The sequence below is a fragment of the Fistularia commersonii genome, chromosome 11 (assembly GCF_037954325.1).
Source record: "Fistularia commersonii isolate RoL2024-O1a breed Wild chromosome 11, RoL_Fcom_v1.0, whole genome shotgun sequence".
Lineage (NCBI taxonomy): Eukaryota > Metazoa > Chordata > Actinopteri > Syngnathiformes > Fistulariidae > Fistularia > Fistularia commersonii.
The window spans coordinates 2,805,573-2,876,844 of NC_141294.1; the positions used below are offsets into that span (position 1 = coordinate 2,805,573).

General features: G+C 40.3%; 3 protein-coding genes across 12 annotated transcripts; 2 read left to right on the top strand and 1 right to left on the bottom strand.

The window, feature by feature from the left end:
* Nucleotides 1-5,147: 5,147 nt before the first annotated feature.
* On the top strand, nt 5,148-9,728 carry eomesb (eomesodermin homolog b). Of its 2 annotated transcripts, XM_086155822.1 has the most exons (7): nt 5,148-5,186; nt 6,153-6,765; nt 6,910-7,064; nt 7,197-7,318; nt 7,746-7,904; nt 8,123-8,184; nt 8,398-9,728. In XM_086155822.1, exons 2-7 carry the CDS (start codon nt 6,281-6,283, stop codon nt 9,176-9,178), a joined length of 1,764 nt encoding a protein of 587 aa, XP_086011948.1. In that variant the 5' UTR covers nt 5,148-5,186; nt 6,153-6,280; the 3' UTR covers nt 9,179-9,728. The 2 variants fall into 2 exon arrangements, with proteins under 2 accessions (XP_086011948.1, XP_086011949.1); XM_086155823.1 differs by lacking the exon at nt 5,148-5,186 and having other exon boundaries at nt 5,201-6,765; nt 8,297-8,947.
* Nucleotides 9,729-10,273: 545 nt separating this feature from the next.
* On the top strand, nt 10,274-44,807 carry LOC147229207 (ankyrin repeat and IBR domain-containing protein 1-like). 6 transcript variants are annotated; one of them, XM_086156065.1, is made up of 20 exons: nt 10,274-10,407; nt 15,872-16,153; nt 17,753-18,053; nt 18,975-19,157; nt 20,282-20,399; nt 22,033-22,241; nt 25,391-25,479; nt 25,557-25,701; nt 27,367-27,533; nt 28,928-29,016; nt 29,602-29,732; nt 32,146-32,280; nt 33,081-33,167; nt 33,526-33,592; nt 34,470-34,615; nt 35,084-35,262; nt 35,407-35,458; nt 38,524-38,635; nt 39,174-39,217; nt 41,765-44,807. In XM_086156065.1, exons 2-20 carry the CDS (start codon nt 15,966-15,968, stop codon nt 42,686-42,688), a joined length of 3,366 nt encoding a protein of 1,121 aa, XP_086012191.1. In that variant the 5' UTR covers nt 10,274-10,407; nt 15,872-15,965; the 3' UTR covers nt 42,689-44,807. The 6 variants fall into 6 exon arrangements, with proteins under 6 accessions (XP_086012191.1, XP_086012192.1, XP_086012196.1 ...); XM_086156066.1 differs by having other exon boundaries at nt 10,275-10,403; XM_086156070.1 differs by lacking the exon at nt 10,274-10,407 and adding an exon at nt 10,588-10,668.
* Nucleotides 32,277-54,907, bottom strand: LOC147229208 (protein lifeguard 1). Of its 4 annotated transcripts, XR_015106869.1 has the most exons (14): nt 54,852-54,907; nt 53,920-54,028; nt 51,204-51,372; nt 50,731-50,809; nt 50,292-50,345; nt 49,889-49,979; nt 49,732-49,769; nt 49,100-49,187; nt 47,320-47,409; nt 45,878-45,925; nt 45,076-45,280; nt 43,551-43,648; nt 35,138-35,295; nt 32,277-32,388 (listed from the first exon to the last, which is right to left on the bottom strand). XR_015106869.1 is itself a non-coding variant. In XM_086156072.1 (11 exons), exons 2-11 carry the CDS (start codon nt 54,022-54,024, stop codon nt 45,122-45,124), a joined length of 921 nt encoding a protein of 306 aa, XP_086012198.1. In that variant the 5' UTR covers nt 54,025-54,028; nt 54,852-54,907; the 3' UTR covers nt 43,526-45,121. The 4 variants fall into 4 exon arrangements, 3 of the variants coding, with proteins under 3 accessions (XP_086012198.1, XP_086012200.1, XP_086012199.1); XM_086156072.1 differs by lacking the exons at nt 32,277-32,388; nt 35,138-35,295 and having other exon boundaries at nt 43,526-45,280; XM_086156074.1 differs by lacking the exons at nt 32,277-32,388; nt 35,138-35,295; nt 47,320-47,409 and having other exon boundaries at nt 43,526-45,280.
* Between the last annotated feature and the right edge of the window lie 16,365 nt (nt 54,908-71,272).

The window sequence follows — 71,272 nt, forward strand, 5'->3', positions numbered from 1 at the left end:
ACCCCAGCGGAGAGAGGCACATTCTGCAAATAATCTAATGTATGTGTTCTCTTGCCGGAGCCGGATTGTTATATAGATGTTTTGATACGGATTGCTTAACATATACGTCTGTTGTAGTTCCCGGAGCTCTTTGTTGGAGAATTATCATATTTAAAAAAGTGTATTGACTGACTCTTCATGACTGATATACTTGGATTTTGTCCATCAGAACAACATGGGTGGTAAGAACTTCATGGATTGAATATTGAAATGTTACGAAGTAAAAACAAGAGCAGTAGCACGCAGAAGAAGACTCAATCGGAAGATGAAACATCTCCAAAGAACAAAAACCAAATCCATTTTTGCGTGGAAAGATTTGACAACCAAAGAGCAGCAGCACCGGCAATTGATTCTTTATACCAACTTATAAAATATGTGATTTTTTTTTTTTTTTCATTTGTTTGGATCAGAGTGAGACGGCTTCACAGAGGTTAGAGCTTCTGCCTCGCATCCAGAAGGTCCCTGGTCTGATTCCAACCTGGTTGGGAGTCCTGAAGTTCTCCCTGTTCCTCTAGTTTCTCCAATTTTCTCTAACAATCTTCTCGTCCCCCCGACCCTAAAAGCAGTCTGGATAACAAATGAATGCATGAAGGGTTCGAGTCGTATCTTAAATACCGTCTGAGGTTTCATTCTTTGTCATGACAGCAAACGAGTGACTTACCTATGCTATCATTTCTTCTTCTTCTTTCGGCTTTTCCCCTCAGGGATCGAATCAACTTTCTCCGTCTAACCCTATTTTCTGGATCCTCCTCTCTCACACAAACTACCTTCATATCTTCTCTCACTTTGTCCATAAATCTTCTCTTTGGTCTTCCTCGAGACCTCCTGCCTGGCAGCTCCAATTCCAGCATCTACCAATATATTCATTATCCTTCCTCTGTCCATGACCCAGCCATCTCTGACCTTCTCTCCGAAACATCTAACCTGTACCATTCCTCTGATGGACTCATTCCTGATCCTCTCCATCCTGGTCACTCCCAAAGAGAACCTCAACATCTTCATCTCTGCAACCTCTTGTTCTACCTCCTGTCTTTTGGTCATTGTAACAGTTTCTAGTCCACACAGCATCGCTGGTCTCACCACTGTCTTGTAGACCTTTCCTTTCATTCTGGCCGATAGTCTTCTATCTCTTCGTACCCCTGACACTTTTCTCCACCGCTTCCAACCCGCTTGAACCCGTCTCTTCACCTGTTTGCCAAACTCTCCGTTGCTCTGGACTTTTGACCCCTGAAATCCTCCAACTTCTCGATCTCCACCCCCTGTAGCCTCACCGTTCCACCAGAGTATCTACGCTATTTATCCTTTATAAATCTCTGCAATGAACCATGAGCAGCAGACGTGCCATCAACCAGCGCTCTTGCTCAACAACACTTCACACCAGGTTGAACCGGGAATCAAACCAGGAATGTTCGGTTCCAGAGACGATGGCTCTACCTCCTGCGCCTCGTCGCCCCTTAAACATGAGTTCCCGTGGAAAACGCCGAAATCTAACCACCGGGCCGTCAACTTGCAGCAGCAGATCTCTAATGAGCTCCATAGATCTGGAGGAGAACCGTTTATCAACCGTGGCAATACTATCTCAAGACAAGTGTGAATATGTCGAAAGGGGTTATATGACACTCAAACATGGCCGACGCTATGAGGATCGTCTGAATTTCAGGGCTACAAGTCACTGCTGTGACCTGAGATCGGTTTTTGACTGGCTGCTTAGACAGATTGGTGGGCAAGTAATCTTAACAGTACAGACTGGGTGATAATGAGAAATTCCTCTAATTAGATCTTACTTGGCAGTTACCCGGGTTTTCTAGAAGTCGTGATCAGACCGCAGAGTCCGGGTCTCGAGGGGTCTTGAAAGAGGAGTGTTTATGACTTAGTCGTCTCCTTTGTGATCAGGGTGACCTGGTTCAGACAGTTGACCAGAGTCTTAAACTTCCGAAAGCGCTGGAGGCTGGAGAATGTGTAATCACCTGTCGGCTTGCTCCAGACACTCAGGGCCGTGAAACTACTGTCCACTGGTTGCAACTGTTGCTTCACTCTCCACTGGTGGTGTGAATTTCAGACCTAAAAATGGCAGAGGGTTGCAAATAAAAAAAAACACAAAAAGACAGGCTCTTACAAATGCGGTTTTCATTTTATTGGAAAAAGGCAATTGACATGATTTTAGGACTCCATTTCTGTTTTTCTTTTTTGTATTTCATTCATCCGACGTATTTTACCTTCGTAATGTCCTCATGTGTAACCAGAACCTACCTTTAGAAAGCATTTCAAATATGGTCGGGATGAATTAATGACTTTGACCGTCTCCACTATTTGTAAAGGGATTGTCAGAAAGATACCCTTCCAGTATAAAGTCATGCAAACAGGATCTCATTAGTGAATGCAAATGAGAAAACACCAAATCTTTGCGGAGAGGCAGAACTGTATCTCCATGGGATAGCTGGAACATGTCAACTCACCAACCGCCCCCACGCTGAGCACCAAATGTGATGGTCCTTCTCCTGCTGCTACACTTAACAGGATCTGAGACCAAACCATAAATGTAAACTCATTGTTTAAATATCCTTGTGGTATAAACAATAAAACAGGCGTCTCGTTGATATAAAATATGTATAGCACGAAATTAGTACGTCCTATTTCTGCGATCAAGGTTTTTGTGTCGTTAATATCCGCATGTAGCAGCAGAAGGGTCAAAAAGATCTTCTAAGCCTTTAGAAATACAGCGGTTTAATATCCAATAAGTCTTATTCTGACATTGGCGCTCATGCATTGATCCAGTATTTGCAGTGCAGGTCTGAAAGTCTTGTGCCGAAAAAAAAAACATTTTTTTTGTAGTTTTTTTTTTTTTTTTTTTTGTTTTGGGTGACAAAAAGAAGGAAACGATGACTTTACTTGCAATATATAAAACACCGGGAGAACATGGTTGCGATTTCCCGAGTACTCTGAGAAGGCGGTGGAGCCGCTTGGAAGCCGGAGAGCCAAGATTGCATTCAATTCAAGTGATAATTAATTAGCTTTGTGTGTCTGTAAGTTGTGGAAAGGGCCAGAGGGGGGGGGCTTTTACCAGGAAGTGAGAAAGGCAAACCATTAGAACCAATCAGGTCTTTCTGAGAGTGTGTCTGACGTGACATCACAAGCTGCGGTGGGCAGAGTTCCTGGCTTGGCTTCAGACCATCAGACCTTCTGTTGCCAGCGGGGTGGCGGTGGCCCAGGGCAGCGCGGTGATGGCCAGGTCACCATCTTTTTCGTCTTGCCTGGCAAGAGGCGGGAGAGGCGGGGTGGCCCGCGGCCTTGGCGCCGCGTCAAAAAAAAAAGCCCTTTAGACGTGTCAAAAAGCAAACGCAGCTAGAGGAAAGCGTTCGAGAGGGGAGTCCAGTCGATTACATTTACAAAAGTTACTTTCCTTGCTTCCACATTGCACCAAAACAATAGAAAGAGCATGACAGAAACTCTATTATTACATTTCCTGCTCTTTCTCCTTCTCATTATTTTTAAATTTCAATTGGATTTCAAAAAAATCAGAACTAAAACTGCACACGAACCACAGAGGCTACATTTTAGGTGGCAAGCATTAGAGAGTCAGATTCAAGCCCAATACAATCTCATACTATTTTAGTGGGAAATTTCACACTGTTTAACTAAGTCATAAAAGCTCAAAAAAATAAATAAGAGGAAGAGGAAGCTCTTTATATTTAATATTTTCAAGAACTGGACAGGCAGCTGAAAAAAAAAAAAAAAAAGAATCAGACTAAAGGGGTCAAGTGCATTTAAAACTCTACATTCATGACTTCCTGAAATAATCAAACAACTAATTCAGTTTATCAACGCAATCAGACAAAGTGAATTAGGTTTAGACTGCTTGCTGTTAAAATAGTTTAGTCAAATGTGAGATTCTTGTTGTTTGATGTGCTGTGTGTTTATTTCGGAGGCGGCGACCGACTTCACTAATCCTCTCACCGTCTTTCTCATGTAAACATTTTGAAACAAGCGGCATCAACAGAGCGTCGTCTGGCCTTTTTCTCTCGAGTGGAAAGAAGGCCTTTAGGTTGCGAAAGGTTCGCCCATCAACTCTCTGCCACAGTTTGACTTACAGCCGCGAATCTGTTTCCTTTGAACTACGGAAGTCGAGGGGCACGAGAATGTAACAATGGAAGACGCGAAGCCTTTCAGAAGGAAATGGACATGTGACTTCTTTGTATTTTGTGGACTAATTGAACTATAGGTCAAAAAAAAAACATCAAGAACTGCAAAAGTAATTTTTTGCAACCGCACTTGAAGAAGGAGTCGATTGGAGCCGACATGGCCAGTGTTCATATTTTATGTTTCTGGTGAAACACAACTGTGCAGACTTTTAAGTCACATGAAGGCAATGTACCCCCGACCAGTGATACTTGGCTGGACTGAAAGACCCCTGAAGTTATTTTTGCCTGAATCAACTCCTAATTTAAGATATGGTTCTGGAAAAACTTGCAAAAATGAGTCGGGGGATTGTTTTAAGATATTAGCTGCCTTGTTAGATCGATCAATTCGACAGTTTGACAAAGAACCTGTCAAACAGGGTACATTTTGGAGGGGGGATGTTTTTTGCTTACCATTAACCCTCATATTATGTTAAGGGTCAATTTGACCCATTTCACTCATTGACCCATTGGGTCAAATTGACCCTTAACATAATATGAGGGTTAAAAAAAAATAAAAAAAATAAAATGCACCTATCTTGAGAAGATGCTGAGACACCCCTGTATCACTGTTAAATCAGGTCTCACAGATTTTTTTTTTTTTTTCCCCATAATAAAATACATACTGATGGGCCATGTCATCCTAATGATGCCTCTGCCAGGAAAAGAAGGTGGAAAGAGTTGTGGGTGGATCTGGAAGGAAGCAGCCGTGATGCTGAGGATCCCCTGCCCCTCCCCATGGAGATCACAGAAGAACCTGATAATAGGCTGCTTATCTGTGCGTCGCGGCCACAAGCAGGGAGCAGCAGATCAGTCCACCTCCACGCAAGACCTCCTCCTCCTCCTCCTCCTCCACCTCTAGACACCTCCTTGTGATGCTTCCCTGCGGGTCATCTCCCGAGCTGCTTCCTGTCGCTTTTATTTCATTTTAAATGATTTTACGCCTGGACCTAGAGGAAGAAGCATCATCTGGTAAGGTGTTTTTTTTTTCCTTTTTTTTTTTTAATATATATAAAATAAAAACCTTTACGTTGTATCTATTGGGAGTACTAGACTATAAATTATATCATTAATTTTGGAAACAAGTCTTGCCTGGATCAGATGATGAATGGTTGTCACAATTATTACTCTATACATTTATATACATATATTTCTTTTTAAATCGACAACATTGGGTTGCGGTGGTTTCTACACACCGGGCTGTCTGATCCCACAAACATCACAGATTTCTTCAAACGGAAAAATAATTGGCTATTTCCCGTTTTCACGTCGGGCGTCCCGTTGGGACCCGATACGGCATCTCGGACTGAACGGGTGCACAATCATTAACTCTGAATATTGATAAGGCGTGGATTAACAGCAGCCCCTTGTCTTTGTTTGAAAAATAATATTGAATGTGCAACCCCCGACCCCCACCCCCTATCTGCAGAATAAATGAAATAAACAACGACTCTCTTAAATATTTCTTTTTTTTTTTTTTTTTGCAAAAGAACGTCCGTCTGTCTGTCAGATGAGTTGCTTTTCATATCGTGTGACTTAAAAGAAAAAGTTAATGATAATTAAAACACGTTGTTATTTTAATTTAGACTACTCCTCTTACTGAACTCCCAATTTATCATCTAAATTCGTTTAGCGTCTCCTTGCCTTTGCGCCCATTCCTTTTTAAACTACCGCCACAATACTATCGGATTTAAATAAATCTGTCTGGATGATTTAAACAGATGCAAGGCCTGTGTGTTGTAAAAAAAAAGGTGTGATAGAGACCGTTCAAGCTCATAGACACACCCTGATCAGCCCTTATTGATCTCTGACACCCGTATTGGTCTGCATTGTCTTTCACGCACAAGTTTTGCACTTTCATTGGGCCTCTGGAGTGTTGGTGTATTTAAGTCTAATGACTGTAAACACACTCTACCCCCTTCCTCCTCCACTTTCAAGCACCCTGACTTCACAAAAAAAGCAGAAAAATCCCCCCCATCCCCCCAAAGTCTTCATTTCCTATAAGAAAAAGGAGGGATATCTGGTAAAAAGGCCTCACCTGCGGCGCGGCAGCTCCAGACGCGGCCATGCTCGGCGGCGAGGGAGACACGGCGGACGAGCGGCGCAAGTCCCCGGCGGCCGGCGGGGACGAACCGGCCGTGCGTAGCGGCTACACGGAGCACGACCGGTACTACGCCCCCCCGGTTGGATCGAAGCAGAACACGGAAACGGCGAACCCCTGCTCGTTTATCCCGTACACCCCCACCGGGGCGGTTTACGCGCCGTCCGGTGCCAGCCGGTACCCGTCCTCCCTCCACCTGGGCTCCGTGCTGCCTCCTGCGGGATTCTCACCCTCCGCCGCCTCCCGGGGTCACTTCAGCCCGTCGTACCAGATCGGACAGGGCGCCGGGGGTATCTACCAGCCGTACACCGGCTCCGGGGCGGCGCTCGGTAACATGGCTTTACCGGCGGCCGGCCCCGGGATGAGGGCCCAGGTGTATCTCTGCAACCGGCCTCTTTGGCTCAAGTTCCACCGGCATCAAACCGAGATGATCATCACCAAGCAGGGCAGGTAAGATGATGGAAAAATCTAATATTAAAAAAATATATAAGAAAAAAAAATGCAGATTTTTCTAAAAAAAAAAACCAATGTGAAATGCTGCAAGGCCCGTGCGTAAAATTAAAAAAAAAAAAACGCAATTTGACATTTTTGCAGGAGGATGTTCCCGTTTCTCAGCTTTAACATCGCCGGCCTGAACCTGGCCGCGCACTACAACGTGTTCGTGGAGGTGTTGCTGGCAGATCCGAACCACTGGAGATTTCAAGGTGGGAAGTGGGTGACCTGCGGGAAGGCGGACAACAGCGGCCAAGGTACCCGCAACCGTCCACGTCTTGCGTGATCCAATGACATTTTAAGGCCAGAATCAGATTAAATATATTTCACATGGGGAGGAATTTCTGTGATTTTTTTCTGATGATTTTTTTTTTTTGTTCATGTTGCAGGAAACAAAGTTTATATCCACCCCGAATCTCCGAACACGGGGGCCCACTGGATGAGACAGGAGATCTCCTTCAGCAAACTAAAACTTACAAACAACAAAGGGACGAATCACAATATTTCACAGGTACTCAATTTCAGCAATTCACTAATAAACATAAGAATAAAATGACTTTGAATTTGGAATGGTGGCGTGTGGATTCGTTGCGTTTAGCTGTAGGCCGTGCTTTATTTCAGATTCGATTTCGACTTTATCGCTTTGTTAATTTTTTTTTTTCTTAAGTGTATTTTACGTGTTCCGATTTTAGTTCTCGGGCCTGCAAAGCAGGACATGTTCTTTATTTCATTTTTTTTTCTGCTGCGAGGGTGTTGAACGAAATAATGCAACGAATGTCGATTTAAACCGTCATATTTTTTGAAAAAAATAAGAATAAAAAAATAAAATAAAATAAGATAAAATAATAGTAATAATATGCTGCATCAGCAGCAAGTTAATTTATCCGCAAATATTCCACATGGTAAGATCCGTTGTTCATTTTAATGTTCTTTTACAGATGATCGTGCTGCAGTCGCTGCACAAGTATCAGCCCAGGCTGCACATCGTGGAGGTGACCGAGGAGGGAGTGGAGGACATGAACAGTGACTTAAAGTCTCAGAGTTTCACCTTCCCTGAAACCCAGTTTATCGCCGTAACTGCGTACCAGAACACCGATGTAAGTATCACAACATCCCTTACTGATGCGTGTTTTATATGCATTTCTGCAGAAACAAATGAAATGCATTTATTATGCACTACTGATGGATTACAATTCAGCCTCTCACACGTTTCATCATGTTTTAACGCCGCTTATATTTCATTTTCTCTAAATGCTTGTCAAACAGGTTTCTGAAAATCAGCTGATGTGTCAACCTTTCATTAACTTTGTTGCAGATCACGCAGCTGAAAATCGATCACAACCCCTTCGCCAAAGGATTCAGAGATAACTATGATTCGTGAGTATTTCATTTCAATTGTTTTGCACAAAACAAGGAACAAAAAATGGAATTGGTTATTTTTTGATAAGTGCTTTTGTTACCGGCGCCTTTTCGTTTTGTGAATCTACAGTGATTCGTCTCCTCGTCGAACCGTCCTCGCACTGTTCAGTTACCAAGAATCTATCTTTCACATTAATTGCAAAAAAAACAAAAAAAACATGCATTTTTCAGGATGTACACGGCGCCGGAGAATGACCGCCTCACCCCTTCTCCGACCGATTCTCCCAGAGCCCATCAGATTGTCCCCGGTGGCCGCTACACCATGCAGCCCCTCTTCCAGGATCAGTTTGTCAACAACCTTCCACAGAACCGCTTCTACAACAGCGAGAGAGCCGTGCCTCAGACCAACAGCCTCCTTGCGCCCCAGACAGAAGATGGCGCGTCACAGCGTTGGTTTGTCACTTCCATGCAGCAGGGAAATACCAACGGCACCAACCACAAGCTGGATCTGGCTCCTTATGAGGGGGAATACTCCAGCCCCCTGCTTCCTTACGGCATCAAGTCCCTGTCCATGCAAACATCCCACGCGCTCAGCTACTATCCGGACTCTCCTTTCACCACCATGTCCGCGGGGTGGGGCTCCAGGGCGGCGTACCAGAGAAAGGTGACCCCGAGCCTGCCTTGGTCCCCGAGGCCCAGTCCCACCGCCGCTTTCCCGGACGACTCAGAGAAGGTAAAGACGCAGACAGAGGAGGAGGTGGGCGTCGGAGGCCCCGTAACCTCGTGGACAGAAACACAGTCCTCAGCTCTGTCTCTGGACAAAGCTGAGTCTTACAGCACAGCCTGCAAGAGGAGACGCTTGTCTCTAAGTGCTCCCGGGTCAGATCACTCGCCCGCTGATGTTAAATGTGAGGACTTGGTCTCCGCTGTCAGCAATAGCAGCTCATATGGCAAAGAACCCCCCTCGTCCAAAAGCAACGCGGCTTACTATTCCTTTTACACAAACCCATGAATATCCAATCGGAAAGTTTTATACATCTCCAGCCATTTTGCCGTGAAGAAATTATATTTTATTTTTTCATGACTTGTACACACATATTTGTCTCAGCCGTGTTTTTTTTTTTTTTTTTTTTTCCCCGTAAGTCACTTTGTGTTACATTAAAATATCTGTAGATTAAAAAATAAAAAATTAAGAGGTGGTCAAAATGTAACCACAAAAAGAGACATGGTCCAGCACAATGTGTTGCGACTTTCAAGAATATTGAACCATTTGTTTTGGTTACACCAGTGTATTTAAATGTTGTGTTTTATTGTACATACTTTGCAGATTTTTCATTTACAGAGGCTTTGTGTCCTCAGATTATTTATTAAAGAACCATGTGACATTTGTGTACTGTCAAAAGTGAGGATAATAGCTGTAAATACATGAATTGCAATGTTTAAATATTTGATATTAAAATAAAAGCTCATGTGCTCGATTGAGTTGGGTGATGATTTGGTGGAGGGGCATTTTTGTTCACATCGAAATACGATTAACAGCATAAAAAAATGTCATGAATCAAACGTCCAACAGGCACACTTTTGCAAAAATGAAGAGCCGTGAAAAAGATTTGTTTTACTGTACTTTGTCGTACTCTACTGTTGATTTGGTGCAATTACACTTAATTCTAACATCGAAGAGAGCTGCAGGCTCAATCTATTTTGAGTTCTGCAAGATGGAGACAAGAAAGACTCAAATCAGTAAATGTATATATTGAACTTATTGAATCTGCTTTCTGTATGAATGACTGTAATTTAAACTCCATAACACACCGGTGTTGTTACCAATTACGATCACAAATAGATCGTGAATTAAACAAACTCGGATGACATATATCCATCATGCGAGCTAACTCCGAGCTCCAGTTATGTTTGTTTACACCTACCGCATGGTTTTGCAGGCTCGGCAAAGTCAACAAACGAGTGCACGAAGAGATGCGGATGCAGGCAGGAAGACACACACACCTGCATGGAGGATATTTCCCTCGGTTTTAGGGGGTTTTAGTAAAAAACTGGCAACCCCTTTTGCTGTCTGCAGAGTCAAAGGAGAGTTGACAGTATTCGTGATCATCACTACCCAGAGCACACATTTTAACGGAGTAGCATTGTCTCTCTTGATGGGAAACGCCCCTGTGTATAGCGTCAACAGGTGACGGCGTATTCACAAGAACATGATCTACGACAGCGGGATATATAATGTGTGTAAGTCCAAATAATTGTTGTTTACACTGAGTTTATCAACTGTGCGAGCTAAGTTGACTAGCATCGCGGTTAGCTTCCTAGCTGATCCATTAGCGTATACGCTGACGTTAGCCAACGCAGTTGCTAGCGTCATGATGTTTTTTTTTTTTGTTTGTTTTTAAAATAACACTATAACTGTAAGTCATTTTCACAAATTTGGGATGCTATGGAAGTAATGGTGTATAAAGTTTGTTGGCTATTGGACGTTTGTGCCGAGCAGAGGTATGTGTTACTAAAGCGTTGTCAGAGATAGTTTGATTAACACAAGATTACCTCGTTGGTTTGAGCTAGCGAAAATGGTAACGTAAACACCACACAACAAGGGAAAGGCCTGCACGGAAACTGTAAGAAAAACCAAAATATTTCATAAATTTATCCGTAGCCGCGACTGCTTGAAGCTACAGTGAGATGATGTTTGACGCTGTTAAGGCGGTATTCCATCAGGTTGGTCTAATAGTGTAACCTTCGGAGAGTTAACAGTTAAGTCCCAGCGGATACTTATTTACGTGGTTATATAACCGTTCAAAGATCGGTGGTGTTTACAAGTGTTCACCAAGGTGAAACACCTGCGTGTTTGTGTTTTGCGCGTCCGTTTGTGACTTTTACTTCTGCCGTTTCTGTCATTTTCTGCTCCTGGTCACATTTATGATGGTGCAGGTTGGTAGGAACGCTGATCTTGCATATCCATATGCGTGAGTATATAGATATAGATGCTGAATGGGAATTTGGAATACAAGGATTTGATAAGCCTGAATTATGAATGCAATACTCAACATAAAGTAATAAGATTGCTTGTTACTTATAGGCAGTCGTTTTCAGCATCGGCATTAAGGTTTTGTTATTATGTCTAACTTCTAGGATGGCTAAAATGAAGTATTCGGGACTTGAGATAACTTGTTGTTATATAAGTTGCCTACTGTTATCTGTGCTCATTTTTTTGGTTATTTGCTAATTTTCCCTTGAGACTCGTTAAAACTTCTATTTACAAAAGTGTTGTTGGTCTTTTTGACAATTTTCTGATAGTGATAGTAAGACTGTGTGTGTGTCTGTGTGTGTGTGTGTGTGTCTGTGTGTGTGTGTGTCTGTGTGTGTGTGTGTCTGTGTGTGTGTTGAGGGGGAGCACTGAATTTTACTCCATTAAGGTGATACCCCACTCCCTAACGTGTTCCTACGGCATGAATTTACCAGTTATATATTTAAATTTGGGGGAGATTAAGAGAAAAACAAATACATCTTCTCAGGATTGAGTATTTTCCTTTTACAAATGCATGAAATAGAGGGTTGCTTGTTGCAGGTGATTTTAGTCTTGGGAACTTGTTGAAAGTTGAATATTCAAATTGTACATTTAAGGCACATAATGATGTATTGGAATGAAATGTTTGTGCTTTTTAAATCTTAAATTACATTTCTAAACTTCAATGTGTAACAGAGATTTTGTGAAACAAGATTTATGTGGCTTCTTAACAAGTCAAAGTACCTAAAGACTTGAGGAAGACCCACTACTCCGTCTTTTTATACGCCATTGCTTTTCAAGTACATTTAAGCTTAATGTACTGTTACAAGTTGAGTCAGTAATCGGCAGTCCCAAACTTTTGCATTTGCAGCTTAAGCAAAAACAAACAAAAAAAAAAAAGATAATTTCTGTTTAGATTTACACTTTGGCTCCTGTGTAACAAAAAATGTTTTATAATTGTTTCAATCACACATTTTGACAGCCACGCAGGTGTGAGTGCTTTTCAAATTGGGCTAAAACTTTTAGTTTAGGGGTGGGGGAACTTAATGACTCAGAGGTCATGATAGGTTCGAAAATTTGACAGAGCAGCCTGGCCAGGTCCAAATAGATGGACTGTTTGCGTTAACCTTGAAATACTAAAATTGGGCTGAAAAAAGTTTTAATAAAATGTATATTTCTTGACAGGCTACAGATGTTATATCCAGTGCTAGTAAAAATAACATAAACAATCCTGCCCTTTTGTTTTACTCGCTGACTATTTCTTCATCAATCAGTTTCACATGACGAGTCTCTGTCCTGCGTGATAAACTAATCTTTTCAAACTTGCTTTTGCTCTACAGACACAAGAGATTTGCTGACTCTACTATGAATTGGAAAAGGCTTGCTGGCCTTTGAATGCCAGCATTGCTACTTGACTCTTTAACCGCAGTTTAAATTTGTTTAGCTGAAACTGTAAATTAGCCATCAACCTCTGCGCAGCAGTCGTCACTTCTTCCATTGACTGCTTGCTAGCGTAGTTGGCATGCTTGTGGCGAAGTGACGGAAGGCTGATAGTGTATTTTTCATAAAATGCCAGTTTCTTGGCATATCAGAGTTATGGCCGGGATCGGGCTTCAGTGAAAGTGTTTTGTTGTCCACTTCTTGTTAAACACTCGGTGCTCAGTGATGCACACTTTTCTTTTCTCTGGTCCACTCTTTTTTACAGAAGGGTTTATAGAAGCGAACATGTGAAACAGAGAGTAAGTCACCACACCCCATCAGAGGTCATGTGCCCGGAGTGCGCCATCTATTGAGAAAATGTTGGCATTGCAGGGAAAGGCAAAATGAATGAGATTTGATAATTATGGAAACTTGTTTAAACGCATTTGGACAAAATAGTTGGGCTTCATCAAATAGCTCATGTTTTCAATGGCCCACGGCTGTATTTTGCCGATTTCTGATTTAGATAATGTAAAAATTTTTTATAAATTTATCAGTTGGGCCAGAGCCTATCCCGATAGAGCCTCAGAGGGGCGCAAACCCTTTTGAGGCGGTCCAAGACTAGATAAATGCAGAGGGTTGTGTCAGGAAGGGCATCAGGCATGCCAAAACCAAATATAAACTTTCAATTCATCCACTCTTACCACTTGAGCAATGGCACCTGATAAAAACAGAAGTGAAAACATACAAAAAACAAAAACAAAATGGCGCAATAAATAAATCACCCTCTCCTCCTCCTCACCTGCAGGGATGAAATATATCATACTTGCAGTTGAGAATTTTGGCTCATAAAAACATTGAGCTTTTTTTGAAATTAGTGTTTATGGAATTTATGACATTATAACTGTTATGGTGCTGTGACAAAGGAATTTCTCCTATGGGGATCAATAAAGTTTAAAGTTTATCTTATCTTATGGTGGGAATCAACTGTTTCCTGTCAGCTTTTCAGAATATAGCATTCACAACACATTTAATTCAGAAATAGGGCCCCAGATTGACTGGCAATTGCAATTTAGGACTGTAATCTAAACCCCTTGTTAGCTCTTTTAGAGTAGAACTGCTCAATTAAAAAGGACATTAGCCAGTGTGACAACTATTTGAAAATGTACTTAACTCACTAGGTTGCTAGAGACCTTCCTCTGAAGCATCAAAATGACATAAGACAGCATGACTGCTATTGAAGAATGTACTTATGGCACCATTTTGGCATCTTCTACAGCACCATAGGGGAAGAACACTCCAAACACCTGACATGCAGTAGTAACTGTGAATTAGCCATAAGTATCACTGGGAAATGACTTTGCAAGAGGGTTTGGATGGGACCCAGGTGCTGGCTGGTGTCATAGGCCAGCTGCAAATGGTGGAGTAACAGCTGCCACCAAAGGAAATATGACCTGATCATTGAAAAATAACAGCGTCCCTCACCTCCCTGCCTAGATTCAGCAGGTGCAAACCTGACATTGCCAACATGCCTGACTGCTAAAAGCAAAATGAAATTGATTGCTTTACTTTTCCTTCGAGTGTTTTCAATTTTTTTGTCTTATTTCTACGTGTTAGTAATAGAATCATCCTGATATCATGTCAGTTTCTCAAAATATCAAGCCAGAGACCGTCTTTGTTCAGTGTTTGCATGACCAAACTGCTAAAAAGTAAATGTCAAGATTGCCATTGCTATTGAAAAATAAGAAAAAAATAAGATAAAATAAAATATAAAAAAAACATATAATGTTCACAGCTAGTCCAAAGCATGAGCACAAAGACGAAAGATGCTATGATTCTAGTTCTAAATGGTTGCTACAGCAAATCAAACTAGCTTCGCCTTCATGGATCCCAGCTGCAAAGTTTGAAAACTTGTTTAATAACAGAATGAGTGCTGGTATTCATGACACATTTAGTTTGTATACTAGATAGACTTGCCAGTGTTCTTACGATCAATTTGTAATTGATATAAATTTATATGATAAATAAACATCCTTGTAACCATTGTGTAAATGCTATGGAGCAACAATCCAATCTCAATATGGTCAGTCGTGTAGAAGTAACACAGGCGTTGTCTGAAACCTTTTCAAGTGAAGCTTTGTCAACTAGTGCTCAGTACTAGCAACAACTTCACCATTCAGTTTCATCACAAATGGAAACAACATATTGCAGAACTGTGTGAAAATTTAGAATTTTCTCTCCGTTAATTGTTTGTTTTCCCTGAATCTGCTACTGTAAAGCTTGCCTACAGAATGTTTTTATCTAAATATTCAATTCCCCTTGGTTTTTGAAACCAAAGAGAACCAAAGAGAACCTAAATACACATTTTGAAGCACAAGGGTACTTGTTAAAAAATTATCTATCCTGTTTGCTTCATGACTTCTTGCTGCCAGAAGTTGGAGATTGCGAAGCATCATATGATCCTGTCAAGTCATATTTTGTGGAAAATGTTGTGATATATTGATAAATGGGTCTACCGCTGATGAAAACCTTGCTTACAAAACTATACTGACTGAGATAAGCTGCCTTTTTTTTTTTTCGATTAACTGCGGACCTAAGCTCATATTTGAGAATTGGGATTTCAACCAGATAACATTTTCTATCATGACATAGTATATCGTACATTGTTGTTGTTAAAGTGCTCGTTTAATCTGTTCTATATATCTAGAGAAATATATAGCTTTGCACAAATAGTACAAATCATATGGCTCTCCGGCCGAGGGCAAAATGCTGACTGAAATGTCCTTAGCGGAGGATACCTTGCTTTACAATGAATCTTGGCGTCAGTGAGATGGGTAGCTTTGGCATGGGGAGGCGGAAGCTCCTGGTGATGCTAGAGGAAGTATGGCTCCTCTCTCTGTGTGTGCCTTACTGGCAATTTGTTGAGATGGTCGAACAAAAAAAGAAAAAGGGAGACACAGTGAGATTTCAATGTAATCATGATGCTGGCGCACAGACTTGTAGCAGAGCAGCCTGAGCCGCCTGGAGATGAAGCTCTACTTCTTGCGGGGCAGAAGTAAGATAATTGATGATACTACTCTTAAGACAGAGGATCGGTCGTCTCGAATCAGCAGTTAAATATTTTTTTGCCTATTTGGACATTTTGTTTCAGAGTTTCTATATGGTTTTATCTTTATAAATCATTAAAAAAGTTTCAATTTTCAATGTAAAAAGCTGGGGTCGATCAGTCTGAAGAATAATAACTCCTGTTTTTTTTTCTGTTCTTTTCTTCAGGACATTTAGTATTTTGGCACGCTTGCCAACAGTTTGAAGACGACTTTTGAAGCTGCGGCGTCATTCAAATCTTGAACTGACAGGAGGTGAAGTGATGGGGAACACGGCGACCAAGTTCCGCAAGGCTCTCATCAATGGGGATGAGATGCTAGCCTGCCAGTTATATGAGGGCAACCTGCAGTTCAAAGAGGCTCTCGATCCCAATGCTACATATGGAGAGTCTTACCAGCACAACACTCCACTCCACTATGCAGCCCGACACGCCATGACCCGTCTACTCAGGTCAGGATATTACTCAGAAAGAATAAAACAAATGAAGACACTCCATGTAATGCATTAGTTTGGGTCAAGATCTCAGAGAGAGTCCTCTACTCCTGGCGCTAATTACGTAGTTGATTATTAGACTTTGTGTTGGTATTATACATCCTTTTGAACGATCGAATTGTATTTCCGTTCTGCGTGTGATGTCCTTTCGGATATGAATGCCATCTTTGCATCACAAGAAACATTTTTCATATTTTGTCTCTATATGGCTCAGCCCCATCTGTCTCTCTTCACAGCCATCTGTTAGCAGTTCTTTGGAATGTAACATGCTGGGATGGAATAGGATGGGGGCTCCAAGAGCTCCCCATCCCACAAGCCTACAACATTAAATGTGCTCTTGTTAACTTCAGCAATGCTCGAGGGGTTTTAAAATGGAAGCAGGTGATGCTAAAGCCCACATTATCGGAATGTCTGGATCGATGGATCGACAAGTGAACATAGTATATTTCTTATTTCCCTTTTAAACACTAATGTTTTGGAACTTGTTCAATGAATTGAACTGCAATTTTTATTTAAAAGTCTGGAGATTTGAAAGAAATCCAGAAATCCCGAGACAGTTTAAACTAATATTGAAATTAGTGTCTATAACTCCAGTTATTTTGTCTCATATATGTGCTCTTTCACTTTATTTACTGAGTTACTGAGGGAATTAATTATTTAAAGGAGGTGAAATGTTTGCTTTTTCAGTTTCCATTGAGTTCAAAGCAAACAGAGGAAATGAGAATTATAATATTGAGATAATATTGGCCCACAATCCAGACGCTCAGAAAGCATCTATAGCCAACATATATTCAGCATAGCCTTAATTCAGTTGTTCTTCGCAATGCAAGATGAAAAAGTCGTACTCTGTAGGTGGATGTAAACTTAATGGGCTTGTTTTCCATTTATTACTCTGAATTGAATCTGGGATGTTGTTTTATTGTACACATTAGGATGGGGATATTCATTTTGTTTAAGGCCCTCCAGAAAGCATCCACTAAAAGAATTAAGAGTAAAGGTCATCTCTAATAGCTAGCAGTATAAGTTGGAGGTATACCGTCCTCTTCATTAAATAGAAAAAAAAAGAAGAAATGTATTTCTACGAATTAAAGTTAGAATCAAACCAAAGCCAGGTTTAGCGTGTCAGACCACAAAACTAAACAAAATTAATTCATGTATCCTTAATGAGTATATGAAATATGAAAAAAATTTACAGATGCAGATATCTCCACAGATAATTCAAAATGCGAAAGATTATAGTATTGCAAGTATAGCAGCATCTCTGTATTCTTCTATATAATTTACAGTCGGTCCCTGACATCTGCAGGATGCAGCACAGGCGTTGTGTCTGGTCTCTGTCTAAAACAGTTGTCTGTTTCCACTCAGAGCCAATGCAGTTGTCTACATCTGTGTGCGAATTGATGGGGCTTCTATAATGAAAACAAATAGGACAAAATTTAGCAAAGTACTATCTGCCAACCAGAATCGAAATATGCGGACCTTTTTTTTTTTACCCCAGGTAGAAATTCAGAAACCTTGCACGTTAACCATATATACCTGTCCGTCTTAATCCTTCAGGTCTTTCCTCCGAAGCAAAGATGGAAATCCTAACAAACGCAATCTGCATAATGAGACATCACTGCATCTTCTCTGCATGGGACCCCAGATCTTGACCTCGGAGGGGGCACTTCAACCCCGCCTTTTACGGCCCTATGAAGATGAATACCGCCGTGCTGAGTGTCTCCAAATCATCCTGGCATGGACCGGAGCAAAGTTAGACCATGGAGAATATGAGTGTGCTGATATCAATGCCACTGACAACAAGAAAAACACCTGCCTGCATTATGCCGCTGCCTCGGGCATGAAATCTTGTGTAGAGGTAATTTTCCATAATCCCTCAGATATTTAGTTCATTTCAGCTCAAGAAAAGAATTCTCAAATACAGCATTTCAGCGAAAAATCAAATGCAGCATAGTTTAAAACTGAGGATATTTATGAATAATGTTTGATGTTTAATGTTAATGGCGATTATAAATTGCCTTTCATTTTATAACCAACACATCTTTGTGGAATAGTAGTTTTGTGCTGCTGTGTTTGGTCAGAAGACATTTTTTTTTTCCCATTTTTTAGTGGCATTTCATGCCAAATGACACATATTATATATAGTTCAAGATATGTTGAAAAGTGTTCGCAATCATCCCTCAAAGTATAATGAACATTATAAGTGATAAAAAATTATTTGTTTGGATGAAAGCTAAGTTCAAAAGGGATGACTGCACAATTAAACTTGTTGAATTAAAAAAAAAAAACAAAAAAAACAAACGCATCAAAATTTTTGCCTTCCTTTGGCTCTTCATCAAGCAGGTGGGCGACTGAGGCTTAGTTTGTAGAGTGGGCGTCCCCCCAATCGAAAGGTTCGATTCGGGGGTTCGATTTTGCTGCTTGGCTCTGTTTGCGTTCCGAAATGTCCTTGGCTGAGGCACGGAAACCCCCTACTGATGCTCTAGCTAACACCTTGCATCGATATTATTGGTGTGTGTGTGTGTGTGTGTGTGTGTGTGTGTGTGTGTGCCCAAATGGGTGTAAAGCGCTTTGAAAGTAAAAACTGATGAAACCGAGACTGTCTACCACTCATGATGACCGCAATAGTTGAAACAATTGAATCGGGTATGTCTTCCTCAGCTCGTGCTACAGGAAAAGGTTGTCCTCAAACTATATAAAAACAAATAATTATAGACCATGTCAGTGTTTGTGTGTGTTGAAACAATGCTTAATGGTCCCATTGTTTTTACTCTTATAGTTTCTGGTGCAGAGAGACGCAGACCTTTTTGCAGAGAATGAAAACCGTGAGACTCCATGTGACTGTGCAGAGAAACAGCACCACAAGGATCTGGCCATGTGCCTGGAGTCGCAGATGGTCTTCTCACTTGCCCCAGAGGCAGAGGGTATTGAGGCAGAGTATGCCGCCCTCGACCGAAGAGAGGTACAGAGTAATATGCCCACACGGAAGATACGAACAGATTTGAGATCGTTGTACTCAACTGGTGTCTCACTGCCGTTTTCATTGTTTCATTTCCTTGCAAAATAAATCATCAGAATATAACTATTTCAATAACCCAATGCCAATTTACTCTCTTACCCAAAGTGGATAACGTCAAGTGAATTAAGGGACTTGATACTCATTCATTTTAACAAAGAATATTTGGAATTTGCCAAAAGTTGCATTTTTCCAGGCGTTTTAATCAAATTGAAAAGAATGATATAGCTGCAGTACAATGAAAAAGCGTGAGCATAAATCAGGTGATACGAAGAACAACCAGAACAACTGTCTGTGAACTGCCACTGAAATAACTTGTCTGCCGCGGCTGCTCTCTGCTTTTGTAGCAAACAAAGTTATCCCGCCAACTCTTGCTAATAGGTTGGTAATTTCTGTATTCACTCGAAAAACAGTGAAGACAGATTTGTTTTGAACCTGATTTCTTTGTGGATAAAAAGGAAAGGAGAACCCACTTGAAAAAAAGCAACATCAAAACATTGATATTCAAATATCTATACCATATTTTGAGTCAAGTGTCAAATCATTTATAAGGAGGTATCTGACTGAATATTTAGTTAGATTAAAGAAAACAAAGAAGTGCAACAGCACATTTGTGGAGTTATACAATTGTTGTAAAAGTATGAAAAATTCACTCATACAAAATGAGAGTTTTTCCCATATTAAATATGGCATAAATAGTAAAAAGGGACCCCAATTTTTATTTTGAATTGATAAAATATGCACTTCAGTACAAGCCTTGGTCAGGATGAACATTATATGTTGGAAATCACATGCATATGCACAAATTAGTTCTACAGAATAGTTGTAGCCATGAGACATGTGACTCCAATCATCATCTGTCTTGTAGCTCTTTTGGATTGGTTAAGCCATGTTACAACTGCTGTCAACGTATTTTACATTATCCTTTTCATACCACTGCTCTAATATCCTCTTCAATTTTCTTACGCTTTCTGCTTACCAATTTCTGTTCCCCTTGCTCTTATTTATTACCTCCTTTATCCCCCATCCTGTATTTCTCCTCCTCTCCTCTCTGCTGGCCTTGTCTCCAGCTCTATGAAGGCTTACGACCTCAGGATCTACGGAAGTTGAAGGATATGTTGATAGTGGAGACGGCTGATATGCTGCAAGCCCCGCTCTTCACTGCAGAGGCTCTGCTACGCGCACATGGTACGTTAAGTGATGCACAAATCGATCAAAAAATGATCACCACTTGATATAATTTTTTTTACCGCGCATGAGTGTCCTGTCATTTTCAGCGATTTTCTGACCAAACTCAAAATATCAACAGCTTTTATTTTCAAGTATTTTAAATATTTAAGATAATATTATAAATTAACAATTAAATAAAATAAATATAAAACATAATATTAAATATTTAAATATTAAAAAAAATTGCTCTATACCTCTATTTTCAAGTTCAGACTTACAAGTTGAGGTAAAAGTGCACTTTTACAGCAAAAGTATATCTTTATTTCTCATGATCCTATATTTTTAGTGAATCCTTATTGTCACTGACTGACTTTTGACAGTGACAAAGGTGACCTTATTAAAACTAAGCAAAGATCTGCTGATAGATATCTTACACCATCTTTGCTGGAGAAATGTAAACTGGTTACAATAATGATATTGACATGATATTTTGTGGTAACATAATTATAGACATTACTTAAAAGCAGTTTGTATTATGTGAAAAGAACAGCTTACCATTCACAAAGCGTTTAAAGTAGTTTTGTTGATTCTTGCAAAGATAATGATTGAGAAATCTTCCAACATCGAAATGCTCTTATTCAATAAAAATTATTCAATAACACCTAAGCACAGCCTGTAGCATCCATCCATTTCCCTGTATTTGTGCGCTAAGAACATGTATTTCATGAGTGCTCTTTGTATCCAACAAATGTTTTGGAGACAATAGTGGAAATATATCAGTAAGACACTATGATATACAAATTTTTACATACAATTTTACACATCTATTATGTAGTTGGATGTATTATTCCAGAATTCCAGCATCTGCAGAAGAAGGGGACTTAGACTTGTTGGAAATAATATGACATCTTTCTAAATGTGTGCTTGTATTTACAGAACATTTACATCTCCATATCACTGCAAACCATGTCTGCTTTGCCCACGAGCTTCTTCCCTGTCAATCTATTCTCCCCCTCTGAAGTTTTGAGTTTCTGAAGCCGAGTTTTTGATATCTTATGCTTAACGTGAAAGTGATTAATTTTCAGAATCCTAAATGGCCGAAAGCATGAAAAACGGCCCGACTCATTAATGAGTTTAAACAGAATGTTGATGGAGGAAATTGTTTCAATATTCATTATCCAAATGAGGCCATTTGCAGTCCGAGGCATTTGATTGGTGGTGAAACGTCTCTTGCGGCTGATAATGGGCTAATGCGCCGTTGACTGAGTCATGTTTCTTCTTTTCGGAGGAAACTTTTTTTTGCCTGGAAATTTGAAATCCAGCACAGTCGAAAGTTCGGTTTTCACACCGACCGCCATATACTGCACCTGTTCTTAGGCTAATGTGAAATTTTAACAGCTATTCCTTAACAGAAAACCAGATGGCAGCATGTCTATGTTGTTAGCTGTATGAAAAGCATTTGAACTTTGAATCCTGTGATTTCTGGATTTCTGCATGTTTTGGTGGGCTCATTGCTTTGCAAATCAACTGCAGTGTTTGTGTGTCTGTCAGGCTGTGTATTCATATAGACTACCATTCAATCTATTTTTATATACCACACAACAAGAATTTGTGTGATCATTTATTCCTCTTTGCTCTTTTCTCATCTCAGACTGGGATAGAGAGAAGCTCCTGGAGGCATGGATGACTAATGCAGAGGAGTGCTGCCAACGCTCAGGGGTACAAATGCCCAACCCTCCTCCAAGTGGTTACAATGCCTGGGACACTTTGCCCTCGCCCCGCACGCCACGCGCCACCCGATCCGCCATCACGTCCCCAGACCATATCAGCCTCATTCCTGCTGATGAGGAGTGTGCTCTGGTAAGAGATATGTCTTTGGATTCTTAAACAGCAATGTATGCTTAATTGATAGATAAAAAAGGATGTTGCAAAATTTAAAACATGAGATTTGCTGAAGCATTTTTCACTGAATCAGCGTTCTTGTCACTCTTGGCAGACATTTTATCATTTTTATTGTATTATTTTTGACACAGTTTTTTTTTTATTGTCACCTAACCCTGTACAAATGGGAATTACAGCTGCAAAAAATCGAATTTGACTGTCTTTGTGTGGCCTCATATCTCTCTTGTTTGGTTTTGTCCAATTCAACATCCCATCAGTGTCCCCCAATTATATTCTGTGACTCAAAAGCAAAGTGGGCCGGGTGTCAAGTATGGAGAAAAAAGTTACCGCTACCGCTACAAAAGTTACAGACAGTCAAGTCATTTAACTACCAAGGCATGCTGTCAGCAAAGATTAGACATGGATTTTATTTATAATAAACTGAAAAGCAAAGCTTTGTTTCAGTCCGCAGCTTGCCAAGGTTGTGGCGCAATCAGGTGAATTACTTCATCTTGTTTGCAGTTTACGGAAAACCCCAGTGTATTTGGTTCAAAAATTTGAATAACCATTACTATCTGACTTTGGGTTTGTGTGTGATCTTTCAAAATTTTTGTTGAAATAACCCTGACTGTGACATTTTACTCTCTGTATGACACTTCTTTCTCAGTTTTGAATTGCCTGCTTCCATTAATATTTATGGCAGTGTTTTTTTTATAAACACAAGCAAGTCATCTTCTGCTCTTAAAAAAACAGAATATGATTTTAAATACTTCTGGAAAAAAAAAATCACAAGTGCTTTAGAACAAGTGAGATCATCGACACAGGTCAAAATATGCAAATTAAACTTTTTGTCAGAAGGGAACTCATTGGTAAAGTACAGAGGTCCGACATCATCTCTGCTGTTTGGTGGATTTTCATTCATTTGTTTATCTGGCAGCTGTCCCGATTGCCTCCTGACTTTTTTGGACAAAAGGAGATTGTTATTTATTGTAAAGCCTGTTCCAGTTTGCCTTGTTATGGCTGTTGCAAAATGTTATTATATAGATAAGATTGAAAAACTTGAATAATACTTTTACTTCTTAATAAGGTGTCAGCATGAGCGACCACATCTATTTCAGGTCTCATAAACAACAAAAGCTAATTAACTATCTTCACCTTTTCTTCCGCTATCAGTCATGTTATATTAGCATGTCATTTCAACTCTACGTGGAGTCAAGAAGTTATATATGTTCTGCTCCAGCTAAGTCTCGTTCAATAAGTACATAATATTTTAAAACCTTTTTTTTTTTTGGTCACCTCCAAAGAGTTGATACTCATATTTTTAACCTCATGGATTTAGCGTGTTGAACTCCCACTAATTCAAATATAATTATCTGTCTTGCTTTTAGCTTGAGACAAAAACAAACAGCTATTGAACTAATTTCCATTTTCACTGTTACAGTTGTTAACGTTTTGCCAGATGGACATAATTATTTTGCTAATGCCAAATGTCGTGCAAAGAAACGCTGCTATTGCACTTTGTTGTGATCATGATTGAACAGCCAATGAAAATGAAGGTTATGACTTTAAGGTTTTATTTACTATATGTAATGCCATGTTGTGTATGAATACTAGTTGGCTAGCAAATTTGCTTGAAAACTTTTAAGATGCATTTATAGTTGAGGTGAAGTTTAATCACTTTGTGAAATTTATTTCCCCTTCTAATAAATAAAAAGAGTGATACTGTCTGCTGGTGAGTAGGAGAGAGAGAAAGACTTTGGCAAACAGGAGTGGTGTTGTTTCCAATCCTGAATTGTCAAAGTGCCAGCTCATCTTTTGGAGTGGGATATAGACTTCAGTGATGCTAAGGAGATAACGGCAGAGCAGACTCACTCAGCAGTGGAGGCCGGGTGATCTTTGCATGCCATTTAGGTTGGCAGAGGAGAAACTTCTACCTAAAACTGCTTAAGGCACGCAAAGTTTTTGATTATCTGCTACATTAAAGAACCGACTAACAGCGAACTATAAATATTTAATACGAGAAGTTTTCGAGATCTGACTGAATTGTGGGAGTTTTTGCGGAGTTGATTTTGAAGCAACACTCGGGTTGTCGACTCACTTTTCTGTTCACTCTCTTTTGAACTCTGGAAATATCTGAGGAAATGTTCCGCACTTGTGTGTAATATACTAGATACCTGCATGCTGCCAATCACATTTTGTCTTTATTATTGAAATTTTGCACTGAAAGACCCGCTAGCTTTTTGGAATGCTTCAAATTGGCATTTGATGCTTTGAATATTTCTTTTTCAATGCATTCCAGGTCTACTTGCTAAGAATATATTAAACGTATCACTTATGATGTAGGGGGAGCTATTAGAAAGATCTTGAGACATTTTAATTGCTGTTGAATTTTCCAAATTTATTGAAATGCAGAGTTATGCACGCTATGATGGACACATTATCGTTATACTTAGTAGTTATAATTTACCATATTTTTTTAAAAGACTGTCATCTGAAATTGATCAGTAGGAGGAAAAGGAAAGCCTTTTTTAGTATTGAAGGTCAAAATTCAGTGTACTTTTAGATCCGTGTTAAATTTCCAGGTAGCTGTCAGTGAATGAAAGATCAACCCAACAAACTGGTTGTCAATTACTTTTTAAATAACCTATAATTAGGTTGGTTGGCCAGTATCTTTATTTCACTCTCTTAAAAAGTGTCTCGAACTTCAGCATTCTTATTGATTGGTCTACTCATGGGTCTATCTAAAGGTTATAGTTGATTATGTCAAATTCTGCTCTTTCACAAATCAATACTGGCATTGTTAAAGTACAGTGTCACCTTTTTGTCTTTTTCAAAGAGTAGGCTTTCTGTTTAGCCTGGCTTGTGTGTTCATGTTAGAATAGCGTTATTGGCATTATCACAATGAGTCTAATGATAATGAGCAGCCATGACTTTGGTCTGCGTTAAATAGTTGTTGTATTTTTAACAAACCAAGATACTTTTGTATGTACAGATTACATTTAGATTTTAATATAACTTGGCATACATGGGAAGTTTTGGATTGTGAGAATGGCTTAATCTGTTTTTAACACAACCAAAAGTCCAGTTTCAAAAGCAGGACTAATCTTGCCGCTTCTTTTGTTTCATAGTGTGGAATCTGCATGTCTCCCATCTCTGTCTTTGAGGAACCAGTGGACATGTCCTGTGGCCATGAATTCTGCCGTGCATGCTGGGAAGGGTATGTTGTTTTCCCTTTTTTTAAATTACTTAAGTTTTCACTTGTTTCCTTACTCTAACACATGTATGCCCCCACAGGTTTCTTAATCTGAAGATCCAAGAAGGTGAAGCCCACAACATATTCTGCCCTGCGTTTGAATGCTATCAGCTAGTTCCAGTAGAAGTTATTGAGAGTGTGGTTTCCAGAGAGATGGATAAGCGCTACCTCCAGTTTGACATTAAGGTGGGCACATAATAGAAATTTGTATAATATAGATTTTTTAAAAAAGGGCTAACCCCTAACCCTGATAAATTAAAATCCTATTCCTGAAGGTTAGCTTTCAAGGCAGGCAAAAGATGTTGACATTGGTTATTCTCATAAGAGCTTAAATGAGGACGTATATTTGCATTTGAAGGCAAGCTGTATCGTTCGCTGGAACTTAGAAGAATAGAACTGAAAACTGTTTTTCATTTGGTTTTGCTAAATTATGCATAAAAAAAAAAAAAAAAAAGCAGCCTTTTTGTCGATTTCTCCGCATGCACCGGCCATACCGAGGAATCGAGAAGACGTTTCTCACAATCTCACGATGACAGGAAATTAACAAATAATAATAGAGTGCAAATTGACAGTAAAGACGTCCCTAAGTTCCTCTGCACAGTCCTTCATCGCCCAACCAAGGATGTTGTCTGGGCCTTCCTCTTTGCAGGTGTTGCTGGTGGAGAACGTTCTCCTCACGCCGGCAGCGGACAGACAAAGTGTTTGGTCGTGGGCGGGTGTTGGGGTCTTCTGTGGATGAGTGTTGTTTTTAGAAGCTGTTTCGGTTGTTCAGCAGAGAGATGTTGTCGTGGCAGGTTTGTAGTCTGTGAGGGTCTGCGTGCCCTGCCGCAGGCGCCGAGCGTCTCCGCTGTCCTTGAATTGGCGGGTTATCTTGCTGGTGTATTTGCCTTTAGCTTTCCCGATGCCGCGCGCCGAGTTAGCTCTCGCTCTGTCTCTGGCCCTCAGCAGCTGCTGGACGTCCCCGGGGTTAAATCGTCAATGCATTTGCCGATGTAAGGAGTCACAGTGTCTGTATACTCTTCAATGTCCGCGTGGACATTGCAGTTTTTATTGCTATTGGTGTTCTATAAGTTTAATGTATGTGAAGGGCACTTTACCTTTTTCCTTCAATAATTTTCACACAAAGTGTTGGCACAGTCCGGGTATTTTTAATGCCTCCAACTCAAGCCATGAAGCAAGAGTGAAAGATGAGCTGAGTAGAATCTGATGGTTACAGCTGACTTTGACCTCAAAAAACATGATCTTGCCCATAAATCAAGAATTTATCGATTCACTCATTGCTGAATGGGCTATATTTTCCAATAAATATCTTCTATATAAAATTATACGGTGACGGTCGTAAACCATGAACAGAATGAGTAAGCTGCATTATAAGTGATATGAGTCCACTATTATTATGAAGTCACATAAGAGATAAATTAACATAATTAGAAACATATTTAAGTTCATAACAATTGTGTAACTTGCTCACTGTGTTCATGTCTTGCCATTGTAACTAAATTATTATTCATAGATATTAATATAGCCCAATCAGTAAACGTGTGTGCGTGTATGCGAACCCGTGTTTGTGGTGTGTGCTTTCAAAATTAAGTCGGGATGGCCGTTACAGTTTCTTTTTTGTGGTACAAAAATAATTAACTGTTTACGTTGGCTTTGTTTTGGAAGGATAATTCTCGAAAGCTTTCAAATGCAATACCATGACAATATGAAATAGGAATATATTACCTAGTAATCTGGTTCAAATCGTACCTTTACATTCAAAAAATGCTTGCAATTCTAGAACTGCCAATTGCATCGTCGATGCCATTGATTTTCTTGGATTTTCCGCTTTTAATCTTTGTTCAATCACAGGCATTTGTGGAGAACAATCCAGTAATCCGCTGGTGTCCTTTGGCCGGGTGTGAACGGGCAGTGCGACTAAATACTCAGGGCCCGGGATCATCCTCCTCAGACCCCATTAGTTTTCCTCTACTGAGGGCGCCTGCTGTAGACTGTGGCAAGGGCCACCTCTTCTGCTGGTGAGTTATGCCAAGATGTGGTTGGATGTAACGGTGTTTCCGTTCAATGATCAGTTGCCACGCTCGAGTTTGTCTTGCCAGCTTCCTTGCAGTCTGAACTGATTGATGACTGATGACTGATTTTCACACCTTTACACGGGCCGTTAAAAATTGGATTCCGGAGCACCAAACATGCTCACACTAACAATGCCAGACGGGTATTTTGCCATCAGATGTTTCCCTTCTGGGTAACATCTGATGGCCCCCAGACGACCAAAGTACCAATATCACAACAATATCACAACAATAGCACTTTCAACTTGCAAAATACATATTTTATTGCCTGTTTATATATTGTATGGTTATTTTATTGCCTATCTGTATATTTTATATATATTGTCTATTTTATACAGTTTTATATTTGTATTGTCCCGGACTACAGATGGAAATTAGCTATGAGCTATAATCTGGTACAAACATCTCTGCCTCTGTGCTTAATGTATTTGTACACTGTCCTAATAAACTTCTAAACAAACAAACAAACAAACTGTTGAACATGTACGCAGTGACTCAATTAACACCTGAGGTATAAGAATCTTGCTTAAGCTTTAAAATCTTTAGGAATGGGAACACACTGTTCCTTGACCCCTTCTCAAAACTTACCTGCCCCTATCAGGGGGGCGAATTAGATGTCGTATGGATATTGCATTTAATGTGAAATCTGAAACTATATTACATTGTCTGAGAATTGGCAGTGAGATGCCAATGTATCCTTCCGAAAAGACTTGTAGACCTCAGACAGTAAAAATGTCTGTGGAAAACAGCACATGATCAGTGATGGAAAGGCAGAATGGATGTCGGCCTTTGCAAAATGCTCAGAATGACTGCTTCCCTTTGCCAAACAGCACTGAAGGAAATCTGATTACATGAAAACAAAAAACAATCTTGACATCTACAGAGTCAAAATGAAACTGGTATTACAAATGATCTGACAAATACCACTCTTGAGACAAAACTCCCTCCAACCAAAGCTTTGTACTCTCTTTAAGATCTTAATAAATGTCAAGTATACCCGCCAAACAGTTAACTTTCCTTCTCTGCTCTGCTACATTTAGGCTTTCTTAATAATTTACCAACATTAGCGTATTTATACTTTTTAGTTCCATTTATCTCTAAATCCAGGTGCTGCTTTGTCCTTCATCTTCTGTCCTTTGTCTCATATTCTATGAACCATATAAAAAGTGCCGACCGCCCCCCTTCCTCTCCCAAACTAATTCCACACACTTCACTGCGCTTCAGCACACAGGATGATTCCTGAAAGGGGTGTTTAGTTTCACCTGTCAGGTTCACTCACAAACTAAGGTGATGTGACTATTGTTAATGTATCTGAATAGTTGTGTCTTGGTATATTTCAGGGAGTGTCAAGGTGAGGCTCACGAGCCCTGTGACTGCGAAATCTGGAAGTTGTGGTTACAAAAAGTCAACGAAATGAAACCCGAGGAATGTGAGTTTTGAAATAATATTGTTTTGAGAAGTTCTGTATTTTATAACAGTTTTTTTTTTCCAGTCACAAAATTACATATGTCAGTCAGTGCATGGAAGGATATGAATGGTGATTTATTTTTAAATATGTTGAATAGCTAATCATTTTTCCTGATTGTCATGTGGACCCATCCGGAGTTTGAATTATTGGAAACAGAACCATTATTATGAAGTGCAACACTTAAGATATTAAAATTCTCCATGAAGAGGGTGCATTTAGAATTAGAAGTGATTCAATATTTTGGAGAGTTTGTAATGTAGAGTCCATAATGTCACAACACTGTGGACAATCAAATAAGTCATTTCAAGAGGTAAATCCCTCCAATGTGCTATTTCACTGATGTGACAGTGGTGCTACTTCTTTTCTTTTGAATTGTTCAAACTTAGCATTATTTAAAAAGGCACAGAAGTGATTTATTGATAATTTAAGCTAAAGAGAGGCGTGACTGTGTCGTGCTCGGTGAATTGTTCAGCTTAAATGCCTTGTTAACAGCCCCTCTGATTCTGTTTCATAACGCCCTGTTTACCTCTGCACCTTCAATTGAAGTGGCTGGTGTGAGTGAAGCCTACGAAGATGCAGCCAACTGCTTATGGTTGCTTTCAAACTCCAAACCATGTGCCAATTGCAAGTCCCCAATACAGAAAAATGAGGGCTGCAACCACATGCAGTGTGCTAAGGTAAAGAATGTTCTTAATCACCGCTGTCAAGCAAAACAATGCAATAGATTTCATGATTTGAGTATATATCTACTTGTCACTGGCTACAGATGAGACTCGTTGACAGACATTAAATTAATAATATCTTTTAAATGTCAGGTTATTGCTTTAATTTTCCAGGTTTATTTGTAGGTATTTATGGTAAATTATTGTCAGTTGCCTATGAAAGAGGTTGTTTTATTGACAGTCCCAGATAAAGGAATATCCAGCATATCTTCTTTTGGAAAGCATGCAAGGACCATTCTAAAAACGAAACATATTTTCATTTGAATTTTAGTTTTTCTATTCACCCTAAAGCCATATGTTTTGAAGAAATCATACAACTATGATCAGTGATGTCAGGTGAAAGTGTGTAAAATGAGTGACTTCTGGGTTTTTGTGACAAAAGCCATTGAATTATTTTATGTAAGACCAACTTCCTGTAAAACGGTAAGAAGTAATGGTAAAAATTAAATCATCATCATTAAATGTGGTGTTGTTATTGTTGAAGTAGGTTATATTTTGGGTTTGATGATGTAGACAGCTCATATAGTGTTCTGTGAATGTGTTATTGTGGTTTTTACAATAAAATTCAGTTCAATTTAATTTAAAATACTGGACTGTCTCAAAAATTTAGAATATTGTGATAAAGTTCTTTATCTTCTGTAATGCAATTAAAAAAAAAAATTACTTTTTTATGATATTCTAATATTTTGAGATAGGATTTTTGAGTTTTCTTAAGATGTAAGCCATAATCAGCGATATTAAAATAATAAAAGGCTTGCAATATTTCAGTTGATTTGTAATGAATCCAGAATGTATGACATTTTTGTTTTTGTAGTTGCATTACAGAAGATAAAGAACTTTATCACAATATTCTAATTTTCTGAGACAGTCCTGTATGTGGTGCAACATCACAACAAAACTTATCTCAAGGCCCTTTTCGTAGTTCTAGGCTGTTCTCTATCATGTTGCAGCAGAAGAGTTCCAAAGTTTTCTGGTGGTTCTTTTTTATTCTTAAACAGATTTTTATATGAAACAACACACTCAGTTAAAAGCGTGATAATCAACTTTATGGGAAAAAAAAACATATGAAGGTAGTTGGTGTGAGAGAGGAGGACTCAGAGAATAGGGTTAGATGGAGAAATTCGATTCGCTGTGGCGACCCCTGAAGGGAAATCTGAAAGGAGAAGAAGAAGGTCATAAAAAAAACATCCATTCAAGAGTAGTCTGTTTTCTGAGATAAGAATAACACTCATTCGCTCCCAAAGATTGAGCAAGCAGTCTGAAAGATGGGACAAACAAAACAAAAAGAGACATGGAAGTGGCTTAAGACTTTTGGCTGCAGTCAAGGGACTGAATGTAAAAACCCATAAATAGTCTGATCTCTGTTTATCTTGGAAGGCAGATCATACCAAACCTCTGTTCTGTCAAACAGCCATGAGGCTTTGCTTTTGTTGACAGCCTGGTCAATGTCTCCATCCTGGTTTAGGAATCTGGCTGAAGGTGGAGATTTATTTGTTAAAAGTGGCAGCACTTATAGAAGCTGAGAGGGTGTGGACAACTCTCTTCTTGACCTGTGATTACCTGTAAAAAAATGGTTTAATGACTGTTGCTTGGAAACAAGGTGTTGCTAAGGAACATTTCTTTGTCTTTTCTCCGCCTCCATTGAGGCCCTTTGTTGTTTTTCGTATACATGGTCTCTCTGTTTCACGCGCCGTCTTTGTGTTTTCTTTTTGTTTCTTTGTGTCTTTGTGTTACTCTTCTGCACCCCTGTCAACCTTGGTCTTGCCTTTTGTATTGATTTTTTTTTTTTTTTTTTTTTTTTCCTGAAGTGTCATGCAAGGATACTATTTCCAAGACAACAGAGGTCTCAGCTTTGAGTGTGTTGTGTTGGCCTTGCTAACTTTTCGCTCACAGAAGTGCTTGTGGCACGGGGAGAGCGATCCTTTACATTTGAAAAGGCTGTGAATTTGAGTGTCTGTAGTTTTGTGTTGTTCCACTGTGGCCAGTAGGAGTTACTGATCTAAGTTATAGACTGTCAGTGATAACAAAGCTGCAGAAATTGATGGTGAGCTTTAAATAGTTGCCGTACCCTTTGAATAGCCCGCATAATTCCTCTGCTGTCTTATGACCAAAGTGGTCAAAAAGAAATTCAGGTCATTCCAATTGCGACAATTGTATATTTTTTTAGTTTTTGATGAATCAAACTGAATAAGAAATGGGTTTGTGTGAGTGCAAATGGTAAAAGTTTTTCCTTTCCCATACTGCACAATGTTGAGACTGTTTAGACTCCCTAAAATGAAACTAGCACTCTATTTGATTCCGTTTTAAATGCTCCAGATGATCAAAAGAAATGTGCCACATTGTCAAATATCAATATTCTAACCTGCAGTGCAAGTATGATTTCTGTTGGATTTGTCTGGAGGAGTGGAAGAAACACAGCTCGTCCACAGGAGGTTACTATCGCTGCACCCGCTATGAAGTCATTCAGCAGGTAGAGGAGCAGTCAAAGGAGATGACTGAGGAGGTACTTACAAACACACAGCCTTGTGGCATATATCAATATGTGTCAGGAGAAATTGGTTTGGCTTGTCCCATTTTGGGTTCCAGTGCTTTTTCCATTGTGCAAAGTAACCTTGGAGGAAGGGGGAGAAGGGCGTTATTACATTTTCAATCAACATAAGATTTATTACACATCATTTTCCCTTTGTTTCTGGTTTGTAATCAGTTATTATTTATTACTCACTTTTTCAGTCTGCTGTCACAAATGAGACCTATTCTTTTAGTCAGTGGTGTTGATGCTTCAAAAAAGGACTTAATGTAACTAATACAAGGTAGTGAGGGGGCCAAAAAATATCCATTAATACCAAACGCACCATTAGTTTGCAGCTTTTCTACAATTTGTAAACATAGGGCAATCTGAAATGAACACCATCCAATCCGCCATGATTTTTTTTTTATTTCCCAGCCCCACAACCTTGAATAATGGCAGTCGTAAATTCTTGTTTAAATCTTTTTGTGGCAAGTGGACATTTCAAGGAAAGAAATTCAAGTCCAGTTGCCACAAAAAGATTTGGACTGGTGGTTACCATGATCTGGATGACTGAGAACCTCCATAGACAAAGGGAGCTGTGAAGATACCAAAAAGTATCACTTAAAAGACTATTATTGCCTAATTCCTAATCCATTCTTTGTATTCTCCTCAAAGGCCAAAAGATCCACAATGTCAATCTTTCTCCGGATTGCAAATTATAATTTTTGGAAATGAGGAAACAACATAGTCTGCTGCACATTCACTCTGAGTGGAATTTCAATGTAATTTTGCAGGCAGAGAAGAAGCACAAGAGCTTCCAGGAACTGGATCGTTTCATGCACTACTACACGCGCTTCAAGAACCATGAGCTCAGCTATAAGGTAAACAGGGCTGCTTTTGCCTTTGTGTGATGAGGCCTTACCTTTATATTTTACAAACAGCATTAGATATTGCTTGTGGAAACTTTTCAATATCTGGCTAATAGGAAAAGTCTCATTCGATAGAATGAATGATTCTCCAGAATGATTCATATTTTTTATTTCTGCACTATTTATATATATATATATATATATGTATGTATAGAAAATAATGGGAGGCTGATAGTAAGTCACTATTTTTCAAATAGGGTTTAATCCTCCTGTATCATTTTCCTCTGTGAGGTTTTTTTTTTTTTCTGCAAGTGAAAATTATTTACCGGCAGTTCTCAAAATGAAATACTTTGTGTCTTTTTCAACATAGCTGGAGCAGCGCTTGTTAAAAACTGCCAAAGAGAAGATGGAGCAACTCAGCAAAGCCCTGAGTGGAAGTGAGTCGTTAATCTGACATAACATTGTCAATATTCACTACACATTTAACCACATCTTAATCTAGCGCATTGATATTGGCCCTTTAGAAGTAGGCAAGAGGGATTCAAACACAAAGAGAATTAAAAATATATCAACAACAGAGGGCGTAGTTATTATTCAGTAGACACATCGAAGTAACAGCAAAGCCTAGTGTGCCTAGTCAAGAGCCCTGTAAGCCTCCATCTGTGCTGCCTGTTTAGCATAGCAGTGTGATTTACAACTTCTAATTTCCACGCTTTTAACTTTTGTGTCATTATTTGTGTATGTTTGGGAGAGAAATGGAATTTGCCTCAAGTCTATTCAGAAGTCAAGTTCACATACTCAGCAGTTTTTTTTTTTTTTTAGCATATTACTGTCCGTGTTCATTTCCAAGTGACACACATGGGGAACACATGGCAAACAGCAAAAACAAATGCTTCTCAAAACACATTTCCAGTTTATCATTAAAATCAATACAGGCAAAAAGGACTCTGATTTCTGTCAAATGTTCACTGTTTCCATACAAAAACTAATAGCGCCCTTTGCAGGGCTTGTGTATAGATCGAGCCTTCAGATTTTGCCCAATACTAAGCAAATGACTTTGAGTCACATTAATACTCTAAACATTTCCTGTCTGTGTGGTTGAAACCCACTTCCTCTACTAGATCGTGGTCATGCTGATTTGGCCAGCATGTGACAAAGCTGTCAGTTCGAAACTGTCCCGATGAATTAAATAAGCCTTCATTTACTTTTTATTAAAATGCGGTTTTTGGTTTCTTTTTATGTCCCCATGCACTTCACCATGAGTAATTTAGGCTGAAAATAGGGATGTATCCAACTGACTTGTCTCTTTCCCAGGGGAAGGAGGCCCACCTGACACTACATTTATTGAAGATGCAGTCTTAGAACTACTGAAGACTCGGCGCATCCTCAAATGCTCTTACCCTTATGGATTCTTTCTGGAGCCCAAAAGCACAAAGAAAGAGATCTATGAGCTCATGCAGGTTTGAGTTCCATTTATTGAAAAAAGACAAATGTTAATAGCAGCCAGTCTTATATAGGTCATTAGAAATTTGATTTTTCTACCACACAATCCTCAGTCTGGCCTAGATATGCATGCTGATAGCTTTTATTAAACATTCAATGCTTTATTATTCGTGAACGAGGATAGCCATACAATATATCTACATGTCATCTTTTGTTGTAGCCTTTATAAATGCTGTAAAATTAATGACGAATCCAGAGGTCTGAAGAATTTCTCCAATCCTCGTAAAATCAATAGGATTTTTTGAATTTAAGACTGACATATTTCAGTTGTAGGGCTACTTTTTATGTGTGTTCACTCTTGTTGTTTTTGTTTTATCCAACACGATCATTCTCAAACACTTGTTTTCATATCCTAAGGGTTTTGTTTGTTAACATTTTTTTTTCCCAAATTAAAGTGCCCGCCAACCGACTCTTTCTTTACTCAGACTGACTTAGAAATGGTGACTGAAGACCTTGCACAAAAAGTCAACCGGCCTTACCTGCGGACGCCTCGCCACAAGATCATTCGTGCAGCGTGTCTGGTGCAGCAGAAGAGGCAGGAGTTCTTAGCCTCCGTAGCAAGAGGAGTGGCCCCCAATGACTCTCCTGACGCTCCCAGGCGCAGGTAATTCCACATTTTTCCGTAAAACACCCACAGCTAGAAGGGAAATCACGCCACAGTGTCAGATCATCAAAAATATGTAATGGGCATAACATTTTACCAGCTCTCCTCATGACATCCATTTTTCCACATCTTGCTTATTTTCAGTTTTGCTGGTGGAACATGGGACTGGGAATATCTCGGTTTTGCATCACCTGAGGTAAATGGAATTGCTTTTATTGAGCTTTTACTGTGCTGCTTTAAGTATCCACTGAAAGACATTTTTATATTATGGCCTTACAGAAGCTGGATGAAGTGCCCAGCTTATCATGGACGAAAAAAAAGATCGGGATACGCATACAGTTTATGTTAGTTGACATTGTTTTACATTGCAAGTCAAATGATAGGAATCTGTGTAGGAACCCTAGAACTGAGCTTGATGGTTTGACAAGTGGAGCTGGCGCCGACTTCATTGTTTATACTTCTCTAAGTGCTTACTGTGTATCTCAGCACTACCGACAAGCTGCTTAGTGAACTAGTGTCTTCAGGGTGAGTTAATAACTAGTTTGTCAAATCCAAATAGACAGTGCGTTGGTGGATTGAGACTATACAAATAGACAATGCGTTGGTGGTTCAAGTGTTTAGTGCAGACGTCATGCTGTGTTGCTCCATTTGCTTGTTGATGAGATGGATACTGGAAATTAAATAACATTCCCAATTTTTACTCTTCTGTGACGACATCTCTACAGTTCCTTTTCTTTTTTTTTGTTAACGTTGATAGCTTGCCCACTCGCCGTTTGCAAACTTGTCAGCTTGGGGAATATTAAGGGGTGCATTTCTCTATAGAAAATAAGGAAAGATAGAAGAAAGTAAGTAATTAAGGCATGTAAGTAAAGCAGGCTGTATATATTCACCCCGAGCGTTGGCCCTCATTGAATATACATGAATTAAAATGCAAAGGTCTAATTATTTACAAAACATGCTGTACGTTCCCCTTAAATGTCCAGCACAGAGGCACTGTTCATATCCTGGCAGGATGGAGCTACATCTTACCGCTTATTGCTGTCTTACAGAAATGTCATCTAATTAGTGATTCTATATTTCCATGTTTCCGGATAATTGAATAAAGACCGGAGTTGTTTACTTCAATAACGAAATCCTAGTAATGATGTTTTGTAGAACTTATATTGTATGCCCTATTGTGTGTGTGTGTGTGTGTGTGTGTGTGTGTGTGTGTGTGTGTGTGTGTGTGTGTGTGTCTTTCTGTCTGCCTTGAAAGTTTGATTCAGTGACCACAATATTTTCTCTGACAAATTAGTGGACGCCTGGTTTACTAAAATATTGACAATGACTTTTTTTTCTCCATTTTTTTTTCCTGAAACAACACAGCACAGCCAGATTGCACTCTGGCAAGCTGTCACTCACGGATATTGGGTCAAAGTGTCTGTCACAAAAAAAGATTATTTTCATCTATTCATAGAATCTTGGGATGACAATTTGAAGCGTTAAAAAAAAATCAATAATCATCACAGATTTTATATTTCGTCCAGAGGATCATGCAAAAAGACTATATCTTAGATTATTAATACTTATTTATCGAAAACCAGAGGTCACACTTGGAGAAGCATTTGTGAACGAAGGATCTAGAAAGATGTAATACTACAAGTTGCAGGCAGAATTTCATTTTTTCACTCTTCTTTTCAAACCATGTATTATACCCAAGATGTGTTTTATTGAAGTTTGGCTTTCCACACCTGTCACAACATAAGATATTTAATTAACATTAGCAGCTACTTAGTCAGGATGATAAATAAACAAAAATCAATTTCGGAGGACTTTGCCCATCATTTTCTAATAGTTTTCTTATTCTCCAGAAATTTCAAGAACGGGGAAAATCGAAGTCACGTCATAAAGAAAACACTGAGTCACATAATTTTGAGCATACGGCTTTGTAACGTATTGCCAATATAGAAGTGAAATTACAGTTTCTTCTCCTCTTCACAACATATTGTCCTTCTCAGCCGTGTGAAAGCTGTCAATGCGATGATTGTATTTGTTTTCCAGACACGGGGAGAACATGCAGATTCCACACAGAAAGATCCCTCATGGGAATCGAACCAGGGCCCTTCTTACTATATGTGGAGGCTAACCACTGTGCCACAAGGCTGCCCAAATTTGGACTCAATTCCCAAAAAAATATTTTAAAAGGAGCATTAATGGATGTTCCCATCAACATGTGTTCTGCAGATTTGACATAAACACTTGGTGGTACCGGTTAAAGTTAGCATTCAGGCATTAGGTGATCCTGCAACCTCAAGATAAAGAAGCATCATCTAAATGGAGTTGCAAGAGTGCGAATTAGCTTTGTAAGATAGCATTTTTTTTTTTTCTTTTAAAAACTTTGCGTGTTTCTCTTTGGCCAATACAAACGTGCTCCTTTCAACTGGAACTATGTACTGCCATCCAAGCAAAAGGGAAAGGTCACTGCTTGGAACACAATTAACTAATCGTCTGCTCAACCATGAGATGTGTTTCTTCTCTAATGTATTTCTGTATACCGTCATTGATTGTTAAGAAAATAGTTTTATCTTTAAACTTTGAATACAAACTCATGATGTATTCATTTGCACAAACTCTCATCTGCTGTTTTTTTTAAATTTACAGAACATACATTATTATCGGTATAGCGCCCCCTCCACCCCCCCATTAGAACTTTAGCGCTTTCACCAATTGTTATCCCAAGATACTGAGTATAATTCCACCCTGGAAAGCTACGCTTTTATTTGTGTTGCTTAAATGAAAGCTTGTGTCTCAGCTGGAGTATTAAGCGGGAACACCATAGTAATAATGCTTGATAACATTGCCTCAGCGGCTGAGCTGCAGATGGCCCGCACCATGGTTCCCACAATGCCTGCATGTCACTTCACACTCGTCTTTTTTTAGACCAGTAGAAACAAAAGAAAGCGGAATTCAAGTGACAGGCATCCGATCACATTATTTTGACTCACTTTTTTTAAAGTTATGAATTTGATAAGACAAGTGCAGTGATTTCCTCACATACATTGTGAACATTTTGCATCTTTTTCATGTTGATCAACAACAATCTAAAGAACTTATATTTTTCGAAAAACCTACCAGCACAATGACCATTTTCGCCATTGTCTTGTCCAAGAACCTTGAACTTGTGATCTCTCATGAAACAGAAGTATCATCCCACACTAATCTATATCTCTAACACAGTGTTGAATGACTGTTGAAGTAATAATTTTTTGTTGTTGTTTTTAGGAGTACGCAGAGTTCCAGTACAGACGGAGACACAGGCAACGAAGGCGAGGCGATATGTCCAGTCTTCGTAGCAATACTCCTGACCCCGATGACCCCAGTGATGGTACTTCAGGTAAAGTAGCTGATACACAGGGCTTTATTATGTTTTAGGTGGAGTTTTTACAAAATGTGTTTATTTATGGGTCGATAGAAGGCACATTTTTCTTGCAGGGAAATGGTATTTGCATTATTAAGGGATAATGTATTATTAATTCATCCCATTGTTATAAGACAGGATAGTGGTTTATTTTCAATCATTCAATATCAGAATCAGAATAGTTGTTTTGATCCTGGAGGAAATTGTACAATATTTTCAATTTTGTTTTGTAGTTTAAGACTTTGTTTGTGGAAACAGTTTGTACCTTTTATTTATTTTATTTTTTTCTATTTTTTTTATTTTTATTTATTTATTCTGATTTTAAGGAATTGATTTTAAGGATTTTAAAGGAAAAATGTCATTAAGTTATTGTCAAGTTGCCACTAAGTGACTTCAAGTTTTTGTAAAATGTTCATTGTTTTTTAAAACTGCTAACCAAAGGACTGTCATCATACTAATGCTAAAGGCCAGTATTTTACTTTTGGCATGTTTGTTCATGTTTTTTTCTATTAAGACCCCCAAGAAATTGGAGGTGGGCGAGGACAGGATCCTCTAATGGTAAGTGCTCATTTTCAGCACCATGTGGAGGCTTTACGCTTTTTAACAGTTCCATCAATACAATACTTTATTTTGGTTTGAAGACTAAATGAACATTACACAGTTGGTGTCACATAGTAATTTGTCCTTTATAGCAAGGAAAACACTAAAAAGCCTCTTCAGCATCGTCTTGTTTACATTTTGCGCAGTTAAGTAACGGATAAGAGAATCTCAGGTAAAATCTCATAGAAAAGGGGATCCTAGTAACAGATATTCAAATTATGTATTCGTGAATTTAACCATAGAAATCAAATGAATTACAGCGCTGTATGACATTTAACTGTTCTTCAGTGCCAACGCTTTAAATTTCTCCTGGCTTCAATCTATCTATTTAATAATCTCATGCAATATGGAACATAAGCGGCGTCGTAAAAATTCCAAAAAAAGTGATTCATTCCCCTCTATTTTCCATGTGAAGCAGTTGAAAAGGGCCGCCTCGCTCTGCAGGCTGCAGATTCCTCACAAGGGGGAGCTGTTTTGTCACCGAGTCACGCTTTAGACGCGACATGACGATGGGAAACTCACTGCTGTGTAGGCTCCTTTTCATATTGAGTTCAGGCATTGCATTTTAATCTTCTCATGTCGGCTGACGGGAAGTCTGACACTTTGACAAATTAGCTTGAAGGAATATCCTACAGTTTTAGATTAAGACCTCACTGTTATACCTGTAGAGTAAATGCAATTCACTCTTGCCTAAAAATAAAAACCCGAAACAAACAATAAGAAACAAAGAAAACAAAGCAAACAAACAAAGAAACACATCTTTCTCATTCTTTCCTTAAATGGAAACAGGTTGTGTTGCAGGTAGAATTCTTGTAGAGTGAACTTTTGCAAAACAACGCCGGTTCAGTCAGCAAAGCCGAAGGTTGTAATGATCAATTGAGGTAGTGATTTGTCGACTTATCCAGTGATCCCGGTAAAAGACCATTTGTGACAACCACACCTAAGCGGGGTTTTTCCCAACCATAAATACAAAACTGAAATCATTCTACACAGACGTTCTTCCAGACTGCATAAATCCCTCTATGAGTATAATAAACTGTGGTAGCACGGTTTGTCATGTCTCCAAAGCCTGAATCACAGCCTTTTTTTTCCTCTTTCATTTTTTGAGCTGTGTTTATTTGAGCATATCGATGACATCACAGCGAACTACACAGTTTGAATCCCCTACCCCTTACGCCCACCTGTTTTTGTTCATGTGAGGTACTTTCAGACATTTTTAAACACTTTGCAATCATAAAAATGTTCAAATCAATCGACTAAAAATATCGTATTTCTTCTTAAATAATGAATAGACATTTAATTTAACTACCACATCAAGCTAAATTGATGCTAAATCAAGCTAAATTGTCAATAAAAAAGAGAAAAAAAAAGTTATTACTGTATAGAAGCGAGAATATAACAATCACAGTAGTTTTTTTTTCAGGTTTGAATTTATCTTTATTCCACGTTGCATTTAGAGCTACCCATAATGATCAAACTTCCACTCCAATTTGATTGCTAAAGGGTTATTCTTATTTTGAATTCAATCTTGGAAAAATTGCACACTGGCCTGTCATCTCCTGTTTCCACCAGCCATAGATCATAGATCAATTAAGCCCAGAAAAGAATAACTCCTAGCGGTGAATATAAAATGGCGATTCTTTTTTTGCTGCTAAGTTTTTCAGACAGCCAACTTCAACAATTGTAGATTCATGTTTCACGTGGAAGCTGCAGCCGCCTCACTACGTGCTTGGGAGGGGTGAGACGAGGTTAAAACAAAATCTCACAACTTTCAACACACTGGTTCTGTAAATGTAGAATTTCATTTCTACTCTAAATTTCAGTTTCATTACTATTTCGCTTTATCACTCGCTAACAAATCTAACCATTAAGGAATTTATGTGAATGTACTTAAATAACTTGCGGTTATACTTCACCTATTTAGGTCCACTGCCATTGTCAATGTCCTCATTCGTTTTTCCTCCTTTTTCCCTAATGCCTTTTTATGTTCTCCACCTAAAATGCACTTTGCACATTTTCAGATATTCAGTTTTGTTTCCAGCACACCGACATCTGAAGCGATTTCTCTGATGTAACTCGTCAGTGAGTCCCATTCAATAAAACCAATGATAGGACTGATGATAAATGGATTCCCTCAAGAAACTGCAATTGTTCCAAAGTGTATTTTTGTGGGTGATATGGTTCTTTTTTGGGATTTAACCAAGGCAGCCTTGTCAACTCTGTCGTAAGCGAGACGTGTTAAAGAACAGCTCTACAAATGAAAATAAGTCCCAGCGAATACGCTATTTATTCCATTCGGAGAACCGTTAGGCCATTATGTGCAGCAACCAGCTTATGTAGCATGTTATTGCATGTCTGTGGCTAACTAGTTTAGAATTCAGTGGACTAAAATATGCCATTTGGTAGAGTTACGCACGTGCAAGTACAGAATAGCTCACTCTCTGAAAACTGATTTCCGGTCCTGAGCGTCACTCCTATTTTGCGCTCACTTGTTTATTTCCGCAGGGTCTTGGTTCTTTAGATGACGACGACCCAAACATTCTACTGGCCATTCAGCTTTCGCTGCAGGACTCAGGGATGGCGGGGAACAGGTCCAATCAAGAGGTCCTTTCTAATGAAGCATCGCTCGGCGCTATTGGCACATCTCTGCCTTCTAGGCTTGAACAGAGCGCTCCAGGTGTAGAGGTCCTCCCGAGAGTTTCCTTAAGCAGCTCAGAACTGCTGGAGCTTGGAGATAACTTGGCTCTACTGGGCAACATCAGCAGCCAGTACACTGCTGGCACTGTTGTTTCCACCTCTGTTAAGCACTGTGACAGTCAGCGCCGGGACTACGGCTCCTCTGAGCCAATACCGGCGGCTCCAGGTGGCAGCGGTTCATCAACTGGCTTTTTTTCTTCTTCCGGTGATACAGTAGACTCAACCACATGCAGCAGCCGTGACCCGTCCTCTTCGTCGGCAATAGGAACAAATTCTAACCTTCTGGGCAACATCATGGCTTGGTTTCACGACATGAACCCACAAGGAATCACCCTGGTGCCTTCGGCCTGCTCCGGCACAGAAGCCGAGGTAAATCCCCTCCCCGCGGGCCGAGACGCGCTATTGCAAGATGATGAGAAAGCCGGGGTATTTGTTGTCCACGAACACAGTAAATCGGAAGAGGCGGTGGCAGAAATGGGATTTTGCTCTCAGGAACTGACTGATACGGAGGCAAAGGAGCGAGGCGTCACCGAGAGGCCAACACACCTCGATCTAGTCGGGCTTGACAGCGCGCCGATACCTTACACGTCCACCCTCGACGCCGTCGGTGACCGTGCTGAGCGGGGAGGCTCAAAGGTCTGCCATGTTGACACTCCCCAGTGTAACTTTGGGTCCGACCCATTGGCCAGCACCAGCTCCTCCGACTGGGAGGAGCAAGTGCACTTGGTATGATCCCATCTGCTTATAGCCGAGGTCTTAAAAGAGCCTTTTTGTCCGTTTGGCTAGAAACTAGACACATGTGAGAAATATGTTAAGAAGGTCGCACTTTGTGCATAGAAAGTGGGAAAACGTATTTGGACTCATTGCAGTCTGATATATTTCCCGGTTATACCGAAGTGGGCCCCCTGACGACCGCGCCACCTTAAAAGAAAACACTTACTGATGAAGGGTTACACTCGCTGACAATTGTCAAGGACATCATTTTATAAACTGTGTCTTCGCTGAAAGAGATATCAATATTTTGCTTTGTCTGGAATCAAATACAGAAGAAACCGTAAACCTAAAACCAATGTGGGTATTATTTTTGTTCACTGGAGAGCAAACTAACTGAATATTTTGAAACCAGGTCTGACAGACGTTTTACACTGCGCCTGGCATTGATCTGTTGCTTTCGAACTGGCTTTCTGTCAAATCCATATCTGAATATTTACTTTCACAGGTGCCAAACACTGACTAGCAGGATTTAGTCAGCAAGTTTGATCTTCACAGCAAATTGTGCCTGCTTAGTACAATCTCAGCATTCAACGTCGGTGTGAAAATAGAGAGCCATATTTTGCCGTCACATTTCAGCTGGGTTAAATACTTCAAATCTCACTTATAGCTGAAGTTTAGTTTTATAGTTTAGAACAGGACTTCTTGTGTATTTTCATACTAGATATGCACAGGTTTTAACAATTCTTAAGGTGAAATGTGAAGTTTTCATTTTGACCTATTTTTAAAGTCAGCGTTCAATCCACTTTTGAATGCGCGTCTTCCGTGCTTTAAACACGGTGAACACCGGGGGGGGTCGGGGGGCGGGGGCTGCATAACTCACCCTTTAAACCGGTCTTCTGAATTCCACCATAGCTTGTCTTTATGTAGTGTTTGGGATAGTACAGCAGAGTTAGGAGCTTCCCCGGCCACTGCAACATACTAAGCAAACCGTGAGTTGTCAAGTGTAGATTGGAGAAAAAGCAATATTTAGCCCAAATCGCTGTCTTTCCTCTCTGGGTTCCGTTAAAGTGTAATATAATAGAAGCCTTGGTAGTGCTATGCAGACGTCCCCGGACTGCAGGGTAACGCATGGGAAAAACATGAATGTTTATTACATCTGAACGACATGGGGATCCGTGTCTTTGTAATCGTTCTCTACTGACTTAGAGACACAGTGCCTTTGTCATTATTATATACACATTTCTACACGGTATTCAGTGTAAACAAAATTCCTTTGTCCTTCATCGTTCGTGTCACAAAAGTTCTCGTCCGCATCAAAATATTTTCCGCACGGGACTTTTACTTGGCTTTCGAGGCATCGTCACGGTAGAAGTTCACAGTGAACACTGACATGACGTGATTAGATATAAAGGAACAGTCATTATTAGACTTTCAAATAGCGTGATTCTGTGTTCTATTTAGCCTCTGGGGCTTCAGGACCCTGTTCCCTTTTCAGCATTTTTTTTTTTTTTTTTTTTTTTTGATGGTTTAAAAACTAAAGTTACTGTACTGAGTTACGAGTGAATTGACCTGCTGTATGTGCACCTTGTATCTTACAAAAACACTAAAATGGCGGAAAGTTGCAATACAAAGTAGGTATTCATCAGAAGAATATCTCCTAGAAAAGGATTATGTCTAACCACTATGAAATGAAACAGATCATTGATCGGTGTTTTACCGTCATAAATTAATTACGTTTTTTTTTTTTGTATGTAATACCTGACTAGTCTGAAGTAAAATATTTTTTTTCCTTCTAACAAAAAATTAGGGACACATTTAATCTCGAAAAACCGATTGCTTTCACAGGTTTCTTGAAGTTATCGAACTCGGAGTGCCAAATGACTAGTGAAGTTTTTCGGTGTTAGTGTTAAGATTTTATTTTACCCTTTTGTGTAACAATATGCTGTTCATTTCACCTCTCATGTCCAGGTGACTTATTTTAAAATGGCAAACACCATTTTGTAACTCACTGATTTTCTATTGTAAAGCGACTAATTCTTGAAATGCTATTTGCACTTTTTTAGTTTATACTTGATACATTCCCTCTTTATATGAAATGTTTGATGTGTGATGCCAATAAACTACAAGTTGAGTTTTCGGTTGTTGTTTTTTTTTTTTTTTTTAATGAAGAAGTACATTTTGGAGAGCAAAGGAGATATAGAGGGCCACACGGAGTCTTCTGCTGAACCGAACTGAACACAAGATGAAGCACCAAATTAACAAAGCAAATATTAACTGGATTAATCATGGATTTGGCTGTGTCTTGGATGCATCACAGGGATCTCCTAGTCAAATATGGTCGTGCGATATTGAAGAATGCTTTGATATGGATCTCCACATTTACAAAATTCCGACTCGGTCATCACCTGGTGTTTTTTTGGCCGTGAAACACTTCGCCAATTCGGTTTAGATTCAGTTGCCTCGGCAGAGGCTGACGAGCTGCAGCACGAACAGGAAGATGGTTACGATGTCCAAGTAGAGGTTGAGAGCTGCGAAAATGTATTCCTCCGGAGAGACTTCATATTTCCTGTGTTTCCCGCCCAAAATAAGTTGGGTATCGTACACCAGGTACTGTAGAGGAGCAGAAGACGGGATGTTTCATGACTGACAAAGTTGTCGGAAGACGCCGGATTCGTACGATTAACGAGACAGGTTTCCAGTTACGGTTAGCGACTTGATAGAGAACAAGGGCGGTGTTTCTTATCTTTGAGAAAAAGGGACTGTGCAGATAACAGCATATAAATAAATCTGTAGTAAATATGCCGCTGAAAATAAGTTGTGACTTTCTCTTGACAGCTTGTTCCAGCTCTGTGTGCAGCCTCCGTTTGTTCCTGGAGCTGACGGGACGGGTCACAACATTAGCTCGTAATGCCAAAGACACGCAGAGAAGTGGCTGTGAAAATGAAGCCTCCTGCTGTTAAGTAGAGTTTAATTTAAATTAAAGGGCAAGAGGACATTGCAGTCTCTGTTTGCGCTAACTACTGTGACAAACATTGGAGTCTGGCTTCTGGGCCACCAGATGAAATCTTGCCACTCATGTATTCACTGGATATTAAGCCTCAGTTGATGATCATGTCTTTTGAAAAGGTCATGCTCTGGTTATTTCTTCAAAAAATTCAACCTGGTATGCAGGAGACCATATTCTGTCCGTCCATGTTTTGTACTTACTAAAGAAAACAGCAAGGTTCCCAGGCAGGCGTAAGTGATGTTTAAATACTGTTGAAGGAATAACAGATCAAATTAGCAGAAGAATAGAGCAGCATAAACTGTCGCATGTGCCCCTGCTTATAGGGTTTAACCAAAATTGGATTTTGAAAGTGATATTTAAATCTGGGCAAACTCAGGATATTTATATTTCTGCTCCAAAAAATAAAGGGAACTCCAAGTCAATCACACTCCTGTGAAATCAAACTGTCCAATTCATTTTGACTTGTTTTAAGGACATTACATCCAAGTTGGATCAGCTTGTCGTGTGTTTTTCCACTTTCATTTTGAGTGCGACTCCAAATCCAGACCTCCATGTGTTCATACATTTGATTTCCATTGATCAATTTGGTGTGATTTTGTTGTCGGCACATTCGATTATGTAAAAAACAAAGTATCTCAGAAGAACATTTCATTCATTCAGATCTCGGATGCGTTATTTTAGCGTTTCCTTTATTTTTTTGAGCAGCGTTTAGTGGCTGATATGCGAACCATCTTAAAATTATGCCGTGCTAAAAATAATTTTTAAAACTTAAACACGACACACAGGACACGTGGCACTTAAGTCGGAAAGAAATGCATTTAGATGGAGGCCCCTTTTTTTTAATTTGAAAAGGTAAATTATGTCGATCTTGCTGTCCAGCCCGTAAGGCAAATGTTAAATGTTGCATTTGACATCCCTCGTGGTTTGATTGCCGACATTCCGCTAAGTTAAAAATGTAGCTTTTGGTTTGTTAACACCGAGCTTGTGTGTTTAAAAGAAGAGTCATTAGTATTCCAAATCAGACTGATAGCATTACCTTGACATTCGCATGGCGACTCATATCTAATCAGACATTCATTCAAAAGCATGGCTGAAATCTAGATGGGCGCCTGATAGAGAGAATATGCAAGAAAGCTGATAAGTATTGATGTGCAAAAACCCAACGCGGGAAGAAAGATAGTAATATTGATATACGGATATATGGATCTCATTATCTGCTTTTTCCTCTCGCGTTTCACAAACGCTTTCACCATTTAAAATCAAGCGTTCTGCCGGCTCAAACCTCGTCATGGAACTCACCGGTTGCATAAAACATACCCCTTTTTCCTCCGGGCTGATAAAGGATGCAGATGTTGTGCATTAATTATTAAGTTCCTTCTTTTTTTGTCCAGCGCATCTGTCTCATGGTGAATTATCTAAAGTAATGGGATGGCCGCACTGTAAATACCCAGCTCGATCTAAACGCCGGTCGGAGGTCGGCGCCAGGCGTCCAGGGTCCCTCCTCTACAATCTGCTCCGTAAACAGGTCGGCACCGGTTCGAGCCGACGATAGAGGCCGCGATTCCGAAGATACGGCGTTTTCATTTAAGGGCCTTCTCGCTTCTCGACGCGGGCGTAAACACCGCGGCCTCTTCGGATTTACCTGCGAGCGGAAGATTGCACACAGCAGCGCGAATGAAAAGAGGGTCCAGGCAAACACCCACAGGCTCCCCCTCGCCGCCGTGAAATCCCACTGGTGTCGGAGAAGGAGGAAGAGCGAGACGGTGAATGTGACGAGCTTCGTAATCTAGAAAACCCGTAAACACATCTCTCATTTATATTCATCGTCGTCTGAAAAAGCGAGGCCGCTCGAGGTCGTCCGCAACGCAAGGCATCGCAAAATTACCGAACAATGGAGACGTATCGCCGCTCGACGCGGGGAAATACTAACGATTGGAAATGTAACCGTCCTCTATGATTCATCGGCGAGATGCGGAGAAGGCGATTTGGCATTTTAGCCTGTGTCTTTTTCCGACGGGAAAAAAAAAAAGATGGCCGATCATCCGAGCCGAACTCACGAGACGGAGCGGCGTGACATTTCCGTCGTGGCTTCCCGGCGTCGGATTCGGTAAGGTGAACGCGAAGCCGTAAAACAAAACCAAACCGCGAGTGTTTGTGGCGTCGGCCGATCGCTCATCCCATAAAACTAAAGATTTTACAGACTTTGTTTTTCCGGTGATTTAGCTTTTCTGTTCGCATCACGGTAGTCAACTAGATTTGTGGGGTAATTTAAACCTCTTCCTTCCGCCAGATTAATAATGAGGAGTTGATTTAGGACCAGATGCAGTCCAAGTACGCATATAATCATTAGACACCTGCCCGAGTCTTTCATCCAGTCTAAGGAGAAATGAATGTCTGCCGCTTCTTCAGATATAATAAATGACAAAATCCCTGAAATGCTTCCAGAGGCAAATTAAACTCTAATTAGACTCTTAGAACATCACAGATTGGAAAGAGACTTTACCACCGAGTCGTGGCGTGTCCTAAAGTGTCACTGAAGGGCGCAGAGGCCCTGAAGGACGAAATGCAAATAAGAGGAAGACAAACAAAACAAAAACAAACAGATGCATAAGAACGAACGAACGAAAGAAGTCTATGGCACTTGATCTGGAATGAAATTAAGCGTTTCTCAAAAGGGGAAGGCAGTTTTATTGGACCGCACATTCAGAAATGTAATTTAAGATATGGCGTCACCAAACGCAATGGGAATATTTTGAGGTATTGAATCGGTGTCAGGCAGGTGAAAGTAATTTAATTTCATTTTGAGCTACAGTAAAGATAATTTGATTTAGTTTCATTGTATTTAATTTCTTATTTATTCGTTCGTGTAATGGGACCAATGTGTGATTTTAATGGGGGAAACAGAATCAGTCACACGCAAAAAAAATATCTCGCTTGTGATATTTAAATCATATAATATGTATGACGTCACCAATATTCTGAAAGTTCTCAAATCTTCTTATTTTGAACCGATTTTTGCCCCTAATATTCTTTGATTTTCAGAGAGAGGACAATTTAGGGTGACCTTTTTTTAACATTATGATATTTGCAGGTAAACCAAACTGAGCCTGGCTTTCACACACTCGCACTCGGTTTAAACCCAAGCCAGCGTTGGAACATCCTTGCGCTGCAACTGACCCCAGCACCGCAACCTTGGAATGAACAACACACTGATCTCAGCAATAATCATACTTTACCGGGCAGAAAAACTAATCGGCGTATTAAAACTTTACTGGCGCCCGGACAAGTCGGCTTCACATCTTCCTCTCGACTGCATCGGAAACACGCTTCTGTTCCCGGATACACCCTAGCATGTCGGCTCGCTGCAGTTTGTGACATTTTCACTCTGGCAAACTGACATGAGAGCATGTGACAGATGTTACCTTTGACTGCATGGCAAACACAGTCAAGGAGAAGGAGACCAGCGCCGTTGCCCCGACGGCCCACAGGACGGCTTCCGCTTTAAAATAACTGCAGATGGAAATGCCAAACATACAGTGTGAGGCATTCGCAAAAGTATCACACCATGCAGTGTAAACACGCAAGCATACATGTCTAGTAGTCTTCACTCCAGAAAGGGTCAAATGACCTTGTTATGAGGAAATGTTGAATTTGATATTCTGTATTATGTGTCTGTGTGGACTTTAGATGCGCGTCACATTATGCACCGCCACCATTCGTTTAATTTCAGTGTGAGCTTCGGCAAAGATAATTGGATGTATTATTGATAGTTGACAGTCAAAAGCAGAGGGATGGGGGAGATGAGCTTTGCCTACATAGACACGTGTACGGAAAAATTGGCTTTTGAACCATTTGTGACACTTCATCCGTCGCCGAACACCTGTAAAATTGGATTTTACGCGCCCGTTTTTATTTAGCGACCGCCGATGATAACATCCTAACAGGTCTGACGGCTTAATCTGCGGCATTGAACAATGCAATATGGCTGTAATGGAGGTATTACTTTGTACGGATCGGCATCGCGCGGGGGATAAAACGGGGAGCGAAAACTCACACGGACACAGATCCGAGCATCAGACCCTCCGCAATCGTCTGGGATGGATAAAGAAGTAGAACGTAAACGCATGACTAAGAAAACAGTGAACAGGGTGAAATAGAGCACTTGTTGTGGCAGTTTAATTTGATGCCCGGCCGGAACGCCTTCTACTTACAAACAGGCCCAGGGCGATGAAATTGAAGGGGACTTGACGACGGAGGTTGCCGCAGCAGGACAAGGCCAGGATGAGCACTACCACGGCTGCCCTATTTCACGGAGAATATAGAGTGTATCGTAAATAGCAAATAAACAGACTATAAAAAGAAAAAAAAAAAAACACTTGCGTTGGATATATGAATTCACCAAATGTATTATTCATGGACGGAGTAGCCCGCAGTTTCTCGGATTGCGGGTTGGAGTGGGGCGACAGGTTTTGATTTAATTTTATGGATTTTCACGACCGGCGTTTTCATTTGGGTAACTCACCAAAACGAGATTTGTTGGCAGTCAAACTAGCTAAATCAAGAAAGTGTGCAGCGTCTACACAATCGCCGGGAACGCTTTTTTCGCAGGCTTACATCAATGCATAGGTGAACCAGTCGTTGGCCGAGGTCCATGTTTGCAGAGCCTCCCTGTTATTTGATGAGGGAAAAAAAAGGAAAAGTAAGTGCTTAATGGAGTAGCCATATATTTGATAGTAGCAGCGGAATAATTTGATTAAATATTAACAGACCATCGTCAGCACATGGGAGCTGACCTCAGTATATGAAAATAAATGACCACGCCGTTGTTCTACCGCGACCGTTATCGAAGAGCTCCGAAGCCCGAGGAGGCCAGACCGTCGTATTCTTTCGCTCTCTCGGCTCATCCGCGCATCGATGGCGAATCGAATGTTCATCGTGTTTGCGAGGGCCGTCGTCTGACAGACGTTGATAAAAAGCGCTGCGAGCGCGCATATAAATAGCAAAGATCGATTTATACCTTTAGCAATGTATTCTTTATGCGATTGTGCCTTACCAGTAAAGAAAAGCGCAGATGATCCCCACAGTAACAAGCAGCTGAACCATTAAGGTCAAGTAGACTTTCCGTATGAAACCTGTGGTGAAAGACGGACACGGTCCGTTTATATGGTGGACGGGAAGTCGGAAAACAGAGGCAAAGCTGCTGCAGCCCCCCCCGTGCCGAAGTGAATACCGGCAAATCGAGGCGGTCGAGAAGGTAAGGTTGTTACGAGTCCCGAAAGTACAAAATGGTCGTGTATTGAAACCCGCATTTTATCCTTTTGCCTGAAATGATTTGTGTCGTGTGGGAGGTGAAGAGCTCAGACAGGGAGCGGCGGTGATCAGGGAACACTTTTCAGTTTAAAATCAATTTCAAGAAAACGCTGCAAAGCAAATGAAAATATTGTTTATCCTTGTTCAGCTCTGACCGTGCCAACAAAAATATCTTTTGCCTCTTTCTGCATCTTCCTACCTTCCGCTAACAATTACCTCTTCGTACGGCAGCGTCACTGAAACCGCTGGCCTCCAAGCCATGGAACGGGTCAGGTGGAGTTTGGCCAAACTGTCGGTAATCTCCATCTACAACTTGGCCCTGAAAACTCCCTGTATTATTGTAGTAGCCAGGAGGAGAAACCACGGCGATGTTCCCTTTCCCTAGCTGGCACACAAAAACATCACATGGCAAACTTCTAGTTAGCAAGAATTTAGCTTGCTAACAGCAACAGCAACAACAACAACAACAACAACAACAGCAACAATAGTGACAACAACAACAGTGACAACAACAACAACAACAACAACAGTGACAACAACAACAACAACAGTGACAACAACAACAAAACAACAACAAAAACAACAACAACAACACTACAATTTCTACAGCTCCAACTACTTATAAAGATGATAAAAAACAACAACGGAACACGCTAATAATAACAATGACGATAATAATACTTGTATACTTGCACTTTCAACTTGCAAAATACACATTTTATTGCCTGTTTATATATTGTATAGTTATTTTATTGCCTATCCGTGTATTTTATGTATATTGTCTATTTTGTACAGTTTTATATTTGTATTGTCCAGGACTACAGATGGAAATTAGCTATGAGCTACAATCTGGTACAAACATCTCTGCCTCTGTACTTAATGTAATTGTTCACTGGCCTAATAAACTTCTAAACAAACAAACAAAAATAAAAAAATCACAATTTATTATAATAAGAATAAAAATAAAATTGAAATTAACAGATTTGGACACACACAATTCAGCGTAAACAAAGCATTACATTTATAATTAAGTAGAAACAGTGCATGGTTGTTATGACAAAAATAGGAGGGAACTGATTTTTTTAGCCAAAACTTTTGTATGAAATGCGACAAAATAGCGCGTCATTCTGTCCCAGTCATTTTAATGGTTTCTATCCAACGACTAACATCCCAACATCCTCCACTGGCCTTGTTATTTGGGTCGATATCCCCAAAGTTACAAACGCCCTGCACTTCTTGTTTTCACATTACTCTTGTCCTTTTTGATTCATTTCTCTTAACCTAGATTTTACACTCTGATTACCTCATGCAGAGATCAGTTTAGGTTACATGGCATCTTACAACATTCTGCTCTGTTTCTTTTCCCGCAGGCGTCCAGACTGCGTCTCCTTGGTGGAAAACGCTCTGAGCTTACTTGGCAACACCTGATCCATCACATACAGTTATTAATCCCCATTCCCTTTTTTTTTTTTTTTTTTTTTTTTCTCAAATTTTGTATATTGTAGGATCATTTCCGCCTCTGTCTCTCTGGGATGAGGGATCTTCTCCCACGGATTCCTCCGCTCCCTCACACACACCCACCTCCTTTTCAGAGTGGGGGTGGTGTCTGGCTTTCTCCAGGCAAACTGTGACTTGTGATTTTTTTGGGTTATATAAGAAATAGGATTGGACATGCTTCACACGATAAGCATTTTTCTCTCCCCTCACCATGAGGTCAGGCGCAGAGCAGCGATGGCAATGTGGAGGGAAATGTTATCAAACACTGCGCAAGATTTTCTAGGCTGCAAAGATGGACGCACAAACAATCGACTTTAGCGGGGGGGGGGGGTTTATAAAAGTTCCCTAAATTGTTCGCCTTTTCAGAAACCCGATCGACTGTCTAACTGATAATCGCCGCGTATTTTGAGATGAATTTTTGATAAAGTCTCGTCTTTTTTGGGATCCGCAAAACAAAAAGGTGTGTTTCCGTTCGCTTCTGAAGCAGCCGACTCGTTCTATCGAGGTTTTTGTTTAGGAGTTTGGAGCTTCGCGGCAAAAGCGGGGTGTTCGCCGTCTTCGCTTTCCCTCCGTCGTCAATGCGTTGTTCGATCAAACGTGTACCTGGATCTGATCGCTTCACATCCATCCTTGGACATTCACAGAATGTCTTACAGAATGTATGAAGTATAAAATAAGATGGAAAGACAAATCATTTTGGACAGAGTGGATCATCTGCATAGAGGAAAACGACGGCGCCGGCATACCAAAAAGTCGTTTCCCCCTTTGATGAAATTAAACATATGAGACCTTGGTCGTTTTTTGAATTCACAGGGTGTCGGGTATATTTTAAGATTCAAGTAAAATAGAGGATTTTTTTTTTTTTTTTTTTTTTTTTTCACCACTGCAATCTGTATAATTTTAATGTTCTGTAATTATATATTAGAGAGAACTAAAGTCCAAACAGTCTGGAAGAAAAATGTGAAATGGAACTTGAAATGATATAATATTCATTTTTTAACAGTCCACGCAAAAGAATATTTATCAAAGTCCCAAATGAGCGGCCATCATGAATGACGGCGACGACCCCGAGGGGGAAGAACTCTTATTTGAATTCTAAAAAGTAACCCAAAGCGTAATTCTCCGGAGCCCTCTTTTGCACGAACCGATCAAAAGTAGAGTTCGACCTTTTGATGTCGTAACACTTGGTGAGACCGAGTGCCGTGCCAGATTCGGGCCCAACGTTTCTTTTACACCCCTACGTCTCCCATGGACTGCACCGAAGTTATCGGTCGAGAAAGGATGGCGGGTAAGAGATTTGTATTTGAACCCGATGTTTTGGCGGTGATTAGAGGTGGAACTCTGCGATGGCTCATTGTGCGAGTCAATACAACATGGACGAAAGAAGCTTCGGTTCCAGGTTCTCTCTGGCAGACCATCAGACCGCTCCACTAACCTGGTGGATAATCCCTGCATCAGAACTCCGTCCACAGTCCCCAGGGCTGTAGGGAGGAGGTTGAGGTTCATATCCGTCGTTTCCGCTACTTTTCGCCGGGTCCATTCCACTAAAAGTTAATAAAAACCCGGCTTCAAAACATCATGTGAAGTAGAAAAAGGGATCCGAGGAGAAAAAGCGAGCGGTCCAGGTGGGGGTCACGGCTGTAACTTAAAAGCGTCCTTTTGAAAAGTGTCAGCGCTTTTTGTCAGTGATGTTAAATTAGCAAATGGGGCAATGTCAGAGTGGAACAAATAGATGGGTAATTACAAAATGAGGCATCACACAAATGCTGAGAGCCATCCATGACTAACATTCATAATTACCGCCTAAAGCCTTCATTTGATCGAGCCGTATGTATGTTAAACGACAAAATAGGTTGCGGTTAATTGATCTCAACGGAAATGCTGATGTCATCAGAAAGGAAAGGCAAACGATGATTTATATTTTATGTATATTGTGAAACATTAGAGGGAGGTGTTGTCCTAAACATCCTCTCCACAGTGTGTGTGTGTGTGTGTGAGAGAGAAAGTGCGCTGAATGACAAAAAGGGAAAACACGTCGTCCGTCATACGGCGGTCAATCCAAACAATGCCAAGCTCAGTGACAGCGCCGTGGAAACATACATTTTTTTTTTTCCAATTTTTGTATTTAGCTAAATTTCGAGCGATGACTCGATCGCACGATCGCCGCCCCGAGAAATCACGGCAGCGATAAATGTTTTCCCATCACATACTGCTTGTTGGCACTTGCTCCTCAACTTGTCACCTCGGATATGTGATGAATGAGGAACCCTCTCTCCTTTTTCAAGTCTTGAAGAAATTGCACTTCAACTTTGCTGTCTTCCTTGAAATAAATTAATTACAGCCGTAATCCGTTCGTACGTGCCTTACCTCTTCTGTGACGGCGGGGGAAATGCTCGACACCTCTGCGCTTCCTGCAGTGTTGGAGCCCCTGTAGGGCAAAGTCTACTCGCTATCAGTTGGTTTCCACAGAAACAGGACTTTAGCTCCAGGGGAAAGGATGTATTGCTCATTAGGCTCAATGGAATATTCAGATGAAGTTCTTAAAATGCCATTAAGCCAACCTGGCTGGCGCTTTGTCAGAACAAATCATGCAGCAAATCACGTCTTCACTTTTTCTTTCACTGATCTGCAGGCGTCCCGTTTTGGGCGATTTCACGCACTTTGCCACAGAGGCGTTTTCTTCCCGCCGACGTCCTGTAATGAAAAATAGTCGGCTGAACGGAAGGGGAATGTGCCAAACGAGCCCAAAATTCAATAAAATGGCACCTCTGAATTCTCATGAGACGTTCTTTCTCTCTGACTCATCCTGGTTACACATTTATCGGTATCTACCGGTCCGCTACCTAGGAGATAAATAAACGATGGACGGCATTCGTCTAAACTTCCGAACAACCATGCCGAACGGCGGTGAGTTAGAGAGACGAAAAACACGCCGGATGCTGAAAATACACGAAGTAATGTAGGTCAATACAGTCTTAGTGCTTCTCCGTGGAGAATTGTCACTGCAAAGGGACACAGAGTGGACCTCATCCGTGAATTAGAATCTAGTCCGACACAAATCCGTTTGTATGAAAAAAAAAAAAAAAGCTGGAACCAAGCAAATTGCAATATGTGAATCAAAAATGTGAATACTAATAACGGTCTATATTTTTTTTTAACATTTTTTAAACAATTTTATTTCGTTTTTTTCCACGTCAACGACAAGTACATAAACCGCATATAATGAGACGACGTGATCGTGAAATAATAACAAGTATCGGGGGTGAGAAAGAAAAAAAAAAGGTGATGAAATGATGAAAAAAAAACAAACTAACAAAAAAAAAATCCGGCCCACATAGGTTGTGACGCTTGTGCCAATGCGAAACTCTTTGAGTCACCCCCTTTTTTTTTGAAGGAAGCCCATCCCGTCTTCCTCGCCGCTGGAGCAAACCCTTGCATTTTGTCCGGGAAACCTCTGCACTTCTGCGCTCATTTATATGTTATTCCTTTAATTTGACACGGTCTGTGCTGCACGCCACCGCAGCTCGGGGAGGAAACTCATGTATGAGTCAAACACTGGAGGGCACTAGACTCCTTTGCTTCATCTACTAATTGCTGTCATTTGGTTTTGCCTCTGCCGCTCCTCGATTCCACTAACCCACCCGGCCGGCAGAGGCGAAATCCTCCAGAGAGCTTCCTGAAAAATCAGCCGCCTCTTCCTTTTAACTGCTGGCTGAAATCCCCCTCTTTCTTTCACCTATATGTGACATGCCATGTAAAACAACAGGGATGGGTGGCTTTTTGATGTCACGACAGCCACGCAAACTCATTTAAAAGACAGGAACCGAAGACAGATTTTGCCACATAACGGCGACAGCGCCATATTTGAAGGAACAGACAAATACAGATTTCTGCTCTGTTCGGCTCCGATTGGTGTGTCAGTCAACACAGGCTCCATTTGCACTGCCTGCTCAAATCTGATGAGCTTGCTCTCACCTATTCATGAGATCTCAGCCGGATTTGAACGGGTGGCACAACAAACAAAGTCACATTTGAGCAGGCAGCGGAAATCCTGCCTGTGTTGACACACCAATCAGCGTGGAGCCCAGTGTGCGGCCGCATTTAACACAGATCTGATTGTCGCGGCGCTGTCCAAACAGGAGCCACACACCAGGCTGAGGCCACACCGAGTGCGCCGGTGCCCGGGAAGGGAAGAAGAGGGGAAACAAGGGGTTGACGGACGGATCGGACGTACGGAGTTTGACGGGTCCGCTTGAAGAGATTGTGCGGTCGCGATGTTCTTCGGGGCTTTTGGGGGCCGGGGATCACTCACGGTGGTGTCGCAGTATTGCTGAAAAAGCAGATGTAGCCATCCTGTGTGTCTCTTTCCGCTGAATACAGTCGGGAGTTACTGCAGCCTGACTCCCGCTGTGGCCGCGCACGGACTTATTTGGACAAATCAGATCTGTAGATTCTGTGGCCGGGTAACTCTGGAGATTTGGCCTCTTCATTTCTAATTCAGAGACCTCCCGAAGCTGGGAACGGAGAGTGTCAGCAGGCTGTATTGCCGATGGGAAAAGTTTGACAATAGCGCCGTACGTGTATGTGCGCCGTGCAGCTCCGCACATCTGATCTGCTGGTCCGACGGTGTCAATTAAGGAACATCATACCGACGTGAATAATATTACATTTGATGGCTGAATCAGTGTTGCTTTGGTTTGCCGAACGACTTGCGTTCCATCGCGCGACCGATGAGGGGTGCGCAAAAGGCACGGCTGGAGTCCTATGAACTCAATTGAAGGGATCGCAGAAATCCCAAGTTGACTTAATGCGACACTTGGGTCGCAGAGAGCATGCGTGACGATCAACTGTTGTGCAGGTGTCAGAGAGGAAGCTCCTCAGCATCATGGACGATGTCCATCACCGCCTGCTCGCCACACTGACGTCCTGTCAGAGCTCTTTCAGCCGCAGACTGATACCACCGAGGAGCTCCATTGAACGCCACAGGAGGTCTTTCCTACCTGAGGCTATCACACTTTTTAATTCCTCTCCCCTCAGCCGCAGGGAATCTCAAAAAAACCTCAACCACTTACTGTAAATTGTAATAATTTATCTGTATATACATTCATAACTGTGCAATATTTCATTGAACCCTTGTGTGATCTTAACATTGTGTTTACTCTCCTTGTCCTACGGGTCAAAAATGACCCATAAGACAATCTGTGTACCCTAGTGGTGAGCAGCCCACATGGAAACGTAAACAAAAAAGAAGAATTACTTTTTCTAATTATGGGGTCTCTCTAGGAAAAGTCATAAAATTTCAAGTTGGAAAAAAATAGGTTAAGGTGCTTTTTTTCTACAGCTAAACAAGGTAGTGGGTCACTTTTGACCCGCAAGACAACAAAAGGGTTAATAACAGCTGCGTATGCAATAACATATAATATATATTGCATATATTGCATAATAATATATATCTATATATATAGATATAGATATATATCTATATATATCGAAAATTGTACATTAAAAAAAAAAAATATATATATATATATTTATGTACAATTTTCGACCATCATTTATTATTGTTATATTTTTCTTGTAACTCTGGGACAACAATTTCCTTCGAGATAAATAAAGTTGTTCTTATTCTTAATTCACCCTAGAGTTCATATTTTCTATGTCCACATTTCGTCCGATGGCGGCTGGGATCTGCACCGGCGCCCCCCCCCCCACGACCCCGAGCGTCTATCCATAATAAACATAATTCTTTTACCAGGATAATCAACTGAAATGTTATTCTTTTTTTTCGTCTGCGTCTCTTTCGCCATTCGTCTACCAAAAGAACTCATTATGGAGATATCATAGAACTTAATGAAATAAATGAACCCATATAGACGGCATGTATATTTAACTCCCGCACCCACATGAAGTGAGTGTGGGAAGTGTATTATATTTCCAGTTGTGGCCAGAAAAGGCTGATAAGTTGAAATGATTACACAGTCGACTCACACGCGCACACAATATGCTAATATATCTGCATCTACTCCCATCTGCAAACACTGGCATTTTAATTTCTGATTAAAGTGAGATACTAAGTTTGGGACGCTGGAATGTCAAGATGCACCGGAAAGATACAGAGATAATTCATTTCAAGGCCATGATTGGTTTGTTTAAAATAGACAGATGCTGCTGTCAGGTCATGTAATGACAGATTTCAACATCATCACATGACAAATGCTGTGTTATGAATCTTGATTGCTGACATATTTAATGTTTACATCGAATGTATATTTTGAATCAACAGGGAAAAACGATTACAAGAGACTGTGATAGATTTACACGCACTTTTAACCCGCGAATGCGTTTGTACTGCGCGCAACAGCGCGGATATTTCAGAAAAGACCGAATTCTCGCCCAAAAAAACAGGACCGACAACTGAAATTTACCGCCGAAGAGATGCTATGATGTTATTTGGCAAAGTGGAACAATAATATCCATCATTGGAAAAAGAATGGAGGAAAAGAAAATATGAGAAAAAGCTGGGTCTGTTAAATGTCATTTCGATGCATGTGTTGCTTTACCGCATAACAAGATGATTCAAAAGAATGCAAAAATGAAATAACGACAGTCTGAAAATGATTGAGAGATGGAAGTTAAAGCAATTTGCAAACTTTTGAAAAGACAATGAAGCGATCGCGAGCGACAGAACGCGATCCAGTGACAGATGGATGTCATCGGACTGAAGAGGCCAATGCTGTCAGATGCTGCTCGACGAAAAACCGGGCAGAGTTTGTTTCTTTCCTTGCCTGACGGAGTGGATTCAAACAGAAGAAATGGATTTCACATTAGACACGACAACAAAGAACAATCAATGACAGCGACTTCTCGCCGCCTTTCCGGTCAAACGTTAACCTTTCTCAGCCCAAACACGTCTGATGAGTTGCTATGTAACAAAACGCATATTAGCTACTTCATCATCAGCTAAAAAAAAAACCATCTGATCCAGAACCTCGAATCATGAAAAATGGATCCGGATCACCTCCCGAGGGTCATTAAATCTTCATTTGAATCTGGTTTTCCGACCCAAACACGGCACGGAGAAAGCGTTACTTACGAGTGATCGGCGACATCCTCATTTATTCAGATTACGGTGTATTTTCCGACTTCATTTCACCGCACCGTCTATTTCATCGAGGCTAATAATTCCATCGACGAGGCCGTTTTCCCCGCTAGCATGATTGTCGGTGTCTTTGGTAGAGCTTTGAACTTGTTGAATACATATTTGCATAAAAGATATACTATCTAAGCTCCTACGGTCATATATTCTCCTCAGCTTCTCTCCCACTGGGTTTGATCACCAGAATTATTTTTCTCCCGATACAAGTTTCTTCACAGTCAATTGATGATTTGATGACGCTCAGAACTATTTCTTTACCTGCCGTCTCTCTTTGAATATCTGTAAAAGCTCGGTAGCCCTCAGTTTCCTCCACTTTTGTTCCAACAAAACACAATTTCTCTGGAATTGTCCCGCTTTCTTTGGTTTTCTGTAAAAGGCAAGTTAACCACACTTTTTTTTTTCTTTTTCTTCAACCGCAGCAAAACACTGCAAAAAGCTGTTATGCTATTATGTCAAACTTTCTTGAACTCGATCGCCTCGACCAAGTTTCTTGAAATTGCTCAATAAATACGGATTAGAACGAATAGTAGGACTTATATGACTCAGAGTCTGCCGAGCTTCCAATTGTTTCTATGAAATATACAATATATTTCATTTTTTGCATGACCAAGCCTCTATTCACGTCGTTATTTGCCTTTTTTTTCACATGGAGTTCCTCAGTCCTCTTTGCATCCCCTGTTTTTGCCCTTTTAGCTCCAATCCTTTTGAATCTTCTTTCCCAACCTGTCAGATTTGCTGAGGATTTTTACGATTTTTACACGACTCTTAAAAACCCTCTCTCACAAACACAGCCTTTTCATAAATCATAAATATTTCCTGTGATTTCTTTGATTAGCTTTTGGCATATTTTTCATTCTGTTCTGCTTGTTTGTGAATATTTTATTCATTTTGGTCTGTTCATCAGTATGCTTTCATTTGACTTACTGTAACCTTTTTCCCATGCACTGATTTAACTTTTATTAAATGCACCAGTAGCACTTTGTTGACATCTGTGTGTGCGTTTGTGCTGCATAAAAATGCTGTAGATAGTTGAAATTTGTGGAATGATTAATCATTCTATTCTATTCTATTCTATTCTATTCTATTCTATTCTATTCTATTCTATTCTATTCTATTCTTACTTTCTCACCTTTAATAAAATCAACCAGTTAACAGATTCTGCTCAATTTATAATGGGTTCTTTACAACTCCTCAAACCTGAAAGGTGGAATGTTTAGTAGCTTTTCTTTCAGTTCTTCTGAAAATATTATTAAAAAATACACACAAAAACTTGTTTGCACATGTAACTTCCTTAACCTTTGGTGAAGGTTAAAGCCGCAGCAAGTTGGGATTACCTTTGCTGCCAGAGCTGACACTACTCTCTAAAGATTTAATAAAAAAAACAAAACAAAACCTGATTTTTTCTAAGATAATAATATTTAATATTAATATATATGATTAATAATAATAATAATAAATATAACATGTGTAATTTTCAGATTCCACATAACTCCAAAATGATGTTACATTTAAGCAAAAAAAAACAAAAAACAAACAAACAAAAAAAAAAAAAACACATATATTAACAATCTCTTAAGATTCTCCTCCCCAGCTAACACAATTTGTAAATTTATGGACGTCACCCTGTCCACCAGGTTGGCAACCCTTTTTCAGCTGAAAGTCATGCAAACCGAATGGATTGCATGATTTTAAGATGACAAACTATTTTGTGTTCTTCTTCACATAACAAAATGTCATCCCTATTCTGCTGGTTGCCGGCGTTCTCCGTTCATGACTCACACTATTTGGTTTGAAAATACTGTACCTTTTTGTAACTGTGTGCCGATTCTTCTGAGGAAAACGTGTCAAACTCAAGGTCCGCGGGCCAAACATGGCCCGTCGCGTCATTTTATGCGGCCCGTGAGAACGTCTGAAAAGGTTTGATTGTCTTAAAGTAAATAAGTCAAACGCTTGCATTGACCAAGAACTACGTTTCCCACAATTCACGCCGATCATTTTACCGACGAAGTGACGGCCTCCCGCCACCAGGCTGCAGTGTAGCCAGAAACCATGCCATTTTCAACAAGCGGAATTGAGAAATACAAATAACCCCAAAGTTGAAGCAGACGGAAGGCTGTTTCAAGGGAAGATGAATACATGTTTGTGCTTCAAGGAGGAAAAATGGTACGTCTTTTTTGCCGTTTGTCAAAGAGTACAATCGACGTCAGAATTTGACACCAAACACGGAGCTAAATATGTCAAAATTAGCTTTCCGAGAATTAAAAGTTGCAATGTATTTAGTGTTTGCAGGTTTGTGTATTTAGGCGATCTCTGCAAGGCTGTGTGCAGCCATTTGTTTTTTGTAAAATTCCACAATTGTCTGTTGCGCTTATTCTGTTTTTCTGCCTCTCTCAATTGTGACACAAAGGTTTTGGAACAAATTTAATGTCACAAATCGTGTTGGACGATATTTTTTTTTATTTACTTGGATAGTTTGATGGAGTAATGTTGGTTTCTTTACCTGATAATATAAAAAGATTGATGTTCGAACAGACCAACTAGTAAACATCCTTTTTTTTTAACATCAAAGCAAATGCATACGTAACATTTTAGATTTGTGAGTTACATTTATTTTACATTACATTTGGTTACATTTAGTTAGATTTATACTGATGCGGCCCTCTGTGAAAATGGGTCCGACACTCCTGTTATATGTATGTATATGGTTTTGAGACGGCTACTTGGCAGAGTGGTGACTTCTGAATAACGACTACAGATACTTTTGGATTTTCGGTTATTGAATTGCAATTTTTGTAAGTGGCTTTGGATAAAAGCGTCTGCTAAATGACTGTAAATTAATGTAATATAAGGGGATATATTGGGCAGGATTGTTTCACTTTCTCGCAAAATACTCAGATGTAGCGTTCAATGGAACATCCAAACCGGCCCGCCAGTGAAGAAAAGTGATTATCTCCTCTACAGCCTTTTTAAATAAGTTAAAACCAAACAAAACCAAATCATTTATTACCGGTGTGTCTGAAAGTTTTCAGTACCTGCTTTCGTGACCGTTATCCATACTGCGGTAGTTTTAACTCTTTTGAGGTTCTTTTTGGAAGTGATGAGGATGGATAGGATCAGGAAGGAGTACATCAGGGGGACGGCACATGTTAGATGTTTTGGAAAGAAGGTCAGAGAAGCCGGACTGAGATGGTTAGATTAGGAGGGATAGTGGATATATTTGTAGAAGGACGCTGAGGTGGGAGCTGCCAGGCAGGAGACCCAGAAGAAGTCCTAAGATAAGATTTATGGACCTTGTAAAAGGAGGAGGTCTAGTCGCCGTGGCGACCCCTGAAGAGAGCAGCCGAAAGGAAAATAAGAAGTCTTGACTCTTAACTATGGAATTTTAATTTCTACAGTATGTTCACTGCAGGTGAATTATGGATTAGAGGCAAGAATTTCAAGCGCATCTCAGTTTGCAGTAGATCAGACTGCAGTAAAGATGTTTACACAAGCATTCATCTGTGCATGGGTTTTAATATTCATGAGATGAGTGTTTTGTGTGTTAGTGACCTTTGCTGTTGTCGAGAAGTCGGCCTCATACGTGTTATCCTTTCTGGATGACTCTAGCGAGCGCTTGGGCTCCCTGGGAGTATTGAGGATCTGTGCTACATTTAATGCAGTAGCTTTTTGCGATGTTCGTGTGACCCTATTCAATGCGGACGTTCGGGACGAGATTATTTGTTTCTATTTGTTGCTAAGCAATAGAAATCTTCATGTCGATGATTATTTGAGTTTGTGACCGGTGGACTCCGCATTTTGTCTGCCAGTTGTTATTGCTCTGCATTTTCAGGTTAACACCTACAGGATTACTGATTGCTATGCTGCTAAAAATAGGCATAAATCCCCTAATAATAATGATAATAATAATGATAAGAAGAAGAGGAAGAATAGTAATAATAATAATAATGATAATAATATGAAGAATAGCAATAATAATAAAAACAATAATAAATACTACTACTACTACTACTACTACTACTACTACTACTAATAATAATAATAATAATAATCATTATTATCATTACAATAATAATAATGATTTTATTATTATTATTATTTATTTATCCACACCCCAAAGGTTTACGTCGACTCCTTGGTGCAACCGATTTTTCATCTGCTCAGCTAATGATTTTTCACGGCTCGCTCTTCCAACAGTGTGAATTACAGGATTACTGATTACTATGCTGCTAAAAATAGGCATAAATCCCCTAATAATAATGATAATAATAATAATAATAATAAAAAAATATTATTATTATTATTTATCCACTCTCAGAGGTTTACATCGACTCCTTGGCGCACGCGATTTTTCATCTGCTCAGTTAATAATTTTTCACAGCCAGCTCTTCCAGCAGCGCGAATGGTTGTTTTTAACACTTTCTCAAAAGAAAAATCCCAAATTACTGCCAAATGTTTCTGACTCAGCAACTGAATGAAGGCAATGATCCTCTTCCCCCCCCATGTGGTTTGGTTTTAGGTCCATCATTCTGCTAAAAACATCTGTTTTCCTCATATTTTCAATTGAAGAGTAAATTTCTAATTTAGAAAGGGCTACCTGTTTTTTTGCTCTTCTTTTTTATTTCACTCTTTGACATTAATTTCTCAATGAAAGCTATTTCAGAAACTTTATATATAAACCGTACCCAGGCTGAGCGTCCTCAACAAAAACATGGCCACAGGTAGAAATGTTGCACGAGTGTCCAAACAATATAACCGAACGACAGTGAAACAAATCGCCTAAATTAATGCATCACTAAAAAGAAATATCTGCTCCCGATGGACCTGCAACATCACACAGCGACACATCGGATGGTGGTAGAACTGGGTGCACACCTTGGAGGAGATGATGGTGCCCAGGAAAATCTAGAGAGGTGGAGGTAGAAGAAGTAGAAGAAGTTGATGGTGGTGCCCAGAAACTAAGGTCCACCACCTGAAGGCGAGAGCTGTTGTTGACGAGTGAGTGTCTACGGAAGCCAATGACCAACTCCGCCGTTTCGTTGTTGTTGAGCTCCAGGTTGTTTACCGCGTCACCGTGTTCCTACAAGCTGTTTGGCGACAAGGCCCGGAACCGTGGTGTCATCCGCAAACCTCGCCAGCCTGATGGAGGAGCGTCTGGAGGTTCAATCATCGGCGTTTTTTCGCGGAAAGGGCGAGAGGGAGGGGACGACAGATGGCTGCCGACCCGCACTCGTTGCTTCCCGTTGGTGTCCGTAATCCCCTCCCGGATGGGACGGGGTACCTGCAGCTGCAGCGGCTTGATGTGCGGGTCGCCGGGGGAGGACGGCGTTGAAGGTCAAGCTATAATCTCCATCGGGGTCTTGACGTAGGAACTCCAGGTGCGGGAGTGTGTGGTGAAGGTTGAGGTTGATGGCGATGTAGACGAAACGTAAGAGATCCAGCAGGGGGGGACGGCGACTGCTTTGAGGAAGGACGGGATCGGTCGCCCGTCCAGAGACCTTATCCAGATATAACGGTAAAGTCATTTTCCTATTTTATTCACTGCAAATATACTTCAACAGCTCCAAGTCGATCGCACTTCTGTGAAATCGAAACTGTCCGTTCAGGAAGCAACTCTGATTTATTTTGACTTGTTTTTTTCGGGTGTTTTTCCACTTTTATTTTGAGTGTGATTCCAAAGTCAGACCTCCGTGGGTTCATACGTCTGATTTTGTTGTCAGCACATTCACCGACGTAAAGAAAGGAGTATTTAATAAGCATATTTCATTCATTCAGATCCAGGATGTGCTATATTAGTGTTCCCTTTATATTTTTGAGCCGTGTAGATAGTGTAAAAAATTAAAGGTGAAGATTTTTGTTGGGTTACTTGTATTTATTTCTTTATATACAGTATCTATTTCACAATGGATGCTCTTCTTTGGCCGCAATAGTACACAAATCCTACCGCTGAATCTGATGTATTTCCTTCAATAGATATGGACTTTATTTTTTCAATATTGTCCATCTTTCTGGTGTTTTTCGACCGTTGTAAACCTTGGGTATTAGGCGTCTCTGATGACTTGCTGCATTTGGCGGTTGGTAATAAAGTGCATTTCGGTGCAGCAGTGTGTGTTGTGGAGTGGATGCACAGTGTGTTTTCTCCTGGGATCCAGGGCTGTCTGTGCAGGCTTCTCTGCAAGGCTGGGTTCTGTCCAATGCGGTTTACAGTCAAGCTGACTGATCAGTTATCATCTTTTTCTCATGAATGTTTCTCCAAGCAAGGACATTCAGGAGTTGCGAGTCAATTTCAAACCGAGCTTTAACCCGGGAAGTGCATTGTGTGTTTACTTTTTTTGAACCACTTTTCTTGCTTTTATTTCTATCTTTTTTTATTTATATTTAGTCTAAATGTACATATCTATACGGTTTCCTTGAGTGTCGAGTAAGGCGGCTTAAATGTAACGAATTATTATTGGTACTATTATCACTGTACACGTTAAATGTGAAAATCTGCATTGCTCATTTATAATTATTCGAAAATGGCTATTGGAGATTTGAATCCTACAGGCAACATAAATCAGCACACTTAATAACAAGATTATGTTAATTCCACAACAAGGAAAAAAGAGGCAATGTACCTCTGAGGGCTGCCAAGTAACATACTGTTCTTGTCACTCACCCGTCAACTCATCCGTGACTGAAATATCCTTTGGTCTCTCTGTCGTAAATGAACAGAACTTATACAACTTGTGAAAAATGATTCTTTGGTGGTAGCCGACGATACAAGACACAACAAACCGTGTCAATTTCACACAACTACTGCTACTATAGCTGCTGTTATGAACGTAAAAGTTCCTGAAATTCACTTGAAATTTAAAAAATAAATAAAAATGGCGGATGATAACGATGTTAGCTTAAGCGGGACATGACTGGATGTATTGCCGAATATTGGCGATAGATAAATTGGAGGCGGTTGCCCAGATGGTGTGAACTGTTTTCTGATTTTTTTTTTTTTTAAGGGCGACCGGTCCGGGGTTCCCCCGCCTATTGCCCCGATGGCAGCTGGGACGGGTTCCAGTGCGACCCAGAGTAAACAATAAACGGATGGATTGATAGTAAATGGGTACCTACTTTTGAGAAAGATGAAGCACTCAAAGTTTGCATCTCATGTAGGCGGATAAGACTGACATTACAAGCGACTCGTCTCCTAGCAGCGCAGAAGCGTCACTGCAGCAAAGCAATTGTAGCCTGCATGAAATATTCCATTATTTTCACTTCCATCACTACCATGCATCATGAACTGAGCTTCTTTCCTCTGGCGTTGTGTCTTTCTACACAGAGCAGCTGCCAGCTCTTTATTGGAATATTCTCTTGTTTGGCAGGTTAGCAGTACGGCCGGCAGCAGGACGCTGGATTGGAGGTTTAAGCTGTTGTGGGTGACAAGGCTTTAGGGACCGGCATGCACGAGGCTACGTGATTCTTCCTTTTTCCTGGAATTTGTAAACACTCACATCTTGACTTCCGTTCCAAAGACGGCGGAGATAAAACCGGCTGATCCTCGAAGCGACTCGTAAGGCCTCGGGGGGGTCCAGGCAGCTTCTCATCGCAGGGTACGTTGCAAAGGAAGGAGCAAAACTCCTGGAGCTCTTTGGCAAACCTTCGCTCTGGCATGACAGCTACCTTTTTTTTTTTTTTTTTTTTTCTGCTCGGCAACACCACTGGAGATGACATTGACTGACGCATACTAACAAAACAGTGGCTTAGTGGAGAGTTTGATGGACCCGTATACGTTTTGTATCCATCAGTTATGATGAGTGAGATACAAAAAAGTGGGCATCGTTTTTAATGATCCCAAATTCAAAGATTGAAAGTGATCATCTGCATAGCTTTGTTAAATATCGCAAGGATGATAGCTATATTTCATAGGACAAAAAGTGCGGTGGCAGAAAGACTTCAAGTCACATGTTTGGGGTCGAAGGTATTTCGACCGGTACAGTCGCTCCTTGTTTAACGGCGACGATCCCTTCCAACGACCACCTTGTTGAGCCAATTCTTCCTTAAGCGACGCCAATGACGCCAATGGTCATATATAAGTAGCATACCGTTATAGCCTCACGGTAGGCTGGCCTAAAAGTTAACCTACTGTCTGTGAAAAGTTACAAGTTAGCCTAGCCTAATCTTGACAATAGAGTTGGTGTTATTGCTATACATCTTTTATTTTACCATCATCTTCCAATTTAAAACCGGTTTACCTTTTCCTTTCTTATGCATGCATTGTACTGTGAATGTATCGACCGCTACCAACATGTAAACAATCTGATTTTTCACTTTAGACACGCAACCTAGACTTCCAGTCTCGACTGCGCCGCCACTGAACTCGCCGCATATACGCTGACGTCGCAACTTTGAGATATTTTCATTCAACGAATGTCGGCCAAAGTCGTAACTCAGAGTTGGTCATTGAAGTGTCGTTGTCTTTGCCAGATTTGGAAGCTGAAACAAGTCTTGATCTGATGTGATTTGAATTCATAATTTTGATTTTCAGCATCGGCCTGGGGTTTTCTTTCTCTGGTTCTTGCGATTTTTAGGTATGGCTACGTGCACTCCATGACGTAAAAAAAAAAAAAATTGCAGCATTTCCTCCATTATAGCTGTTGACGCCACAATCAAACATGTGATCAGGACCCGAATGCAGCAAGAGAGTTATAAATCTACCGCATTTTATCCACTTGATTATAACCTTTGTCGCCGTCCAACCTTCATTTTTGAATTTGATCACAGTTTCACACTTTCATTGACCAAATTCCATGAAGCCAGTCGCAGTTGGATGGCAAAATAAAAGCGAATAACTTCTTTACACGGGCTGAACAATTATAATTGGCTATATTTACTGTGAGTAAAGCAGTAAAGTGAAAATGTTTAATGCATGATATATAGCAGTTATATTTGAGAGCCTATAAACCCAGTGGTTAAAAAACAATAGGTGAAACTGCAACCTCCCCAGCCCTGCACCTACTGTATATCATTTCATTTCAATCGATGTAATCTGAACTGCACTTTATATTTATGAAAAAGGCAACACCTGCACACGTTCTCCGTCCTTCGGAGTGACTCAACCTTACTTGGACCTTCATCAAAAAAAAAAAAAAGAGAATATAATTGCGCAAACACATCTTCTTTCATGGATGGTATGTTTTGAAATCCCAACACATCTGGCATCTTGTATTTTTATAACTCACTTGACTTAAGAGATTTTAACTCACCGGCTCATCAAGGACTTAAGACTCTTTTGAATGCGTGTTTACGTAATTTGTTTATGTCATTTGTTACAGCCACGTCTATTTCCAATGGAAAAACCATTAGCGTGCGTTAATATTTGTCAGTTGGATGAAGGAAATCTCTAACAACGGATGATTTCAGACGTGGTCTCGGAAGAAAAAATGGCTGCATGAAGGAATAAAAGAAGAAAACCTGCGGTGTCTAATTAAAATACTACAGGATACATTTTGGGCTAATTATGTTCGTACCTGTACGGACAATGTGCTTCCTCGTGGATAATTCTTAAAATGAATCACTGTGCATTCCTATTAAGCTTGGATAAATGGTGTTTATGAAGAGTATAATAGCTACCCTGAATAACTCTGATTCAAGCACTGCGGAGAGCGGTTTTTACCGAACATGTTCTCATTATTGTACACTTACTCATGTGACTCGAGTACACAAAGTCTAAAAAAGAACTGTTATTGCCATTTGCAAATACTCTTGAAACATGATTTAGGTCTAAGGGGTTGCTTTCTTTTTTTATTTATCCCAGAGCTAAGCAAAGGTTAAATTTTATGTCAGGAATTATTTCGTGTGATCAAATCCTCTGCTCCCGTGAACTTTTCTCAAAAGCAGGAAAAGACGAAAAGATCGAACCGGCCGGCGTGCGTTACGGCACGGCAGCTTCGGTTCAAATTTGATCAGAAACATGCCGTTCCAATATTGTTCGTGCCGAAAAGACACAATTCGGAGAAGAAGCAGACAGATGTGGCGACAGACTGCAGAAACATTGTGGGACATTCATCAATTCGTCAGTGACATCTGAGGAGAACGCGGTCTGCCCACACATTCCTCACCTCATGAATTATGCTCCGACGCTTATTATGCGAGGACCGAAATTTGCTCCATGTTCACTTTTGCAGCTCGAGTGATTTGTGTTTACTTACTTAGGAATCTGCCAGGAAATTCGCTTTTATGTTCGTCCGCTGAGCCGAATCCAGTGATCTCCGACACCGAATTGCACCTCGCTCCTCGGGTGCTCTTCGCACACCACCTTCCCTGTTTTTACATCATTTGGTTCGATTCCCCAAACACGGAATAGAAACCAAACTAGTGCTTGGATAAATAAAGCCGTGCTTATACCTGCAACTCGGCTGACACAAATCCTTGCCATGCGGAGCTAAGACGTTTCTCTGTGTCCTGGATAATGGACAACTTAAGCTGAGAGCTCTGAGAAGGTGCTGCAGGCGCCTCTGTGGCACATTAACATCAACCATAGTTAGTGTGACTATTCCATTCAAGACAAATACGCTCAATCCCATGCTCAGATAGCATGATGCGTACAATGCATGACTTCCCGCAGAGCGTGCATGAAAAGAAAGCCTAAATGTCATCATTGTGTGATTTATAACAAAAGCCGTCATCGAGATGTCGCGCGCATCATCCCAAATCGTCTCATTGACAAGACGAAATGTCATTCTCGAGTTCATGGCTTTTTACCGCGTCGCTTCTTCTTCTCCACGCGTGCTTCGAAGAGTTGGAGTATGAATCTTCTCATCAGGATGCGGAGATTACATCACCACCAGCACCGGCACCTTGCACGCCTTGTACTTTATGCAAGTAGATTCTGAACAGATAATCAGAAATGACAGCGGAGAAGCAGCAATGTGCTATCTGGTAGGTGTGCTTGCATTAATGCAAAGTGAATTTTGTTTTAATTTGTGGACATGTTCTAATAACAGATCGCAGATTGAAAACAAAAGGAAAGCAGAAATGCTAAGTTGTTCTGTCCCCCCCCCTTTAGAATAAAATATTACGTGAGCTCTTTCATTTTGTTAATCCCAATTACTCACTAAGAAGATGATCAAAAGAAGGCTTCAATATTCTCTTGTGGTGTTCCTCTTTTCTGGATTTTCCTGCAGGGAATTTGAGGATGTGTGGGAGTGTTTTTAACTACCGTGATTGAGACTTCGAGAGCTCATGAAATCATGCATGGTGTGGTTACTAAACCGCTCCGTCCTCCGTGAGGCTCATCCTCCCGACGGCTACAGTTTGGGGTCCAGGTGAAAACATTCGGAAGAGGCTAATCACAAGTCACAAGTGGAACTGGTTGTTCAAAAATAATAAAAAAAAACTTTTGAATTGCCTTTTCACTCAGTAGAGTTTGGAAAACATCTGCATGTTATGAGTGGCGTTTCGAGCAAAACATTGTTAATATATTTCCCATATTAACACGCTATTAACACCTATTTCCGATAAATATCTGAGGAAGAGCCTATTTTTTGGCTCGAAACCTCATGCATGCGAGAATAAGTGTTTTGTGTTATATGTAAAATAAATCATCTTTTCTTTTTGGACCATATTTTTGACGCGTGGATTTTTCCCAAAATTTGGT

What these genes read in the sequence shown, in the direction of transcription:
- eomesb (XM_086155822.1), top strand. Translation starts at nt 6,281, where the DNA reads ATGCTCGGCGGCGAGGGAGACACGGCGGACGAGCGGCGCAAGTCCCCG. An exon ending in ATCATCACCAAGCAGGGCAG is followed by an intron (nt 6,766 to 6,909) that starts GTAAGATGATGG and finishes ACATTTTTGCAG; the next exon opens with GAGGATGTTCCCGTTTCTCA. An exon ending in GGCGGACAACAGCGGCCAAG is followed by an intron (nt 7,065 to 7,196) that starts GTACCCGCAACC and finishes TTCATGTTGCAG; the next exon opens with GAAACAAAGTTTATATCCAC.
- LOC147229208 (XM_086156072.1), bottom strand. Translation starts at nt 54,024, where the DNA reads ATGGACCCGGCGAAAAGTAGCGGAAACGACGGATATGAACCTCAACCT. An exon ending in ATGCAGGGATTATCCACCAG is followed by an intron (nt 51,373 to 53,919) that starts GTTAGTGGAGCG and finishes TTTGTGTGCCAG; the next exon opens with CTAGGGAAAGGGAACATCGC. An exon ending in GTGCAATCTTCCGCTCGCAG is followed by an intron (nt 45,926 to 47,319) that starts GTAAATCCGAAG and finishes TTCCTTCAACAG; the next exon opens with TATTTAAACATCACTTACGC.
- LOC147229207 (XM_086156065.1), top strand. Translation starts at nt 15,966, where the DNA reads ATGGGGAACACGGCGACCAAGTTCCGCAAGGCTCTCATCAATGGGGAT. An exon ending in CCGCCCTCGACCGAAGAGAG is followed by an intron (nt 19,158 to 20,281) that starts GTACAGAGTAAT and finishes CCTTGTCTCCAG; the next exon opens with CTCTATGAAGGCTTACGACC. An exon ending in ACCACATGCAGTGTGCTAAG is followed by an intron (nt 29,733 to 32,145) that starts GTAAAGAATGTT and finishes TCTAACCTGCAG; the next exon opens with TGCAAGTATGATTTCTGTTG.